Source organism: Triticum urartu, chromosome 5A, assembly GCF_056163025.1.
Source record: "Triticum urartu cultivar PI428250 chromosome 5A, HENAU_Tu73, whole genome shotgun sequence".
Classification (NCBI taxonomy): Eukaryota; Viridiplantae; Streptophyta; class Magnoliopsida; order Poales; family Poaceae; genus Triticum; species Triticum urartu.
The window spans coordinates 618,952,632-619,024,720 of record NC_141877.1 but is presented as its reverse complement, the minus strand read 5'-3'; the positions used below and the strand labels follow the sequence as shown (position 1 = coordinate 619,024,720).

At 49.7% G+C, this 72,089-nt stretch overlaps 1 protein-coding gene and 3 pseudogenes across 2 annotated transcripts; 3 read left to right on the top strand and 1 right to left on the bottom strand.

Annotated features, from left to right (window-relative positions):
• Nucleotides 1–34,857: 34,857 nt before the first annotated feature.
• Nucleotides 34,858–51,776, top strand: LOC147973421 (UDP-glycosyltransferase 91C1-like; annotated as a pseudogene). The gene is made up of 3 exons (XR_015603594.1): nucleotides 34,858–35,352; nucleotides 35,451–35,960; nucleotides 51,286–51,776. The product of XR_015603594.1 is annotated as a UDP-glycosyltransferase 91C1-like (transcript).
• A 1,403-nt stretch (nucleotides 51,777–53,179) lies between these two features.
• LOC147973420 (UDP-glycosyltransferase 91D1 pseudogene) lies at nucleotides 53,180–54,941 on the top strand (annotated as a pseudogene).
• Nucleotides 54,942–56,549: 1,608 nt separating this feature from the next.
• On the bottom strand, nucleotides 56,550–59,548 carry LOC125511101 (DUF21 domain-containing protein At1g55930, chloroplastic). Its single transcript, XM_048676388.2, has one exon. It carries the CDS (start codon nucleotides 59,531–59,533, stop codon nucleotides 57,362–57,364), a length of 2,172 nt encoding a protein of 723 aa, XP_048532345.2. The 5' UTR covers nucleotides 59,534–59,548; the 3' UTR covers nucleotides 56,550–57,361.
• Nucleotides 56,771–57,155, top strand: LOC147973419 (uncharacterized; annotated as a pseudogene).
• Nucleotides 59,549–72,089: the final 12,541 nt, after the last annotated feature.

Here is a 72,089-nt window from a genome sequence, read left to right as displayed (position 1 = left end):
GCCTCTCGCCTAGTGTTTTGTTCCACTCTTGCCACCTTAGTTTCCGTCATATCGGTGTTATGTTCCCGGATTGTTGCGTTCCTTACGCTGTTGCGTTATAATGGGAACCCCTTGATAGTTCGCCTTGATTAAAGCTTTTCCAGCAATACCCAACCTTGGTCTTACCATTTGCCACCTAGCCTGTTTTTCCCTTGGGTTTCCGGAGCCCGAGGGTCATCTTATTTTAAACCCCCCCACCCCCCCGGGGCCAGTGCTCCTCTGAGTGTTGGTCCAACCGAGCGATGTCCGGGGCTACCAGGGGCAACTCTGGGCTGGCCTACCCGACGTCTGGCTCATCTTAGTGTGCCCTAAGAACGAGATATGTGCAGCTCCTATCAGGATTTGTTGGTACATTCGGGCGGTGTTGCTGGTCTTGTTTTAACCTTTCGAAGTGTCTTGAAGAACCGAGATACCGAGTCTGATCGGAACGTCTCGGGAGGAGGTCTATTCCTTCGTTGACCGCGAGAGCTTGTCATGGGCTAAGTTGGGACTCCCCTGCAGGGATTTGAACTTTCAAAAGCCGTGCCCACGGTTATGGGCAGATGGGAATTTGTTAATGTCCGGTTGTAGATAACTTGAACCTTAACTTAATTAAAATGAATCAACAGTGTGAGTTACCATGATGGCCTCTTCTCGGTGGAGTCCGGGAAGTGGACACGGTGTTGGAGTAATGCTTGCCGCAGGATTGCCCTCTAGTTTCTTGTTCACGCCTTGCCTCCTCTCCTCGCTCTCTTTTACGAACAGGTTAGCCATCATATATGCTAGTCGCTTGCTGCAGCTCCACATATTTACCTTGCCTTTCCTATTAAGCTTAAATAGTCTTGATCGCGAGGGTGCGAGATTGCTGAGTCCCTGTGGCTCACAGATTACTTCCACACCAGATGCAGGGCCTGATGTTTCCGCTCCAGGTGACGCGCTTGAGCTCAAGTGGGAGTTCGACGAGGACTCTCAACGATACTACGTGTCTTTCCCTGATGATCAGTAGTGGTGCCCAGTTGGGGGTGATCGGGACCGTGTCGCATGTTGGGTTATCTTTATTTTGGCGCCGTAGTCGGGCCATGAGTGTTTGAATGTTGTAATGCTATTTATGTACCTTGATTGACGTGGCGAGTGTAAGCCAACTATGTTATCTCCCCTTTATTATTTATATTACATGGGATATTGTGAAGATTGCCTAACTTGCGACATATGCCTTCAATGCGATTATGCCTCTAAGTCGTGCCTCGACACGTGGGAGATATAGTCGCATCGAGGGTGTTACAAGTTGGTAATCAGAGCCTTCCCCGACCTTAGGAGCCCCATTGCTTGATCGTTTTAGCAGCCGAGTTGTGTCTAGAAAAATGGTTTGAGTCATTTAGGAATTATATATCAGAGAGTTTAGGAATTCTTTTTACTTCCCAGTCTCCTCATCGCTCTGGTAAGGCATCCTGACGTAGAGTTTTGACTCTTCTCTTCTCAAATTCCACTAATTTTTTTTTAGGATCACGCGGGTATCTTGGAATCGTTTCGATGGTTTTATGATGAGAACATTGTCTTGGTGCCTCCTGTCAGGGGTTTTGTGGAAGTGTCCCGGGGAGTTGAGCTCTGAGGTGTTGTCGTCATAATTTTATCGTTGCAGTTCTGGAATACCTGAGTTTAGTACGCTGACATCGAAAATCTCTTTTATGCAATTCATTGGTGAGATAACCTCGACGCCACCCAGTACTGGAGCGGGAGTTCGGGAGTATCGCCATAACTTGTATAACGGATGCTTTTCGAAGGTTGAGGTAGATGGTTTCCGAAGTTTTTCTCGGTTATGTGTTGAAGGATGGATACAGCTGGATGTAGGATTTGCTAGAATTGGGTGAGATATTATGCTTCCCCTGTATCCCCAACACCTGATTGCATAACCGGAAAGGTTTGGAAGTTTCATAGGTGGGAATTCTTGTAGCTCTAGTTCTTCTTCCACGGATATTTGGTTTGAGATTGGGATTTCTTACCGAGTATTCGTTCTTGATCTGTACCTTGTTGATTTATTTCTTTACCTAAATTCTAAGTGGCTTCTCAATTTATGGATATGTGACCATTTCAAGAGGAATGCATTCGTTCATTTTGTTCGGATGTGAAGACTTTATGTTGCAATTTTCTTTCCGTTGGATTCAGCTTCATTTTATCTGTCAATGTGCTAACGGTGGTCAACCTCTTCAGGATGGCTCCCGCTAAGAGCACCAATCAGAATCAGAATCAAGATCCGCCACCACCTCCACCTCCTCCGGAGGCATGGCAAGCTGTGATGGCCGCAACCAATGCAAACACATAGTTGATCATGCAAATTCTTCAAGAGTGCAACCAAGGCAACAATCAGAATCACTTTGCTACACTCAACCAGTTCCTTGCTAACGGGCCAAAGACTTTCAGCAATTGTGTTGAGGCTACTGATGCTGACGATTGGCTCATGGATCTGTGCAAGCATTTCGAGTGCAGTAACGTCAGGCCTGAGGACTTTGTCAAGTTCGCTTCCTTCCAACTCAAAGATCAAGCTACAGAATGGTTTCAGCAGTACAAGGATTCCAGAGGTGGACGTGCTATTACTTGGGATGAATTCCGTCAAGATTTCAAAGCTCATCATATTCCCCAGAGCGTGGTTGAAAGCAAGCGTGACGAATTCCGCAACATGAAGCAAGGCTCTTTGTCTGTCTATGACTACAACAAGTCGTTCCAGAAGCTCGCCCACTTTGCCAAGCAGGACGTCCCTGATGAGAAGAGCTTGATATACCAGTTCAGGGGTGGTCTCAGAGAAGAAATTCAGCTAGCTCTTGTTCTCTTCGAGCCCTTGAGATACGATGAGTTCTACAACATGGCACTGAAGCAAGAGGACGCTCAACTGAGGTGTGATGCTTCCAAGAAGCGAGTCAGAGACACTACTCCTTCTTCCTCTACTCATGTGGCCAAGCAGCAGAAGTATTGGCTTCCTCCTCCTCCGTTCCGTCAGCCATATCAGCAGAAGAGCAAAGGTGGCAGTGGATCTTCCCACCCACCCAACCCTGGTTTTCAGAACAAGACTTCGTCTCAAGCTCCAAGATCGAGTGCTCCGTATCACCGTCCGCTTTCAGAGGTCACGTGCAACAAGTGCCAACAGAAGGGTCACTATGCCAACAAATGCTTCAATCAGAGGCACCTCCCTCCTCCTCCTCCTGTGTGATCGGCAAGTACAGCTATGGTCAAGCATAACACCAAGTCCGCCAAGGTCAACTTGATGAATGCAGCTCAGGCAGAGGACTCGTCAGATGTCATCCTGGGTAACCTTCTTGTTAACGATATTCCTGCCAAAGTTCTTTTTGACACTGGTGCATCGCATTGTTTCATCTCGAGACCATTTGTTTCTAAGCATGAGTTGCCTTTACAAGATTTGCCTAGACAGTTATCTGTTGTTTCTCCGGGTAAATTCATGAATGCAAGCGCTATGGCCCCGTATGTTACTATCACGTTGGGCGATTACAAGTTTCTCTCTTCTCCGGTGGTTCTTGGTAACTCGGATATTGATCTTATTCTCGAAATGGATTGGCTTTCTAAGAACAAGGCGCATCTTGATTGTGCAGCCAGGCAGATTCAATTGACTCATTCGTTTGAGGATGTAATTGTCTTTGCCGCTCGGGATAATACCATCCGTCTGTTTTCCCTCAATGAGAAGGGTGAACTGGATGCTATCTTGCAAATTCCAGTCGTTTGTGAGTATCAAGACGTCTTTCCAGAAGAGCTTCCAGGAATGCCTCCGCACCGGCCAGTTGAATTCGTCAATGATCTTGAGCCCGGCACGGAACCTGTGTGCAAGCGTCCTTACAAGCTCGGACCTGAAGAGTTGAAGGAGCTGAAGAAGCAACTCGATATTCAAGAGAGAATGGGTCTCATCCGGCCTAGTTCTTCTCCGTGGGGTTGTGGTGTTCTTTTTGTGAAGAAGAAGGATGGAACGGACCGACTTTGTGTTGATTACCGTCCATTGAACAAGAAGACCATCAAGAACAAATACCCACTTCCCAACATCAACGAGCTGTTCGAACAACTCAAAGGTGCCCAAGTATTCTCCAAGCTTGATCTCCGTATGGGTTATCATCAGATTCGAATCCGTGAGCAAGATATTCCCAAGACGGCTTTCAGGAAAAGCTATGGTTCATATGAATACACTATCATGTCTTTTGGCCTCGTCAACGCTCCTCCGACTTTCTCTCGCATGATGAACTTCATCTTCAACGCCTACACCAATGAATTCGTTTTGGTCTATCTCGACAACATTCTGGTTTTCTCGAAGAACAAGGAAGATCATGCCAAGCACTTGCGTTTGGTACTCGACAAGCTCAGAGAACACCAGTTCTACGCCAAGTTCTCCAAGTGCGAATTTTGGCTCGATGAGGTTCTTTATCTTGGTCATATCATCTCTTCCAAGGGCATCACGGTGAATCCTGAGAAGGTGTCTGCAATTGTGAATTGGGAACCTCCTCAGAATGTGAAGCAACTCCGTAGCTTCCTCGGTCTCGCAAGCTACTGTCGAAGATTCGTTGAAAACTTTTCTAAGATCGCGAAGCCTCTCTCAAATCTTCTCCAGAAGCACGTCAAGTACGTTTGGTCTCCGGAGTGTGACATTGCTTTCAACACTTTGAAAGAGAAATTGATCACTGCTCCAGTTCTGACTCCGCCTGATGAATCCAAGCCGTACGAGGTCTTTTGTGATGCCTCTCTCCAAGGTCTTGGCGCAGTGTTGATGCAAGAGAATAAAGTTGTTGCTTATACCTCTCGCCAGTTGAAGCCCAACGAGAAGAACTACCCCACTCACGACCTCGAGTTGGCGGCAGTTGTGCATGCTCTTTTGACTTGGAGACATCTCTTATTGGGAAGGAAAGTGGACATTTTCACTGACCACAAGAGTCTCAAGTACATCTTCACTCAGCCTAATCTCAACCTTACGCAAACTCGATGGGTCGAAATGATTCAAGAGTATAATCTGAGTATCGAGTATACTCCAGGCAAGGCCAATGTGATTGCTGACGCATTGAGCAGGAAGGCTTATTGCAATAGTCTGATTCTCAAGCCTTATCAACCCGAGCTTTGTGAAGCTTTCCGCAAACTTAATCTGCAAGTTGTTCCTCAAGGTTTCCTCGCCAACCTTCAAGTCTCTCCTACCTTGGAAGACCAGATTCGCCAAGCCCAGCTTCTTGATGCTATGGTGAAAAAGGTGAAGATTGGGATTGCCAAGAGCCAACCCAAGTACAAGTTCTACCGCCTTGATGACAAGGATACTCTCTTCTTCGAGGATCGTATCGTCGTGCCCAAAGGTGACCTCTGTAAAGTGATCATGAACGAGGCTCACAATTCTCTCCTCTCCATCCACCCTGGGAGCACGAAGATGTATCAGGACCTCAAGCAGGCTTATTGGTGGACTCGAATGAAGCGCGAGATTGCTCAATTCGTGAATGAATGTGATGTCTGCAGAAGAGTGAAGGCAGAACACCAAAGGCCAGCTGGTCTCCTCCAACCTCTTGCCATTCCAGAATGGAAGTTTGACCACATTGAAATGGACTTCGTGACTAGGTTTCCAAAGTCCAAGCGTGGCAATGATGCTATATTCGTTGTCATCGACAAACTCACCAAAGTGGCTCATTTTCTGCCTATCAAAGAGTCAATCACTGCAGCTCAATTGGCGGAACTCTATACCTCTCGAATTGTCTCTCTGCACGGTATTCCACAAGTGATCTCTTCAGACCGTGGCAGCATCTTTACCTCCAAGTTTTGGGATTCTTTTCAGAAGGCCATGGGCACCAACATCCGCTTCAGCACAGCTTTCCATCCTCAAACTAGCGGTCAAGTCGAGCGTGTCAATCAGATTCTTGAAGATATGCTCAGGGCTTGTGTGATCTCCTTCAGCATGAAGTGGGAGGATTGTCTTCCTTATGCAAGTTCGGGCAAGGCCCCATTTGAAATTCTGTATGGCAGGAAGTGCCGTACCCCTCTCAATTGGTCTGAAACCGGTGAACGTCAGCTTCTCGGAAATGACTTAATCACAGAGGCAGAGGAAATGTGCAAAGTCATTCGAGATAACCTCAAAGCATCCCAATCCCTCCAGAAGAGCTACTATGATAGTAAGCACCGTGATTTGGCTTTCGAGATCGGAGATCATGTTTACCTTCGCGTCTCTCCTATGAAAGGTACTCATCGCTTCGGTATCAAAGGGAAGCTTGCCCCCAGATACGTGGGACCTTTCAAGATTGTCAGCAAGAGAGGCGATCTCGCCTATCAACTCGAGCTTCCTTCAAACTTTGCAAATGTTCACGATGTGTTCCATGTCTCTCAGCTCTGAAAGTGCTTCAAGACTCCTGACCGCACCGTCAACTTCGAGGACATTGATCTCCAAGAAGATCTCTCTTATCGTGAGCACCCAGTTGCTATTCTTGAAGAGACTAAACGCAAGACTCGCAACAAGTCAATCAAATTCCTCAAAGTCAAGTGGTCACACCATTTCGACCGTGAAGCTACCTGGGAACGCGAGGATCACCTCCGTTCTGAGTACTCGGCGTTCTTTCAGTCCTAGATCTCGGAACGAGATCCTTTCGTAGCGGTGGAGTGTTGTAACACCCCGGATGTAACTTTCTTTATATCGTTTTCAAGCGATTTCATCTCATCTTTCCAGTGGCACACTTGGATTTCCAAGTTGAGGCCAGGTTCATGCATTCCTTGGCACATCTTGCATATGCATCCTGCATCGCATCTCGCATAGCATATCATCCTTGCATCATATTGTTTGAGCTTTGCACGTGGTTGATTGTGTTCCGTTTGCTTGTTTGTCTTGTTTGGGTAGACCCGGGAGACGAGTTCGCTAACGAGGAGCCCGTTGAGTTTGCTTTCGAGGATCCAGTCAACTCTGACAACTTTGCAGGCAAGATGATCATACCCTCGAAATCACTACTATCTTTGCTTTGCTAGATGCTCGCTCTTTTGTTATGCCAATGCTACGATGCCTACCACTTGCTTTCAAGCCTCCCAAATTTCCATGTCAAACCTCTAACCCACCATGTCCTAGCAAACCGTTGATTGGCTATGTTACCGCTTTGCTCAGCCCCTCTTATAGCGTTGCTAGTTGCAGGTGAAGATTGGAGACCGTTCCTTGTTGGAACATTTATTTACTTGTTGGGATATCATTATATTGCCTTGTTATCTTAATGCATCTATATACTTGGTAAAGGGTGGAAGGCTCGGCCTCTCGCCTAGTGTTTTGTTCCACTCTTGCCACCTTAGTTTCCATCATATCGGTGTTATGACCCGGATTGTTGCGTTCCTTACACGGTTGGGTTATAATGGGAACCCCTTGATAGTTCGCCTTGATTAAAGCTTTTCCAGCAATGCCCAACCTTGGTCTAACCATTTGCCACCTAGCCTCTTTTTCCCTTGGGTTTTCGGAGCCCGAGGGTCATCTTATTTTAACCCCCCCCCCCCCCCCGGGCCAGTGCTCCTCTGAGTGTTGGTCCAACTGAGCGATGTCCGGGGCTACCAGGGGCAACTCTGGGCTGGCCTACCCGACGTCTGGCTCATCTGAGTGTGCCCTGAGAACGAGATATGTGCAGCTCCTATCGGGATTTGTCGGCACATTCGGGCGGTGTTGCTGGTCTTGTTTTAACCTGTCGAAGTGTCTTGAAGAACCGAGATACCGAGTCTGATCGGAACGTCTCGGGAGGAGGTCTATTCCTTCGTTAACCGTGAGAGCTTGTCATGGGCTAAGTTGGGACTCCCCTGCAGGGATTTGAACTTTCGAAAGCCGTGTCCGCGGTTATGGGCAGATGGGAATTTGTTAATGTCCGGTTGTAGATAACTTGAACCTTAACTTAATTAAAATGAATCAACAGTGTGAGTTACCGTGATGGCCTCTTCTCGGTGGAGTCCGGGAAGTGGACATGGTGTTGGAGTAATGCTTGCCGCAGGATTGCCCTCTAGTTTCTCGTTCGCGCCTTGCCCCCTCTTCTCGCTCTCTTTTGCGAACAGGTTAGCCACTATATATGCTAGTCGCTTGCTGCAGCTCCACATATTTACCTTGCCTTTCCTATTAAGCTTAAATAGTCTTGATCGCGAGGGTGCGAGATTGCTGAGTCCCTGTGGCTCACAGATTACTTCCACACCAGATGCAGGGCCTGATGTTTCCGCTCCAGGTGACGCGCTTGAGCTCAAGTGGGAGTTCGACGAGGACTCTCAACGATACTACGTGTCTTTCCCTGATGATCAGTAGTGGTGCCTAGTTGGGGGTGATCGGGACCGTGTCGCATGTTGGGTTATCTTTATTTTGGCGCCGTAGTCGGGCCATGAGTGTTTGAATGTTGTAATGCTATTTATGTACCTTGATTGACGTGGCAAGTGTAAGCCAACTATGTTATCTCCCCTTTATTATTTATATTACATGGGATGTTGTGAAGATTGCCTAACTTGCGACATATGCCTTCAATGCGATTATGCCTCTAAGTCATGCCTCGACACGTGGGAGATATAGTCGCATCGAGGGTGTTACAGAATCTTTCTTGTTCTTGTTACTAGACTTGACTTGAGGCATGTAAGTGGATAAGAGTAAACGCTTGGCAATGTAAGAAGAACTTTTCTTGCGAAGATCATCATTGATTGCTTTTAAGAACTCATGGTCTTGCTCAAGGTTGAGCTTTTCAAAGCACAATTTCTCATGAGTCCTTAAATGTTCTCGATGATCTCCTAAGATAGTTTCATGAGCTAACTTAAGAGTGTTTAGTTCTTTAGTTAGAGACTCAATCTTCTCCTTATCATTGTCATTCGTTTTATCTTGATTAGCATGATTAATTGACGTTTCATCATAGTATTCATCACTAGAGTTGTCAACAAGTAAATCATCATCACCTAACAAGTCATCTTCATCACTATTGAAATCAACATACTCGGGGTGTGATACCTTTGGGCCTTTAGCCATGAAGCATGTTCCAACTCCTTCATTTGGTGAGTCAAATATGTCGTAGGAGTTGGTTGTCACAAGTGCTAGACCGGCAACACCTTCATCTTGAGTATATTCGAAGTCGGAGTGATAGCTTCTCTCGGAGTGGTTGTCGGAGTTGGAGCCGAATACCCATTCACCAACATGAGCTTGATGTCTTCGTTTTGTGTAGCTCCTTGATGACTTGTCCTTTCTTTCCGAATCCTTGCTTCTCCGTGAGGGTCTTCATTCATAACGATCATCTCTATTCCTTCTTTCTCTAGATGGTGATTCTTATCTTCTACTTCTTCTCTTGGGAGAATCTTCTCTTCTCTTGTAGGGGGGCGTACACTCATTGGAATAGTGTCCGGGCCTTCCACAATTCTAGCAGTTTTTCTCTCGACTAGAAGATCTTTTGTCATTGTAGGACCTTGATTTGGAGCTTCTCTCTTTGCTTCTACTCTTGTAGAACTTGTTGAAGTTCTTCACCATTAAGCTCAATTCTTCATTGAAGGTTTGTTTCTCACTCAATGATGTGGGGGCTTCACATGAGGCTTTGTAAGCACCACTTGATTTGTTGTGAAGTTCCTCTTTATCCTTGAGTGACATCTCATGAGCAACAATTCTTCCGATGACTTCCGTTGGCTTGAGATCTTTGTAATTGGGCATCATTTGGATCAATGTGCACACGGTATCATATTTTCCATCCAAGGCTCTTAGGATCTTCTTGATGATGAATCTATCGGTCATCTCTTCACTCCCTAAGCTGGCAATCTCATTTGTGATAAGAGCAAGCCTAGAGTACATTTCAGCGACACCTTCACCATCCTTCATTTTGAACTTGTCAAGTTGACTTTGAAGCACATCCAACTTGGATTCCTTGACGGAGTCGGTACCTTCATGCATGTCAATCAAAGTATCCCAAATTTCCTTTGCATTCTCAAGACGGCTGATTTTGTTGAATTCTTCGAGGCACAATCTGTTGAAGAGGATATCACAAGCTTGAGCGTTGTATTGTAGCATCTTCAACTCATCCGCGGTAGCTTCACGATTCGGTTCTTTCCCATCAAAGAATTCACCTTGCAAGCCAACACACACAATAGCCCAAACGGCGGGGTTATGTCCAAGAATATGCATTTTCATCTTATGCTTCCAACTAGCAAAATTAGTACCATCAAAGTAAGGACCTCTATGGTGATAATTTCCCTTGCTAGACGCCATACTCTCCTAGGTTGTGAAACCAAGGCTATGACCACCAAAAGCTATGGAAATCAAAGCAAATGGAGACCAAAGCTCTGATATCACTTGTAGGATCGAAAGTATGTCTAGAGGGGGTGATTAGACTACTTGGCCAAATAAAAATCTAGCCTTTTCCCAATTTTAGTTCTTGGCATATTTTAGCTATCTTAGCACAAGTCAAGCAATCTCCACACAATTCAAGCAAGCATGCAAAAAGAGTATATGAGCAGCGGAAAGTAAAGCATGCAACTTGCAAGAATGTAAAGGGAAGGGTTTGGAGGATTCAAACGCAATTGGAGACACGGATGTTTTTGTCGTGGTTCCGATAGGTGGTGCTATCGTACATCCACGTTGATGGAGACTTCAACCCACGGAGGGCTCCACCCACGAAGGGTCCACGAAGAAGCAACCTTGTCTATTCCATCATGGCCGTCGCCCATGAAGGACTTGCCTCACTAGTGGTAGATCTTCACGAAGTAGGCGATCTCCTTGCCCTTACAAACTCCTTGGTTCAACTCCACAATCTTGTCGGAGTCTGCCAAGTGACACCTGGCCAATCTAGGAGACACCACTCTCCAAGAAGTAACAAATGGTGTGTTGATGATGAACTCCTTGCTCTTGTGCTTCAAATGATAGTCTCCCCAACACTCAACTCTCTCTCACAGGATTTGGATTTGGTGGAAAGAAGATTTGAGTGGAAAGCAACTTGGGGAAGGCTAGAGATCAAGATTCATATGGTTGGAATGGAATATCTTGACCTCAACACAAGTGTAGGTGGTTCTCTCTCAGAAAATGTGTATTGGAAGTGTAGGTATGTTCTGATGGCTCTCTCCACGAATGAAGAGTGGGTGGAGGGGTATATATAGCCTCCACACAGAATCTAACCATTACACACAATTTGCCAAACTCAGTGGGACCGAATGGTTAAATTCGGTCGGACCGATTCAGCAAACCTAGTGACCGTTAGGATTTTCGGTGGGACTGAGATGCAACTCGGTAGGACCGATATGGTTAGGGTTAGGGCATAATGTAATCTCGGTGTGACCAATTACACAAACTCGGTGGCACCGATTTTGGTAATAAGCTAACCAGAGAGTTGGTCAGGTAAACTCGGTGGTACCGATTCGCTCATCTCAGTGAGACCGAAATGTTACAAAAGGGAAACAGAGAGTTTACATTGCAATCTTGGTGGTACCGATCGCTCATCTCGGTAAGACCGAAACGTTATGAAGGGAAACAGAGAGATTACAATCCCATCTCGATGAGACCGATTTGCCTAGGGTTTGTGGCAGTGGCTATGACATTTGAAACTCGGTGGCGCCGGATAGATAGAATCGGTGGGGCCGAGTTTGACTTTTGGTTTAGGTCATATGTGGATGTGGGAACGTAGTTGAGGATTTTGGAGCATATCACTAAGCAATTTGAGCAAGCAAGCCATTAAGCAACACCTCATCCATCCTTGATAGTATTGGCTTTTCCTATAGACTCAATGTGATCTTGGATCACTGAAATATAAAATGTAGAGTCTTGATCTTGAAGCTTGAGCCAAACTTTTTGTCCTTAGAATTTTGAGGGATCCACTTTCCTCATCCATGCCATGCCATTCATTGAGCTCTTCCTGAAATATTAATCTTGGAATAATGTTAGCTCAATGAGCTATATGTTGTTAGGAATTGCCAAAACCACCCAGGGATAGTTGCACTTTCACATCTTTATAATCACCCAGTTATGTTGTGACGTTTGATAGCACACAAGGTGTTCCTCCGGTATTCGGGAGTTGCATAATCTCATAGTCAGAGGAACATGTATAAGTCATGATGAAAGCAATAGCAATAAAACTAAACGGTCATTTATGCTAAGCTAACGGATGGGTCTTGTACATCACATCATTCTCTAATGATGTGATCTCGTTCATCAAATGACAACACATGTCTATGGTCAAGAAACTTAACCATCTTTGATTAACGAGCTAGTCAAGTAGAGGCATACTAGGGACACTCTGTTTTGTCTATGTATTCACACATGTACTAAGTTTCCGGTTAACAAAATTCTAGTATGAATAATAAACATTTATCATGATATAAGGAAATATAAATAACAACTTTATTATTGCCTGTAGGGCATATTTCCTTCAGTCTCCCACTTGCACTAGAGTCAATAATCTAGTTCACATCGCCATGTGATTTAATACCAATAGTTCACATCTTTATGTGATTAGTTCACATATCCATGTGACTAATACCCAAAGGGTTTACTAGAGTCAATAATCTAGTTCACATTGCTATGTGATCAACACCCAAAGAGTGATCATGTTTTGCTTGTGAGAGAAGTTTAGTCAACGGGTCTGCCACATTCAGAGCCGTATGTATTTTGCAAATTTTCTATGTGTACAATGCTCTGCACGGAGCTACTCTAGCTAATCGCTCCCACTTTCAATATGTATCTAGATCGGGACTTAGAGTCATCCAGATCGGTGTCAAAGCTTGCATCAACGTAACTACTTACGATGAACTCTTTGTCACCTCCATAACCGAGAAACATTTCTGAGGGAGTCCTGGATTAGGGGGTGTTCGGGTAGCCGGACTATACCTTCAGCCGGACTCCAGGACTATGAAGATACAAGATTGAAGACTTCGTCCCGTGTCCGGATGGGACTTTCCTTGGCGTGGAAGGCAAGCTTGGCGATGCGGATATTCAAGATCTCCTACCATTGTAACCGACTCTGTGTAACCCTAACCCTATCCGGTGTCTATATAAACTGGAGGGTTGTAGTCCGTAGGACATCAAATCCATATACAACAATCATACCATAGGCTAGCTTCTAGGGTTTAGCCTCCTTGATCTCGTGGTAGATCTACTCTTGTACTACCCATATCATCAATATTAATCAAGCAGGAGTAGGGTATTACCTCCATCGAGAGGGCCCGAACCTGGGTAAAAACATCGTGTCCCTTGTCTCCTGTTACCATCCGGCCTTGACGCACAGTTCGGGACCCCCTACCCGAGATCCGCCGGTTTTGACACCAACATTGGTGCTTTCATAGAGAGTTCCTCTGTGTCGTCGCCTTTAGGCCCGATGGCTCCTTTGACCATCAACAACGATGCGGCCCAGGGTGAGACTTTTCTCCCCGGACAGATCTTCGTCTTCGGCGGCTTCGCACTGCGGGCCAATTCGCTTGGCCACCTGGAGCAGATCGAAAGCTATGCCCCTGGCCATCAAGTCAGGTTTGGAAGCCTAAACTACATGGCAGACATCCGCGGAGATTTGATCTTCGACGGATTCGAGCCACAACCAAGCACGCCGCACTGTCTCGCGCAGCATGATCTAGCTCTGTCACCGAACAGTATCCCGGAGGCCGCAAACACACCAGCTCGGACCCTTAATTCGGAGCCAGTAGTGTCAATTGAGGATGAGCGGTTGCACGTCATCTCGGGGGCTGCGATCTCAAAGGAAATCGAGCCGAACGCCGGCCCCACACTCCGCGTGACTCACGACTCCGAGGATCCGGACTCCTCTCTGGACTCCGAACCCCCCGCGCCCCTGCCGATCGAATCCGATTGGGCGCCAATAATGGAGTTCACCGCCGCGGACATCTTTCAGCACTCAACTTTTGGCGATATCCCGAATTCTCTCAAGTCTCTCTCTTTATCAGGAGAGCCCTGGCCAAACTGCGGTCAGCGAGGATGGGATACGGACGATGAAGAAATTCAAAGCCCACCCACCATCCACTTGGTAGCCACTGTCGACAATTTAAACGACGTGCTCAACTTCGACTCCGGAGACATCAACAGCATGGATGACGATGCAGGAGATACCGATGAACCAACGCCCATAGGGCATTGGACAGTCACCTCATCTCACGATGTGTACATGGTGGATACCCCTAAAGGAAGCGACAACGAGGAAAAAGGGGATGGAACGGGAGATCGACCCCCCAAAAGGCAATCAAAGCGTCGGCGTAAACGCCGACCCAAGCCCCGCCTCGATAAAAACCCAGCCATAGAGCAGGACGAGCCGGTAGACGACGAGCAGGCCTTAGAGCAACCGTCCGAACAAGGCAACACGGATAGAAAAACCGAACATCCCTCCTCCGGCGAAAACGGCATTCCGGATGACCTCACGCCGGATAAACCCATGGAGCAGAAGAATCTCCACGAGAGGCTCGTTGCAACTGCACGCAGTCTGAAAAAGCAGAAGCGGAAGCTAAAAACAGCGGAAGATGCACTCCGGATTAGATGGAGCAAAGTAATCAATACCGCAGATAAATACGGCGACGGTAGCCGCACTAAAAGCTATCCGAAAAGAAAGCTACTGCCCGAATTCGACGAAGAGGCCCTAGAGCCCTCGCATTCAAAAAATAAGAAAGCCACACGGTCGGATAGACGACCCCATAAAGCGGCAAGCGGCGCCGCACTTAAATCGGCATGCAACCCACCTAAAGATTCGCATCATGGCCCAGTTAGGTCCATTTATGGGCCAAGAAAGCAAGCTCTTGTAAGCAATGCAATAAAGCCATCATCAGAATCCGGTACACCCAAATACAGGGGCGCCGCACACCTCCTATGTTTCACCAATGAGGTCCTGGACTATGAATTTCCAGAGGGATTCAAACCCGTAAACATAGAGGCATATGATGGAACAACAGACCCTGGAGTCTGGATCGAGGATTATATCCTCCACATACATATGGCTAGAGGAGACGATCTCCACGCCATAAAATATTTACCCCTTAAGCTTAAAGGGCCAGCCCGGCATTGGCTTAAAAGCCTTCCTGAAAACACAATTGGAAGTTGGGAAGAGCTCGAGGATGCTTTCCGAGAAAATTTTCAAGGGACCTATGTCCGCCCTCCGGATGCAGACGATCTTAGTCACATAACTCAACAGTCCAGAGAATCAGCTCGGCAGTTCTGGAATAGATTCCTCACTAAGAAGAATCATATAGTCGACTGTCCGGACGCCGAAGCCTTAGCAGCTTTCAGGCATAACGTCCGAGACGAATGGCTCGCCAGACACCTCGGCCAAGAAAAGCCAAGAACAATGGCCGCACTAACAAGCCTCATGATCCGCTTTTGTGCAGGAGAGGACAGTTGGTTGGCAAGGTGCAGCCCCAGCGATCCAAGTACATCCGAAACTAGGGATGGAAACGGAAAACCGTGACGCAACAAGGACCGTCGCCGGACTAAGGAAAAAAGTCCGAAGAGCACGGAAGTCAATGCCGGATTCAAAGGCTCACGACAAAATCAGACAAAACTGCCCCTCCAGGATAACAGGGACGATCCATCCAACTTAAATAAAATCCTGGACAGGATATGTCATACACAGTACTCCCGGGAATCCTGCTAACCATACCCACAGAGATTGTTGGGTTTTCAAACAATCCGGCAGACTCAATGCCGAACACAAGGGGCTTGACACACCAAGCGAAGACGAGGACGAACCCCAAAAGCAGAGCACCAGGAAACAAAAGAACTTCCCACAAGAAGTAAAAACAGTGAACTTACTTCACATAACAAAATGTGCGGCACCCATAAAGGTACGCACCACACGACCTACCCCCAAAGGGTCCCGTCACTGGTTGTCAAAACCAATCATCTTCGATCAGCTAGATTATTCTAGAAATATCAAGAACGCAGGCTGGACTACCTTGATACTCGATCCAATAATTGGCGGACTCCAGTTTTCAAATGTCCTTATGGACGGCGGCAGTGGACTAAACCTGATATATCAGGATACAATCCATCACATGGGGATAAACCCAGCAAGAATCCGCCGCAGCAAAACCTCCTTTCAAGGGGTAACACCTGGTCCGGACACCCATTGTATGGGTTTTCTCCGGCTCGAAGTTATATTTGGCTCTGCCGATAACTTCCGCCGCGAAAAGCTGACCTTCCATATCGTCCCGCTCTCAAGTCGCTATCAAGCACTACTGGGAGGTGAAGCTTTCGCTCGCTTTAACGCAATACCGCATTATGCATCTCTCACACTTAAGATGCCCGGTCCACGAGGCATCATCTCTTTGAAGGGGAAGCACTAAAGTGCGCCTCCCCAAGCGGAGGACTGTGCGGCCGCTTTGACAGCCCCACAGTAAAATGGCCTCACCGGCCAAAAAAACTTCGAAATAGGTCATTAAAGACCACGAACGCGGATAGACGAGTTCGGTACAAAATCATCATTGATGCAGGCTTAGTGGCCATATACCCCAGCACTAGGAGCTCCATGCATATACAATAAGAGACAATAAAGCTCAATTTTATATATTTTACTTTACACTTTGTTTACTTTAAACTTTTGTTCGGCACGACCCGTTTTCAACTTAGTTCCTCTCTTTTACAGATGAACGTCGTGCGGCGCCCATCCAGGATACGGCACAACGGAGACACAGGCGCAGACGTGCAGTAGGGACCCGTCCTAAAGGATTCTTTTTAGATTAAGACCCTGCGTAAACCTTTTTTACTGTCTCTTGTTGCTACACATCCCCTGGTTTTTTCTGATATAACCAAGGAGGAGGCTGGCGTCTTGGCATGTGGCCACGTCAGAATTTTTGCACGTACCTGGACACTAGGGGCTTTTTTAATAAAGAGTGTTGTTTCGCCCGCACTCATAAAGACCGAACACCTTAGGGAGTGTTCGGCGTCGCGAGTTTTGGCATTATATGCATCAGCTCCGAATCATGTCTTTGGTCAAATGTTGGGTTGCCCGGCTCCTGAGTTCGGCTACCTTACGTTCCGCTCTATCGGCTAAGGTAGCACCAGGAGAACTACTGCGATTGTGCCCCGGTTCGGCCGGGCGAGCACCTCAGTAGAGAAAGCCGAAAACTGACTATCATGATGTAGCGTGAGACTGGTCAGCCACTCGATGACCTATCGGAATCTATCAGATTCCTCCGCTTTAACAAAGGGCCGCTTCCCGGTCAGGCACATACGCGCCCCGAACTCGGGCGAGCGCAGTCGCCACCAAGGGGCTACCTAAATAGTCTCACTGTCAAGCTCCTATGGCTATGTGAAAGTGTTAAAGCATTATAGTCCGGTTGCCTGGCCCGCTGCGCTATCACCTCCTTTGTAGGACCAAGACGTTGGGTTAAGTGTGAAAATGCGTCTTCTGTGAGCACCCCCGCACTATGTGCGTGGCGGCTGAAGCCAACGACTGCCATCTTTCAGATTTTGTATATATATATCTTAAAATGGCCGCACAGGAGGTGTTCCCAATACTTGAAGGCACAAGTATAAAAAGGCCACTACAGTTTATCAAAATATTACTTTATAATTACATATGCTATCATAACATAGCATCTTTCGAGCACTGCGTCTCTATTACACGAGCGCCTTCAAGGACTTCCTGAAAATAGTGCTCGAGGGGTACTCGGCTTTTGTCCGAATCTCGGGATGCAACAACGGTGGTCTCCATCTCTGCCCAGTATGTCTTGACACGGGCAAGAGCCATCCTTGCGCCCTCTATGCATGCTGACCTCTTCATTGCATTAATACACGGCACCGCGTCAAGGAATTGCTACACCAAGCTGAAATAACTTTTCGGCTCCGATCTCCCCGGCCACAGATGACCCATGACGTACTTCATGGCGAGTCCGGACAACCTATTCAGTTCGGCCCATTGAGCCAAACGATCGTCCACTGCCAGTAGACGCTCTGGATTGTGAAACTGCGACCAGAAAAGCTTTTCCACTTCGCGATCTTTCTAATCTCGAAAGTGTTCGGTCGCATCAGCAGCACTCGCTGCCAAATCCAGATAGGTATCCTCCACACTCCACATCCGGTCCAACGGAACAAACTTTGGATCAAAAAATTTCCTTCGCAGCATAAAGGGCTTTCCAGCCGCAATCTGTTCGGCCTGATGCAGCTCCTCCTTTGCAGCTCTCATCGCAGAGCGCGCGTCCTTGGCATTGGCAACGGCCTTCTCTAAGTCCGTCTGTTTCGCCTGGTCTTCTTTCTCAAGAAGTTTGCAACAGTCTGCAGCACTCTTTAACTTTTCGGCCATCTCGGCCATCTCTTCCTTGCTTCAGCAATGAGCAGGCTGTTCAGCTCTCAGCTCTTCAAGGGCTTTCTTAGCAGCCGCATCACTTTCTCTGGCTTGTTCTTTAGCGCGGGCAAGTTCTGCCCTAAGACTCTCCACAGCGGCCGCACCATCTGCGTCAAGCACACACATCATAAGACACTGGCATAACACTCTTCTTACCTGATGCCGCCTGAGGAATTACATACCTTGAGCCTCATCAAGCCGCTTGTTGACAAGCGCGATGTCGGCACCTGCCACGTCCAGTTGCCGCTTTAGTTCGGCAAAATCATCAGTTCGGCTCGATTCCGGACACCCTGCCGCCTACATTCAAAGGCGACATCTTAGACCTGGGATTATGATCCTCCGCGTGCCGTCATTTCTTGACGATGCGCAGAGTCTCAGGGGCTACTATCTACACAGGGCGCATCTTATTCATGCGCAACTGACAAAAGTGTACATTATCTAATGTACCTCAAAACCCATCAGTAAACTTTTGACGGCCTCATGCAATCCGCTCTCTGTGGATGAGACCCTTTCAATCACCATGCCCATCAATGCACGGTGCTCCTCCGAGATAGAAGCTCGCCCCAGCAGAATCTTTAGCTCCTCCGGCCGAGCACCAGACGGTGCCGGACTTGTCCCACGACCTCTTTCGAAGGCCGGACGCGGAGAACCTCGGGGGGCCACATAGCTATCTTCCCCCCTGCCGGATTCGGAGAAACCCTCCGCGACGACACCTCAGGGTTGCCCGCCTCGCTAGGCGGCACGGCAGGGGGAGGCGTCCCGCTCTCCATCATCTCCGGAAGGAGATCCCCCGAAGACGAGCTCTGCTGAGAAGGGCTGAGGTCCGAGCTACAAGGTAAAAATTCGGTTAATCTTCTCAGATATAAATCAAGGATTTCCCTCATCCCTCAAAAGGAAAATCTTTCTCTACTTACGGCTCGCTGGAGGGCTGATCCCCTTGAGAGCATAGTCCGGCCGAGGAACTCCCCGGCGTCGGACCCTCTAACGAGGATTTTTTCCCCCGCTTCGAGGCCATGGTTTCTGGGTCGTCAGAGGTGGCTCTCTTCTTCCCCTTAGGAGAGGAATTGTCGGTTCCTCCCTTCGGAGCATCCTCCTTCGAGGAGGCCATAGTTTCCTTGTCCTCCCCCTTGCTTCCCTCCAAAGGCATTATCTCCAGCATCCTGACCAGCACGGGATCCGGCCTGGTTTCGGGAAGGGGAGCCGGACACCTAATCAGCTTTGCCTTCGCTATCCACTCCTGTTTAAAAGGATGGCTCTTTTAGGGGCAAGTTTATGACAATTATACGGATAGAAGGTCCAGGCACAAGGTTGCTTACTTGAGTATCCGGGCGATTGCAGCTTAGGCCTGCGTCCTCGGTTAAATCCGGACACATCTCTTGTGATCCGAAGAACAGTTTATACATCTCCGCGGGCGTTGCGCCCATGAAATTCTGGAGAGCTCGCGGTCCCTCTGGATTAAACTCCCACATGCGAAGGGAGCGACGTTTGCTGGGCAATATTCGGTGAATCAGCATGACCTGTGTCACCTTGACCAGGCTAAGGTCTCCTTCCAAGAGATCCTTAATGTGGCCCTGTAACAAGGGCACGTCTTTGGGCAAACCCCAATCTAACCCTCTGTTGACCCATGACGCTAGCCGTGGTGGGGGACCCGAGCGAAAGGCAGGAGACGCCACCCACTTGGTGCTCCGGGGAGCGGTGATATAAAACCACTCTCGTTGCCACAAGCCTAGCTCCTCTTGAAAAGAGCCCTCGAGCCACGGAGCATCAGCATTTTTGCTTATAACAGCGCCTCCGCACTCTGCGTGCCGTCCCTTGATCATCTTCGGCTCCACTTTGAAGGTCTTGAGCCATAATCCGAAGTGAGGGGTAACACGGAGGAACGCTTCACACACGACAATAAACGAGGAGATATGGAGGATGGACTCCGGAGCTAAGTCATGGAATTCCAGCCCGTAATAAAACAGCAGTCCCCTCACAAAGGGATCCATTGGGAAACCCAAACCCCGAAGGAAGTGAGACATGAACACCACGCTCTCACCGGGCTGGGACTGGGAATGACCTGCCCTTGAGCAGGCAACCTATGCGAAATTTCGCCGGTCAGAAACTTAGCCTCCCTCAACTTTAGTACGTCCTCCTCCGTGACGGAAGAGGGCGTCCATTGGCCTTGAAGGTCAGAACCGGACATCGTCGAAGGTCCGAAGCGCCTGGAATCTAGAGCCTAGGGTGTTGGAACTCGAGGCGACGGGCGAACTCGCTTGAGACCGAAAAAAGGAGTAAGGCCTTGATCTCTTTATAAGAGGTTGAATACCAAGAGCCCTCCCCGTAACCGTTCAGGACTCGTCTTTAATCGAGGAAGCGTGCTAACGGGCACGGTTGGGTTACCCACGTCCGTATTGATTAGAATCCCGTAAAAGGGGTACACGATCTCTGCTTTGACAAGACGTGCCAAGGAAACCGCCTCGCAAAACGTGCTGACATGGAAAAGTAAAAACGATTCGAGTAAAGGACTTGGCCATAGTGTGATGACGCACTGCGAAATACGTCAGCAGATTTGATTTGTGTTAATATTATTCTCTCTTTGGCAATATGTGGAAAACTTATTTTGCAGAGCCGGACACTACTCTTGGTGTTTACAATCTTCTATGAAGGACTTGGAGGAGGAACCCGCCTTGCAATGCCGAAGACAATCTGTGCGCCGGACTCGTCGTCATTGAAGCCTGGTTGAGGGGCTACTGAGGGAGTCCTGGATTAGGGGGTGTTCGGGTAGCCGGACTATACCTTCAGCCGGACTCCAGGACTATGAAGATACAAGATTGAAGACTTCGTCCCGTGTCCGGATGGGACTTTCCTTGGCATGGAAGGCAAGCTTGGCGATGCAGATATTCAAGATCTCCTATCATTGTAACCGACTCTGTGTAACCCTAACTCTATCCAGTGTCTATATAAACCGGAGGGTTGTAGTCCGTAGGACATCAACTCCATATACAACAATCATACCATAGGCTAGCTTCTAGGGTTTAGCCTCCTTGATCTCGTGGTAGATCTACTCTTGTACTACCCATATCATCAATATTAATCAAGCAGGAGTAGGGTATTACCTCCATCGAGAGGGCCCGAACCTGGGTAAAAACATCGTGTCCCTTGTCTCTTGTTACCATCCGGCCTTGACGCACAGTTCGGGACCCCCTACCCGAGATCCGCCGGTTTTGACACCGACAATTTCCTTTTTCCACTAAGGATTATTTTGACCGTTGTTCAGTGATCCACTCCTGGATCACTATTGTACCCTCTTGCCAAACTCATGGTGAGGTACACAATAGGTCTGGTACACATCATAGCATACTTTATAGAACCTATGATTGAGGCATAGGGAATGACTTTTCATTCTCTTTCTATTTTCTGCCATGGTCGGGTTTTGAGTCTTTACTCAACTTCACACCTTGCAACACAGGCAAGAACTCCTTATTTGACTGTTCCATTTTGAACAACTTCAAAAAATGTGTCAAGGTATGTACTCATTTAAAAAATTTACCAAGCGTCTTGTTCTATCTCTATAGATCTTAATGCTCAATATGTAAGGAGCTTCACCAAGGTCTTTCTTTGAAAAACTCCTTTCAAACACTCCTTTATGCTTTCCTGAAAATTCTACATTATTTCCGATCAACAATATGTCATTCACATATACTTATCAGAAATGTTGTAGTGCTCCCACTCACTTTCTTGTAAATACAGGCTTCATCGCAAGTCTGTATAAAACTATATGCTTTGATCAACTCATCAAAGCATATATTCCAACTCCGAGATGTTTGCACCAGTCCATAGATGCATCGCTGGAGCTTGCACACTTTGTTAGCACCTTTAGGATTGACAAAAATTTCTTGTTGTATCATATACAACTCTTCTTTAAGAAATCCATTAAGGAATGCAGTTTTGACATCCATTTGCCAGATGTCAGAAAATGTAGCAATTGCTAACATGATTCAGACAGACTTAAGCATCGCTACGAGTGAGAAAATCTCATCGTAGTCAACACCTTGAACTTGTCGAAAACCTTTTTTCGACAATTCGAGCTTTGTAGATAGTAACACTACTATCAGCGCCCGTCTTCCTCTTGAAGATCCATTTATTCTCAATGGCTTGCTGATCAACGGGCAAGTCTACCAAAGTCCACACTTTGTTCTCATACATGGATTCTATCTTAGATTTCATGGCCTCAAGCCATTTTACGGAATCTGGGCTCATCATCGCTTCCTCATAGTTCGTAGGTTCGTCATGGTCAAGTAACATGACCTCCAGAACAGGATTACCGTACCACTCTGGTGCGGATCTTACTCTGGTTGACCTACGAGGTTGGGTAGTAACTTGATCAGAAGTTTTCATGATCATCATCATTAGCTTCCTCACTAATTGGTGTAGGAATCATTGGAACTGATTTATGTGATGAACTTCTTTCCAATAAGGGAGCAGGTACAATTACCTCATCAAGTTCTACTTTCCTCCCACTCACTTCTTTCAAGGGAAACTCCTTCTCTAGAAAGGATCCACTCTTAGCAACAAAGATCTTGCCTTCGGATCTGTGATAGAAGGTGTACCCAACAGTTTCTTTTGGGTATCCTATGAAGACGCACTTCTCCGATTTGGGTTTGAGCTTATCAGGCTGAAACTTTTTCACATAAGCGTCGCAACCCCAAACTTTAAGAAATGATAGCTTAGGTTTCTTGCTAAACCACAGTTCATACGGTATCGTCTCAACGGATTTTTAGATGGTGCCCTATTAAACGTGAATGCAGCTGTCTCTAATGCGTAACCCCAAAACGATAGTGGTAATTCGGTAAGAGACATCATAGATTGCACCATATCTAATAAAGTGCGGTTCTGACGTTCGGACACACCATTACATTGTGGTGTTCTAGGTGGCGTCAGTTGCGAAACTATTCCACATTGTTTCAAATGAAGACCAGACTCGTAACTCAAATATTTGTTTCCGCGATCAGATCATAGAAACTTTATTTTCTTGTTACGATGATTTTCCACTTCACTCTGAAATTCTTTGAACTTTTCAAATGTTTCATACTTATGTTTCACCAAGTAGATATACCCATATCTGCTCAAATCATCTGTGAAGGTCAGAAAATAACGATACCCGCCGCGAGCCTCAACACTCATTGGACCGCACACATCAGTATGTATTATTTCCAGCAAGTCTGTTGCTCGCTCCATTGTTGCGAAGAACGGAGTCTTACTCATCTTGCTCATGAGGCATGGTTCGCAAGCATCAAGTGATTCCAAAAGTCCATCAACATGGAGTTTCTTCATGTGCTTTACACCAATATGACCTAAACGGCAGTGCCACATATAAGTTGCACTATCATTATTAACTTTGCATATTTTGGCTTCAATATTATGAATATATGTATCACTACAATCGAGATTCAATAAATCATTTATATTGAGTGTAAGACCATAGAAGGCTTTATTCATGTAAATAGAACAACAATTATTCTTTGACTTAAATGAATAACCGTATTGCAATAAACATGATCCAATCATATTTATGCTCAACGCAAACACCAAATAACATTTATTTTAGGTTCAACACTAATCCCGAAGGTAAAGGGAGTGTGTGATGGTGATCTTATCAACCTTGGAATCACTTCCAACTCACATCATCACCTCGCCCTTAACTAGTCTCTGTTTATTTTGCAATTCCCGTTTCGAGTTACTACTCTTAGCAACTGAACCAGTATCAAATACTGAGGGGTTGCTATAAACACTAGTAAAGTACACATCAATAACATGTATATCAAATATACCTTTTTTCACTTTGCTATCCTTCTTTTCCGCCAAGTATCTAGGGAAGTTCCACTTCTAGTGACCATTTCCTTTGCAGTAGAAGCATGCGCACTCAGTTTCGGGCTTGGGTCTAGCTTTGGGCTTCTTCATGGGAGTGGCAACTTGCTTGCCATTCTTCTTCAAGTTCCCTTTATTTCCCTTGCCCTTTTACTTGAAACTAGTGGTCTTGTCAACCATCAACACTTGATGCTTTTCTTGATTTCTACCTTTGCTATTTCAACATTGCGAAGAGCTCGTGAATCGTTTTTGTCATCCCTTACATATTATAGTTCATCACGAAGTTCTAGTAACTTGGCGATAGTGACTAGAGAACTCTGTCAATCACTATCTTATCTGGAAATTTAACTCCCACTTGATTCAAGCGATTGTAGTACTCAGACATTCTGAGCACATACTCACTGGTTGAGATATTCTCCTCCATCTTGTAGGTAAAGTACTTGTCAGAGGTATCATACCTCTCGACTCGGGCATGAGTCTGAAATACCAATTTCATCTCTAGGAACATCTTATATGCTCTGTGGCGTTCAAAACGTTTTTGAATTCCCGATTCTAAGACGTAAAGCATGGCGCACTAAACTATCAGGTAGTCATCATACCGAGCTTGCCAAAAGTTCATAACGTCTGCATCTGCTCCTGCAATAGGTCCGTCACCAAGCGGTGCATCAAGGACATAACTCTTCTGTGCACCAATGAGGATAGTCCTCAGATCACGGAGCTAGTCTGCATCATTGCTACTAACATCTTTCAACATAGTTTTCTCTAGGAACATATCATAAATAAAACGGGGAAGCTATACGCGAGCAATTGATCTATAAAATAGATATGCAAATACTATCAGGACTAAGTTCATGATAAATTTAAGTTCAATTAATCATATTACTTAAGAACTCCCACTTAGATAGACATCCCTCTAATTATCTAAGTGATCATGTGATCCATATCAACTAAACCATGTCTGGTCATCACGTGAGATGGAGTAGCTTTCAATGGTGAACATCACTATGCTGATTATATCTACTATATGATTCACACTCGACCTTTCGGTCTCAGTGTTCCGAGGCCATATATGCATATTCTAGGCTCGTCAAGTTTAACCCGAGTATTCTGCATGTGCAAAACTAGCTTGCACCCGTTGTATGTGAACGTAGAGATTATCACACCCGATCATCACGTGGTGTCTCGGCACGACGAACTGTCGCAACGGTGCATACTCAGGGAGAACACTTATACCTTGAAATTTTAGTAAGGGATCATCTCATAATGCTACTGTCATACTATGCAAAATAGGATGCATAAAAGATAAACATCACATGCAATCAAAATATGTGACATGATATGGCCATCATCATCTTGTGCCTTTGATCTCCATCTCCAAAGTACCGTCATGATCTCCATCGTCACCGGCATGACACCATGATCTCCATCATCTTGATCTTTATTAACGTGTTGTCACATGGTCGTCTCGCCAACTATAGCTTTTCCAACTATTGCTATCGCATAGCGATAAAGTAAAGCAATTATAGGGCACTTGCATCTTATGCAATAAAGAGACAACCATAAGGCTCCTGCCAGTTGCCGATAACTTTAACAAAACATGATCATCTTATACAAGAATTTATATCTCATCACGTCTTGACCATATCACATCATAACATTCCCTGCAAAAACAAGTTAGCGTCCTCTACTTTGTTGTTGCAAGTTTTACGTGGCTACTACGGGCTTACCAAGAACCATTCTTAGCTATGGCATAAAAACCACAACGTGGTATAGTGATTGCTTTTTGATCTTCAGAAAGAACCCTGTTCATTGAATCCTATTCAACTAAAGTTGGAGAAACAGACACCCGCCAACCACCTGTGTGCAAAGCACGTTGGTAGAACCAGTCTCATGAACACGGTCATGTAATGTCGGTCTGGGCCGCTTCATCCAACAATATAGCTGAATCAAGAAACAACTAGTGAGGGGAAGCAATATGTATATACCCATGCCCACAACTCCTTTGTGTTCTACTCATGCATATAACACCTACGCATAGACTTGGCTCTGATGCCACTGTTGGGGAACGCAGTATTTCAAAAAATTTACCTACGATCACGCAAGATCTATCTAGCAGATGCATAGCAACCAGAGCGGAGAGTGTGTCTACATACCCTCGTATACCGAAAGCGGAATCATTTAGTAACGCGGTTGATGTAGTCGAACATCTTCGCGATCCAACCGATCGAAGTATCGAACATACGACACCTCCGCGTTCAGCACACGTTCAGCTCGATGACGTCCCTCGGGCTCTTAATCCACTTGAGGCCGAAGGAGAGTTCCGTCAGCACGACGGCGTCGCGACGGTGATGATGAAGTTACCGGCACAGGGCTTCGCCTAAGCACTACGATGATATGACCGAGGTGTGTAACTGTGGAGGGGGGCACCGCACATGGCTCAGACAAATCTTGGAGTGCCTTTGGGGCACCCCTTGCCCACGTATATAAAGAAGGAAGGAGGAGGAGGCCGGCCTTGGAGGGGCACGCCTATGGGGGAAGGCCAACTAGGATTCCCAATCCTAGTTGGAGTCCCCTTCCTTTTCCAAGAGGGGAGAGAGGGAAGGAGTAGGAGAGGGAGAAGGAAACAGAGGGGGGCGCCGCCCCCTCCCTAGTCCAATTCGGACTTGCCATGGGAGGGCGGCCAACGCTTGAGGACCTTCTCTCCTTTCCCGTATGGCCCATTAAGGCCCACTACTTCCCCCGGCGAATTCTTGTAACTCTCCGAAACTCCGAAAAATACCCGAATCACTCGGAACCTTTTCGATGTCTGAATATAGCCTTCCAATATATCGATATTTACGTCTCGATCATTTCGAGGCTCCTCGTCATGTCCGTGATCTCATCCGGGACTCCGAACAAACTTTGGTACATCAAATCACATAACTCATAATACAAATCATCATCGAACGTTAAGCGTGCGGACCCTACGGGTTCGAGAACTATGTAGACATGGCCGAGACACATCTCCGGTCAATAACCAATAGTGGAACCTGGATGCTCATATTGGATCCTACATATTCTACGAAGATGTTTATCGGTCAAACCGCATAACAACATACGTTGTTCCCTTTGTCATCGGTATGTTACTTGCCCGAGATTCGATCTTCGGTATCATCATACCTAGTTCAATCTCGTTACCGGAAAGTCTCTTTACTCGTTCCGTAATGCAACATCCCGCAACTAACTCATTAGTCACATTACTTGCAAGGAGATACCTCTCCGACAATCGGAGTGACAAATCCTAATCTCGATCTATGCCAACTCAACAAACACCATCGGAGACACCTGTAGAGCATCTTTATAATCACCCAGTTACGTTGTGACATTTGATAGCACACAAGGTGTTCCTCTAGTATTCGGGAGTTGCATAATCTCATAGTCAGGGGAACATGTGTAGCGACCCGACCTCAAACGGTCAAGTCTCTGTGCTTCAGTGTCATCCCTGGATCGGTAATGCTGACACACACAGTACTCGAGGATTTATAATAGAGTAGCAATCACACACTTATTACATCGAATGTCTCCAAAGAGAACTTATTACAATAAATATGGCTTAAGGCCATCTAATACGATAACAGCGGAAGGCTTGGAAGATAAAGTGAGTCCATCAACTCCAACGGCATAGCTGAGTTGCACGGAAACGACCTAACGAACCTTACTCCTCGTCTGAAAAGTCTGCAACATAATACGTTGCAGCCCGAAAACGTGTCAGCACATGGAATATGCTGGCAAAGTAACACAGTAGAGCAAGAACAGAATAATGCTACCACTACATGCATATTTGGCTGGTGGAAAGCTCTATGGTTACAGTTTTGCGGAAAGCCAATTTTTCCATACAACAAAGGAGTAGATTTTAATTTAAGTATCATGGTAGTTGAAACATCATTGAGAAGGTTCCTCCAGCTCAATCCCAATTAAGGTAATTATCAACCCAACAATAATAATTTAAAGTGATGAGATACTTAAGATACTCTAAGTACTAGATACTCAAGATGTCCATAACCGGGGACACGGCTAACCATGATTAGTTTGTACACTCTGCAGAGGTTTGCGCACTTTTCCCCACAAGACTCGATCGCCTCTATTGGATTTCTCGCACTACGCGGTGTTTGAGAAACGGATGACCGAGACACAGCCTTTCAGAAACATTAACTCTCTACTCCGGGCAGACCATACCAAACCTACAACCCACTACCTGCTGATCCACCTCTTCAGGAGCTTCATGTAACTTACTCAACTATGCTAGAGCCCATAATAGCTTGTGGCTGCACACGGAAGTTTCTAGCATGAATCATCTCAGTTCCCTTTGAGCCTGGGTGGCGGTCCATAGGAAGATCACACGGGTACTCCGGGATTTCCAAAAATACAGGCAACACCGGGTACTCCAGGTGCCTCAATCCACCTAGATGTGTATTTAAGTTGCCACCTTAAGTTGAACCATTAATTAACAATCTCACATCTGTCATGGATTTCACTCACCCAAACCACGTTTACGAGCATAGCATAGCACTATAAGCAATTAGTAAGTAACTCCCAGGGGTTTAAAATGTAACAGGGCAATAGGTTCTACCTCATCAACTACTTCCCAACAAACATGTTAATGTCATCCTAATCATGCAACGTTTGAGGATTGGAACTAATGCATAAAAACTGGGTGATAAAGGGATATGATCAAAGTGTAACTTGCCTTGCTGACGATCTGTGTAACCTAGAGACTCCAAATAACACGCTTCGCACTTTGGGAATTCTATCGCAAACAAACAATAGCATACATAAGCAATCAAGCAAAGAAGCACGGTAAAACTCAAATAAGAAGATCTAACCAGAAAGTTCAACTTAAGAACTCCGGTTTGCAAAAAGAATCAAATCAAACAGAGCAACGAAACTCAAACAGCGAAAGAAACAAGATCCGTTACTAATCTGGGCCTAGGTCAAATTTAACAATAGCAAAAGCTTGTTCAAGTTGGTTAAGCGGAAAGGGGGTCTCGAGACGAAGATCTAGGCGCTTGAATCGCCTGATTCCGACTAACGAGCGAAAAGATAACCTAGAACGAAAATCAGATCAGAAATCGTGATCAGAAATAACCGCGGGAAAATCCGATAAAAGAAAATTGACGAACAGGCTAACGAACGACCGTTCGTTATCTGTAACTAACGAGCGAAAACCATTCGTTAAACGAACGTACGGACGAACGTCCGCTAAAAAGAAAAACCGGGAAAAACCGGCGAACCGAAAAAACAAACTAGGGTTTTCTTTAGAAAAAACGGATCGGTTTTCTTTAAAAAAAAACGGCGACTACCTCGTCGGTCTGGTGAGACACGGCGGCGGTGGCGCGGCAAGGCGGTGAGGCGGCGGCGGCGCGGCAAGGCAGCGGCGGCACGGCAAGGCGGCAGGCGCGGCAGCGGGCGGCGGCGGCTGCTGCGGGCGGGGCGAGGCGGCGGTGGTGGGTGGTGGTGGCCGGGGGGCGGGGGTATATAAGGGTGGTGCCTTGGGGAGGGGGCAAAGGGGCGGCGAGGCGGCGTCCTTGCCGGACTCCGGTCCAGGGCGGCGTCAGTCTCTTGAGGGACACGGCGTCGCGGGGAAGGTGGGCCGGCGGCTGGGCTTCGGCCCAGTTAGCCACGCGCACTTTTAAAAAAAATAGTCGAACAGAAAAAAAATTCTAGAAAATAAAATAAAAATCTAAAAATTCCAAAACAAATTTTCACCGTCTAAATAAAATATTTAGAACGAAATGAACATTTTCTTGGCCCTAAAATGCAATTTTGAAAACGTGCAATTTTTCTAATGCAAACAAAATTGCAAATAAAATCCAAATAAAAACAAATATTGATTTTAATATTCTTCCTCCAATATTTCATTTATTTTGGAAAAGTCATATTATCTCCTCTCATATATTTTAATATGAAATATTTTCAGAGAGAAAAATAACTAAAACCGAAATCCTCGTTTCAGAATTTGGTAAAATCAAATTTGAAAACCGGGGAAATCCCCAACTCTCTCCAAGGGTCCTTGAATTTCTTAGGATTTCGAAGATCGCAAGACGAAATGCAATAAAATATGATATGCAAGAATGATCTATGTATAACATTCCAAATTGAAAATTTGGGATGTTACAACATGTGTAAGTCATGATGAAAGCAATAGCAATAAAACTAAACGATCATTTATGCTAAGCTAACGGATGGGTCTTGTCCATCACATCATTCTCTAATGATGTGATCCCGTTCATCAAATGACAACACAGTATATGGTCAGGAAACTTAACCATCTTTGATTAATGAGCCAGTCAAGCAGAGGCATACTAGGGACACTCTGTTTTGCCTATGTATTCACACATGCACTAATTTTTGGTTACTACAATTCTAGCATGAATAATAAACATTTATCATGATATAAGTAAATATAAATAATAAATTTATTATTGCCTCTAGGGCATATTTCCTTCAGAAAAGGCCCCAAGATGGGATTTCACGGGTACAGAAGGTTGCGGCGGTGGAAAAGTGGTTTCGTGGCTCCCCTAGAAGTTTTCAGAGTATAAGAGTATATATAGGAGGAAGTTCTAGGTCAGGAGGCCACCGAGGGCCCACAAGGTTGGGGCGCGCGCCCCACCCCCCTAGGCGCGCCCTCCACCCTTGTGGTCGCCTCGTGGCTCTTCTGACTTGCACTCCAAATCTGTTGTGTGTCTTCTTGTGTGTATCATAAATTAAATTTTGATTTACTCTACTATAATCACAATAAATGAACAATATGTATATTCACAAATGAATGACTGAATACAAAATAACAATTCAAATTTTAGTGCGCATATTTTATCGGATTTGCGAGTGAAATTATGACATGCTTTAAGGTCCGTAGAAGTTTCAAACTTAATTATTGGGATAAGAAAATCTTGAAAATGGCATAAAAATATCCTAAATATATACACTTTTTATTAATTCAAATTTCGTTCAAAGATGATTTGTACCAGCTTTTGGGTCCGAAAGGAACCATCGTGATCGTGCCTTCAATCAAAACAAAAAGCTATAGTCATTTCTAAACATTCTTGGTTAGTCAAGGCTTCCACAACAACATCCCAGAAGAAAAAAAGGGCCAAATACATTTCTTTCCCTTAGTGGGAACCACCCCACGGGTTTTGCCCTTACTTTCCGGCTCTGCTCATTTTTTACTTTAGATTTGTCTGTGTGGTCGTCCAAGTGTCCTTTGACCAATACTTTGAAAATTCATAACAAATTCATATAAACTCATAATAATGCAAATAAGATATCAAATGCTCAGAAAAACATTAACTTTATGTGCATGTAATTTCATTCAGTAAAAAGTAATGTTTAAACTACCTGAGGTCATTAATGTTATTAACATTATTTAGCATAAAAGGTATAAACAATAAATTTTCATGAATAAAAATCACAATTATAGGTGATAGTTTCTAAACATTCTGGTATCTTATTTGCATTTTTCTGAGTTCACATGAACTTGTTATGAATTTTCAAAGGAATGGGCAAAGTTGTTTGAAAATTCATAACAAATTTGTATGAACTCAGAAAATGCAAATAAGATATCAAAATGTCCAGAAAACATCACCTATATTTGCATGTGATTTTTGTTCATGAAAAAGTATTGCTTATACCTTTTTTGCTTAACAGTGTTAATAACATTAATTACCTCGGGTACTCTAAATAGTATTTTTTTTTCTTAATGCAAATGACATGCACATGTTTTTTTTAAAACATTTTGATATCTTATTTGCATTCTTATGAGTTCATATATATTGGTCATGATTTTTTAAAGTATTAGTCATACGGCCAAAGGCACTCGGACAACCTCAAAAACAAATTGAAGGGTCAAAATGAGCAGTGCTCACGGGCAAGCCCAACTAAGTGCAAAAGTGTAACTGTCAAAAGAAAAAAGAAAACTCCACAGCATGGGGTTGGTGGGTTGAACTTCAGGCGAAGATACAGCTGATCATGGATCGTGGATACGGATCAACTATAATATGCCGCCTCTCGACATATTTATTCAGGGTTGGTGGGAAAATCATGGATACGGATCAAATATGTCGTCTCTCTAGAGTAATTGACAAAAAACTACCACATTTTACGTATCCATCCCACGGAACTACCATATTTTAAAAACTGACCAAAAACTCCAGATTAGTACTAATTCTGTGACAAAAAACTACCACTTTTACAAAATGGTCAGTTTAGACAATTTAAACACGTTTATGACAGGAGGGGCCCATTTGTCAGGGCTGATGTGGCGGAAATCGTCAACTCCATTTATTTTGACTGTCATGTTGACCGTGATGACAGGTCAGGCCCGCATGTCATTCTTCGTCTTCCTCCTCTTTCCCTGTCTGACATTTTAACAAACACTTCATGTGCTCCCCTACAACACCATCTGGACCAGCATTTCGTGCGTCGCCGGAGTGGTCCGTCCATGCCAAAGACCTCCTCCTCCGCGCGCCCTCAGGCCAGTGCTCGCCCACGCCGTGCGCCCTCAGGCCACTGCTCGCCCGCGCCGCACATGGGCACCTCCTCTCCTATGCTCCACGCTCTCCTCCTCGTTCTCTTCTCGGCGGCCGGCGTCCACGACGTGTCCAGCGGTGTCGCGCCCTATTTGATAGCCCTCGGACGGGTGGCCGCGGCCGAAGCACGCGCTGGTGGGGGGAAGGCGAGGCGCAGGGGTGCGGCGCGGGCACGGCCAGAAGAAGGCGAGCGCGGGCGGCAGTGGTGCTCGGGCCATGGTGAGCATCAACAATGGCGGGAGCGCGACAGTGGGCGGAGCTAGCAGGGCGTGGCTGGGCGCTATCGGCAGCGGCACTGGGGCAGCAGCAGTGCATCAGTAGGCAGGGGCGCTTTCACTTAACAGGGAGCAGGGAGCAGGAGGAGGAGGAAGAAGGTCGCCGGTGCCACAGGCTGCCGCTGCTCACCGGCGTCGACGCGTCGGCACGGTGGTGCTGCCCGATGCACATAAGGTGCTTGTTGAAATGTCAAACAGAGAAGGAGGGGAGGAAGAAGAAGGTTGATGATGACGTGTGGGTCTCATTTGTCATAACGGTTAACTTCACGGTCAAAATAAACAGAGTTGACTTTGCTGCTGGTCCCACATGTCATAAACAGGTTTAAAATCATTAAAACGGTCATCAACTCAACTTGGTAGTTTTTTGTCACAAAATTAGCACTAATCTGGAGTTTTTGGTCTGTTTTCAAAATGTGATAGTTCTGTGGGACGGATACGTAAAATGTGGTAGTTTTTAGTCAATTACTTCGTCTCTCTATGTAGGTCGGCGTGAGTGTTTCCAAATCCCAAAGGAAAATGATTAAATTCAACCGGCTGATTTTCTGCGGGAATCAACCATGTCACGAGACGTTCGATCCAGCTGGATCATGCGGCCCTCATCACTCACACGCGTACTCCTGCACTCTATCCCGCGTGTGACACACGTCCTTGGCGGGATCCACCCACTGCCCCATCCATCTTATCCTCATCTCTTTCTCGGCCGAGTTGTCTTCTTCCTTCGATTTGTCCTTCCCCATTCCCATCCACCTCCACGAACGCAAGAGGACGCTGTTGCAAGCCCCACCCAAATAGTCGTTGCAAGCCGCTCTAAGGCTGCAAGGCAAGGCGGCCACCGCTCCCAGCCACCGGTGTGCGAGATGTGCTTGGCTGCTGCCCAACCAGCGCACCAGCGTGCGAGATCAGGGCTCGGCGGCGTCCCCAATGCACCGGTGGATGACCCTTGCAGCAGGCACGTTCACGACCGGCCTTGCGGCACCAGCTAGCCATGGATCTCGCATAGGGGCGGCGACGCTTCATGGTGCAGTAAAGTGATGTCTGGCGCGACGCGCTCGTGGTGTAGCCAACACGATGAGCTCTGCGGGTGGTGCTGAAGGGAAGTGCGCCGGGTTGCAATGGAGCGCTGATGGAGGCTGCAATGGAGTGTCGCGTGAGTCGTTGAAGCGACGCCGGAGCTACAATGAAGCGCACCGGAGCTTCGTTGAAGCACGCCGGAGTTGCAATGAAGCACGCCGGAGCAGCGATGAAGCGTGCCGGAGCTTCATTGAAGCACGCCGGAGCTGCGATGAAGCGTGACAGAGCTTCATTGAAGCACGTCGGAGCAGCGACGAAGCATGTCGGGGCTTCATTGAAGCATGCCAGAGATGCACTGAAGTACACCGGAGCTGCAGTGAATCACGTCAGGGGTCGTTGAAGCTCCGTCAGGGGTTGCAAGGGAGCGCTTCCAGGGATTGCAATGGAGTGTCGTTGGGGCTGCAATGGAGTGCCGCACGGTGCTTCCATGGAAGCTGTTGTGCTGAAGCTTTTTTGGTCGCGCTCGTCATTGCCATTTGAGCAGCACCCAGATGGCTCCCCGGTGCTGTGATGGAACGGTCGTCGGCGGCTCCAGTGCCGCGAGGTCACCAACGTGCTGTGAGGTAGCAGACGGGTGCAGAACTGCAGATACTAGATGCTGTGCGTGGTGGACGGAAGAACAAAGGAGGAAGAAGTTGACTCCGTCTGTTGTGATCGCACGATCAGTATCCGTCACCTGGCTAGGCGGCTTAATTCTGGAACAAATCATCTGGCTGATTTGTGGCAGCCGCCCAAAACCTAAACAATGTTCACATGGCGTGAACCGTGGATAGCAAGTAGCACGCTCCTGTTTGACTAGCACTAAAATACTTCGTGCGTGGATAGCCACGGCGCGGCAGAGCGCTCAGCCTGAGCCCATTAAGCCGCCATTCCTTCTCGCCAACCGCCCCACCGGCAAGTCCAGCTTCTGATCGCGCCATGGACGCCGGTTCCTCGTCCTCGCCGCTGCACATCGTGGTCGTCCCGTGGCTCGCGTTTGGCCACCTGCTCCCGTACCTGGAGCTCTCCGAGCGGCTCCCCGAGCGCGGCCACCGCGTGTCCTACGTCTCCACGTCGCGCAACCTCGCCCGCCTCCCCACGCTGCGCCCCACCGCGGTGCCGCGCGTGGACTTCGTCATGCTCCCGCTTCCGAGCGTCGACGGCCTCACCGACGGTGCTGAGTCCACCAACGATGTGCCCGACGACAAGCGGGGGCTCCACTTCAAGGCCTTCGACGGCCTCGCCACGCCCTTTGCGGAGTTCATGGCCGCCGCGTGCACCGACGAGGCCACCAAGCCTCACTGGGTCATTGCTGATTGCTTCCACCACTGGGCCGCCGCCGTCGAGCACAAGGTTCGGTAGATCTGTGCCGCTTGGCTCCACACTTGCACTAATTCCATGCCATGTAGGAGTATATCTCAGATCTTGCTCGATGCTCCATCCTTCACCAGGTCCCATGCGCGATACTTCTTCCGACCGCTGCTTTGATCGCTACAGCGCACCGCGACTCGCTATCGGAACACGGGGGAGCACCGGCTGTGACCCGCACTACCCGCCCTCGTTACGAGGAGGAGGAGACAGCACCCGTCTACGATGACCATGGCGCGTCGGGCATGTCCATCGTCCAGCGCTTTTACTTGACGAAAGAGAAGTGTGCGCTTGCGGCCATTCGGAGCTGCGTTGAGTGGGAACCCGAGTCCTACCGCTGGTGCCAACGGTCATCGGCCTACCGGTTGTGCCCCTCGGCCTTCTGCCACCGTCACCCGATGGAGGCCACCGTGCCGACGGCACCAATGGATCAGCAGAGCACAGCACCGTGCACTGGCTGGACGTGCAGCCGCCGGGCTCGATGCTGTATGTGGCGCTGGGGAGCGCGGTACCGCTGCGTGTGGAGCGGGTGCATGAGCTGGCCCTCGGGCTGGAGCCCACCGGGACACGCTTCCTCTGGGTGATGAAGCTATGTACCTAGGGTAGGGTCATGGATCTGACCCAGACATCCTACCCTAGGACAGTACCCTAAAGCCAAGATCATTCAAAGAGTACCATCATCCACTTGACCATAGACATTCCACTCGGAAGAGTCAATGTTACTCGACCGTCACAAAAGTCACTCGACGGGCAGAAGAGCTAAAGTCACTCTGCACGAACAACGGTCGAGCATTTACTTGTAGGCTTAGTTGTCATTTATAGCACCTAAATACAGGCGTTACCAGTAACGTCTTCATCTTTATGTACCTTAAACCCTTTATAACTGAGGGTGAGAGAGGTCTGGCGAACTCTATATAAGCCACCCCCCTCCTCAGGGACAAGGGTTCGCACCCCTTGTAACTCACACGCATATAATCCAGTCAACCGCCTCCGGGCTTTGAGACGTAGGGCTGTTACTTTCTCCGACAAGGGCCTGAACTCGTAAAACTCGCGTGTACAATTCCTCCATAGCTAAGATCTTTGCCTCTACATCCCTACCCCCCTATATTACTGTCACACTTAGAACCACGACAGTTGGCGCCCACCTTGGGGCAGGTGTCTTAGCAACTTGTTGGAGAAGTTGCAATTTCTCCTATCCCCATCAACATGGTTTCGGGCGGCGGTTTGGCCGAGGGCCACGAGATCCGTCTCGGTGCGCTCGTATTCATCGCCGACAACTCCGCTTGGCTCCAAGAAGCGCCACTTGACGTCGAGGCGCTCCCCGTCCGCGGGGCAATGCACTTCCACGCATGCATCCATGGCGTCCTTCTACGGCAGCCGTCGACTCAGTATCGGTCGGCTCCTGTGCTGACCTCCCTCCCTGCAGCCCGCTGGAGCAAGTGTTCCGGTTGATCGAGGCTTCAGCGGTGGGTGAAGCATGCGGTGGCTCGCCAGTCGGCCACCCCCCAAGTCGCGGCAATCGAGCCCGACAAAACTCTCTACGGCCTGTTCGACCTGTCGACTGGCTCCGTAGAGACTGCATCCGAGTGTGACAGCAGCGACCCCGCGGCGGAAGTTTTGATGGTCAATGGACCATGTAGTCCTCCTGGCTTCACCCGTGAGGACAAAGGCGATGGTGGCGGTGATCCGTCGAGTGTCCACGAAGAGTACCGACCCGAACCCCTCTCTTCGCAGAGGAGGGAGGAACTTCGCCGCCTGAACATGGATGCACTTCACACTCCTATCGTTGGAGAAACCCCTGAGGCCCAGGCCTTGGAGGAGGCGCACCTGGCCAACTTGGCTGAGCGCACTCGAGTGGAGAACCTCCAGTGCGCACTCGACGAGCGTGCTCCCGAATCCAGTCGACGTCAACTTTTTCCACCTCCGAGTCAGGTATACCGAACTCCAATCCAGAATCTCGCAGCTGCGGCCCGACTAGCGGAGTCAATTCAACCTTCCCAGTCAGAAGCTGGTCGAGGTTTGGTGCAGATCCGCGCTTTGCTCCAGGCCGCGGGAGAGCAGAATACAGTAGTATCTCAGTCGCGGAATAGGACTCGCAGCAGATCCGTGGTAGCAGACACAATCCAGTCGGCTCACAGCCCAAGATCGCCCCCGAGGCGTGAAGGACGTGGAGACCGACGAGATCAGTACAGAAACCATGAGCATTATGATCACCGACTCCATCATGATGATCATTGTCGAGTGCCCACGCCTCCCCCAAGGAGTGGATCATACGTGCCTCGGCAGCAGGATGATAGACGTCCTCACAGTGGTGGGCGAAGGATTCCAGTCGACCCCAGGGAACCGAGCTTTGATGCGAGATCTATTCTCATTCAGGGTCTGGTCGACAGAAACAGAGCTCACAGAGAAGGCCCCGACAGAGATTTTCCAACCAGCAGCGGAGTGCATGTCTCAGGTCCAGAGTGCTTCAGCAGAGCCATCAAGGCTGCGGTGATTCCTCCCAACTTCAGGTTGGCGACTGGAGTCAGTAAGTTCACTGGTGAGTCCAAGCCCGACACTTGGCATGAGGATTACCGAGTGGCTGTGCAGATTGGCGGTGGCAATGATGAAGTGGCCATGAAGCACCTTCCTTTGATGTTAGAGGGCTCGGCCAGGGCGTGGCTGAATCAGTTAGCTCCTGGTAGTATTTATACTTGGGAAGATCTTGCTCGAGTATTTGTCAAAACATTTGAAGGTACTTGCAAGCGGCCAGCAGGGTTGACAGAAATACAGTGTTGCGTTCAGAAACCGAATGAAACTTTGAGGGATTATATCTAGAGATGGATTATGTTGCACCACACGGTGGAGAATGTGTCAGATCACCAAGCAATTTGTGCCTTCAAAGAAGGCGTTAAGTATCGGGAGTTGAATCTGAAATTCGGTCGGACAGGAGATATGACTCTGACTCGGATGATGGAGATTGCCACCAAGTACGCCAATGGTGAAGAAGAAGACCGACTCCGGAGTGGCAAACACAAAACAGTCGTCCATGAAACCGGAGGAGGGAACACCAGTCAGAAGCAGAAGCGCAAAGCCGAGCCAGCTGCTCCTGGAGAAGCCTTGGCCGTAACTCAAGGGAAGTTCAAGGGGAAACCCAAAGGACCGTGGAACCCCAAGAAAGTAAAAGATCAGGATGGAAATGATGTACTAGATTTATCATGCCACATTCACACCAAGAAAGATGAAGAGGGAAATTTCATTTACCCAAAGCATACCACTCGACAGTGTCGGCTCCTAATTCAGCAATTCCAAGGGAAACAGCCCAAGGCAAAGGAGAAGGAAGTGGACAAAGTTGAGGACGAGGAAGGGGACGATGATGGTTACCCCCACGTCAATTCCACCCTGATGATTTTTGTTGATGTTGAGAGTAAGAGTCGACTGAAAGTCATCAACAAAGAGGTGAACATGGTCGCCCCAGTGACACCCAGTTATTTGAAGTGGTCTCAGACTGCCATTACATTCGACCAGTCCGATCACCCGCTGCATATAGCCACCCCTGGGAGGCAAGCGCTGGTGGTCGACCCAGTAGTCGAAGGCACTCGATTGACTAAAGTTCTGATGGATGGTGGCAGTGGTCTGAATATACTGTATGTAGAGATGTTGAAAGGAATGGGAATTCCGATGTCCAGACTCAGTGAAAGCAATATGAATTTCCATGGAGTCATTCCTGGCAAGAAGGCTGCATCACTCGGCCAGATCGCCCTTAATGTAGTATTCGGAGATTCCAAGAATTATGGCAAAGAAAAGTTAACATTTGAAGTTGTGGATTTTCAGAGTGCTTATCATGCTATTCTGGGCAGGCCAGCTTATGCACGTTTTATGGCTCGACCATGTTACGTGTACCTCAAATTGAAGATGCCTAGTCCCAAAGGGGTGATCACTATGTTGGGGATCGTAGCAGAAATTTAAAATTTTCTACGCATCACCAAGATCAATCTATGGAGTAATCTAGCAACGAGGGAAGGGGAGTGCATCTACATACCCTAGTAGATCGCTAAGCGGAAGTGTTGCAAGAACGCAGATGAAGGAGTCGTACTCGTAGCGATTCAGATCGCAGTTGATTTCGGTCTAAGCGCCGAACCACGGCGCCTCCGTGTTCAACACACGTGCAGCCCGGTGACGTCTCCCACGCCTTGATCCAGCAAGGGGAGAAGGAGAGGTTGGGAAGACTCCGTCCAGCAGCAGCACGACGGCGTGGTGGTGGTGGTGGAGGAGCGCGGGACTCCAGCAGGGCTTCGCCAAGCACTACGAGAGACAAGGAGGGAGAGAGGTAGGGCTGCGCCAAGAGAGAGATCAAATCGTATGTTGGGCAGCCCCCATACCTCAAGTATATATAGGGGAGGGGAGGGGGCTGCGCCCCCTCTAGGGTTCCCACCCCAAGGGGTGCGGCAGCCCCAGATCCCATCTAGGGTGGCGGCCACAAGGGGGAGAGGGGGAGGCGCACCTGTGGTGGGCCTTAGGGCCCATCTGCCTTAGGGTTTGCCCCCCTCCCCTCTTGGAGGCGCCTTGGGCCTTGGTGGGAGGCGCCCCAGCCCACCTAGGGGCTGGTCCCTTCCCACTATTGGCCCATGTAGGCGTCCGGGGCTGGTGGCCCCACCTGGTGGACTCCCGGGACCCTCCCGGTGGTCCCGGTGCGTTACCGATAGCACCCGAAACTTTTCCGGTGACCAAAACGGGACTTCCCATATATAACTCTTTACCTCCGGGCCATTTCAGAACTCCTCGTGACGTCCGGGATCTCATCCGGGACTCCGAACAAAATTCGGTAACCGCGTACATACTTTCCCTATAACCCTAGCGTCATCGAACCTTAAGTGTGTAGACCCTACGGGCTCGGGAGTCATGCAGACATGGCCGAGACAACTCTCCGGTCAATAACCAACAGCGGGATCTGGATACCCATGTTGGTTCCCACATGCTCCATGATGATCTCATCGGATGAACCACGATGTCAAGGATTCAATCAATCTTGTATACAATTTCCTTTGTTTATCGGTACGATACTTGCCCGAGATTCGATCATCGGTATCCCGATACCTTGTTCAATCTCGTTACCGGCAAGTCTCTTTACTCGTTCCGTAACACATCATCCCGTGATCAACTCCTTGGTCACATTGTGCACATTATGATGATGTCCTACCGAGTGGGCCCAGAGATACCTCTCCATTACATGAAGTGACAAATCCCAGTCTCGATTCGTGCCAACCCAACAGACACTTTCGGAGATACCCGTAGTGTACCTTTATAGCCACCCAGTTACGTTGTGACGTTTGGCACACCCAAAGCACTCCTACGGTATCCGGAAGTTGCACAATCTCATGGTCTAAGGAAATGATACTTGACATTAGAAAAGCTTTAGCATATGAACTACACTATCTTTGTGCTAGGATTAGGATTGGGTCTTGTCCATCACATCATTCTCCTAATGATGTGATCCCGTTATCAACGACATCCAATGTCCATGGTTAGGAAACCGTGACCATCTATTGATCAACGAGCTAGTCAACTAGAGGCTTACTAGGGACGTGGTGTTGTCTATGTATCCACACATGCATCTGAGTTTCCTATCGATACAATTCTAGCATGGATAATAAACGATTATCATGAACAATGAAATATATAATAATGACTAATTTATTATTGCCTCTAAGGAATATTTTCAACACACTATCACTGGCAATCGAAAGAAGGCGGAAGAGTGCTTCCAGAAAGGCTCAAAAATCGCCGATGCACAGATGGCAGCAGTAGAATTGCAGGAATATCAAAAAAAATGTAGATCTGAGTGATTTGTTGCGAGCTAAGAAGCCTGCCATAGATTCAGCATTCCAGTCAGCTGGCGAAACAAAGTCGATTCACATTCACCCGACGGATTCCAATGCTGCTCCGACTCACATTTCAACAACACTCGACTCCAAATAGGAAGAAGCGCTCATCCAGTTCCTCTGTGAGAACTGGGACATTTTTGCATGGAAACCTTCTGACATGTCAGGTGTTCCCAGGGGACTGGCTGAGCATCGTCTGCGAGTCGACCCAAAAGTGAAACCAGTCAAAGAACATCTTCGACGGTCTGCCGTACAGAAGAGGAAGGCAATCGGTGAAGAAGTGGCTCGACTTCTAGCAGCTGAGTTCATCCGAGAAATTTACCACTCCGAGTGGTTAGCTAATGTTGTCATGGTCCCAAAGAAGGAGGACTCACTTTGCATGTGCATCGACTTCAAACATATCAATCGGGCCTGCCCGAAAGATCACTTTCCTCTCCCTCGCATCGACCAAATAGTGGACTCGACCGCGGGGTGTGAGCGTTTGTCCTTTTTGGACGCTTATTCCGGGTATCATCACATCCATCTGTATGGTCCCGATGAGATAAAAACAGCTTTCATCACCCCATTTGGGTGCTTCTGTTATGTCACTATGCCATTCGGTTTGAAGAACACCGGAGCCACATTCATGCGGATGATTCAGAAGTGTTTGCTCACTCAGATCAGTCGGAATGTGGAAGCATACACGGATGACATTGTGGTCAAGTCACGTAAAGGTTCTGACCTACTGGCTGACCTTGCTGAAACTTTTGCCAACCTCAGAAGGTATGATATCAAGCTTAATCCATCAAAATGCACGTTTGGAGTTCCAGCCGGAAAATTACTCGGTTTTCTCGTTTCCGAATGAGGGATCGATGCTAACCCAGAGAAAGTGGGTGCCATACTCCGGATGAAATGCCCCGTGCGTGTGCATGATGTCCAGAAGCTTACTGGTTGTTTGGCCGCCCTAAGTCGATTCATTTCTCGCCTCGGTGAAAAGGCGCTGCCTCTTTACCGACTAATGAAGAAGTCAGATAAGTTTGAGTGGACTCCTGAAGCTGATGCAGCATTTGCAGATCTTAAAGCCCTGCTTTCCAACATCTTGCTGCTCCAATCAGTAAAGAGCCTTTGCTGCTTTACATTGCAGCCACTGGACAAGTCATCAGTACAGTACTGGCGGTCGAGCGGGAAGAAGAAGGAAAAGCCTACAAAGTTCAGCGCCCAGTATACTATGTCTCTGAAGTTTTGACTCCATCAAAGAAAAGATATCCACATTATTAGAAGCTTGTTTATGGGATTTATATGACCACGAAGAAGGTTGCACATTACTTCTCTGATCACTCTATTACAGTCATCAGCGACGCTCCATTGTCAGATATTCTGAACAACAGAGATGCAACTAGTTGAGTGGCAAAGTGGGTGATTGAACTCCTTCCTTTAGATATCAAGTTTGAGGCAAAGAAAGCTATCAAGTCCCAAGCAATAGCATATTTCCTCGTCGAGTGGATCGAACAACAACTGCCGACTCAAGTTCACTCGGAACACTGGACCATGTTCTTTGACGGTTCCAAGAGGTTGAATGGTTCCGGTGCTGGGGTGGTACTAGTGTCCCCCCGAGGAGACAATCTCAGATATGTCCTTCATATTCACTTTGATTCCTCCAATAACGAAGCAGAATATGAAGCACTCTTGTATGGGTTGCGTATGGCCAGCTCACTTGGTGTCCGTCGCCTCATGGTCTATGGCGACTCAGATTTGGTAGTCAATCAAGTGATTAAGGAGTGGGACATCAGAAGCCCAGCCATGACTGGTTACTGTAACGCGGTGAGGAAGTTGGAAAATAAGTTTGAAGGGTTAGAGCTCCATCATATACCCCGACTGAAAAATCAAGCAGCAGATGATTTAGCAAAGATAGGCTCCAAGAGAGAAGCCATTCCCAGTAATGTGTTCCTGGAGCATATTCATGCACCTTCAGTTCAAGAAGATCCCTTCACTGAAGAACCCCCGCAGCCTAAGAGTGCCACAGATCTGATTGAAGTCGAGGTCCCAGCCATGGTCGACTTGATCATGGAGGTGTTGGTCATCATTCCCGACTGGACAGTGCCATACATTGCATATATCCTTAGGAAAGAGATCCCAGAGGATGAAGAAGAGGCTCGACAGATCGTCCGTCGATCCAAGGCCTTTACTGTAATAAGAGGACAGCTGTTCAGAGAAAGTGCAACCGGGGTCAGCCAGAAATGCATAACGCCAGAAGAAGGTCGAGTGATCCTCCACGACATCCATTCGAGGACCTGTGGTCACCATGCGTCCTCTCGGACCATTGTGGCTAAAGCATACCGAGCTGGATTTTATTGGCCACGAGCAAATGAAATGGTGAAAGATATAGTCGACAGATGCGAAGGCTGCCAGTTCTACTCCAACATGTCACGCAAACCTGCATCAGCCCTGAAGACCATTCCACTCGTCTGGCCCTTTGTTGTTTGGGGATTGGACATGGTTGGTCCACTAAAGACTGGTAGGAGTGGCTTTACTCACGTGCTTGTAGCAGTCGACAAGTTTACCAAATGGATCGAAGCCAAGCCTATTAAGAATCTTGAAGCTAGTACTGCTGTCAGCTTCCTCAGAGAGTTGATATTCAGATATGGGGTTCCGCATAGCATCATCACTCACAACGGATCGAACTTCGATTCTGATGAGTTCAGAACCTTCTACGCCTCACAAGGCACACGAGTCGACTATGCTTCAGTCGCCAATCCCCAGTCGAATGGACAAGAAGAAAGAGCAAATGGTCTGATTCTCAAAGGACTGAAACCTCGACTGATGCGAGATCTCAAGCACGCAGCGGGCGCTTGGGTTGATGAACTTCCATTAGTCTTTGGGGATTGAGGACAACCCCCAATCGGTCGACCGGCCGAACTCCATTCTTCTTGGTCTATGGGGCTGAAGCTGTTCTACCGAGTGACTTGCTTCATAATGCACCACGAGTTGAGCTCTTCTCTGAAGATGAAGCAGAACAAGCTCGGCAAGACGCAGTCGACCTCCTAGAGGAGGAAAGAGAGGCTTGATCCAGTCGACCATTTATCAGCAAGACTTGCTTAGATTCCATGCTAGACACGTGAAGAGTCGGGCCTTTCAAGAGGGTGACTTGGTTCTTCGAGTGGATCAGCAGAAACCACACAAGCTCACCCAGCTTGGGAAGGTCCCTTCATTGTCACCAGAGTGCTCCACAATGGAGCATACCACCTTTACAGTGTCGAGCATAAGAAGGACGAGCCACGGGCTTGGAATGCGGAGCTGCTCCGCCCCTTTTATACTTAAGTACTCATTTGAATAAAATGTAATAAGAAATACCTTTGTAATTTGTTTATCAAAGACAAGAGCTTTACAATCCTCTTAAACGATTGATTGTTGCTTTTATTTGCGTCTGAAATCCCTTAGTGGGTGACTTAGCAGCGAATCTGTTTCTCCTAAGTTCAAAAGAAAATCCTACCGAGTGGTGAGCAAGCCTCTCACTCGGGGGCTTAGCTGCGAATCCGTTTCGCCTAAGTTTAAAAAAATCCTACCGAGTGGTGAGCAACCCTCCCACTCGGGGGCTTAGCTCCAGTCCAGTACTCGCATAAGTTTGAAAAATCCTACCGAGTGGTGAGCAACCCTCCCACTCGGGGGCTTAGCTGCAGTCCAGTACTCGCCTAAGTTTGAAAAATCCTACCGAGTGGTGAGAAAGCCTCTCACTCGAGGGCTTACCTGCGAATCCGTTTCGCCTAAGTTTAAAAAGTCCTACCGAGTGGTGAGCAAGCCTCCCACTCGGGGGCTTAGCTGCAGTCCAGTACTCGCCTAAATTTGAAAAATCCTACCGAGTGGTGAGCAACCCTCCCACTCGGGGGCTTAGCTGCAGTCCGGTACTCGCCTAAGTTTGAAAAATCCTACCGAGTCGTGAGCAAGCCTCTCACTCGGGGGCTTAGCTGCGAATCCGTTTCGCCTAAGTTTAAAAATATCCTACCGGGTGGTGAGCAAGCCTCCCACTCGGGGGCTTAGCTGCAGTCCAGTACTCGCCTAAGTTTGAAAAATCCTACCGAGTGGTGAGCAACCCTCCCACTCGGGGGCTTAGCTGCAACCCAGTACTCACCTAAGTTTGAAAAATCCTACCGAGTGGTGAGCAAGCCTCCCACTCGGGGGCTTAGCTGCAGTCCAGTACTCGCCTAAGTTTGAAAAATCCTACCGAGTGGTGAGCAAGCCTCTCACTCAGGGGCTTAGCTGCAGTCCAGTACTCACCTAAGTTTGAAAAATCCTACGGAGTGGTGAGCAACCCTCCCACTCGGGGGCTTAGCTGCAGTCCAGTACTCGCCTAAGTTTGAAAAATCCTACCGAGTGGTGAGCAACCCTCTCACTCGGGGGCTTAGCTGTAGTCCAGTACTCGCCTAAGTTTGTAAAATCCTACCAAGTGATGAGCAACCCTCTCACTCGGGGGCTTAGCCGCAGTCCAGTACTCGCCTAAGTTTAAAAAAATCCTACTGAGTGGTGATCAACCCTCCCACTCGGAGGCTTAGCTGCAGTCCAGTATTCTCCTAAGGTTTAAAATCTGTCCCTATCTGCAAGGACGACGAGGTGCAGGTCGACCACGGCCTTCTACTCCGAGCTATGCCACAAGTACAACATGCACTCCATCCCCATCCGCAAGGACGACGAAGTGCAGGTCGACCGTGGCCTTCTACTCCGAGCTACACCACAAGTACAATGTACGCTCCATCCCCATCCGCAAGGACGACGAGGTGCAGGTCGACCGCGGCCTTCTTCTCTGAGCTACGCCACAAGTACAGCGTACGCTCCATCCCCATCCGCAAGGACGACGAGGTGGAGGTCGACCGCGGCCTTCTTCTCCGAGCTACGCCACAAATACAACGTGCACCCCAACCCTGCCCGCAGGGACGACGAGACGCAGGTCGATTGGACTCTCCACTTCGGGGCTACACCCCAAAGAGCAAATTCCATACGAAGGCAAATACAAACATATTCAGAAATAAACCAAGTTCAGATAGATCCTAAAAATTCCAGGCGACGGATCAAAAGTATTCGAGCATCAAGCCCGAAGGAGTTTAATGGTTACAGCAACCACTCGGCATCCCGAGGCAAATTTAAGGCAAGTTTAGATCTCAAAGTTTGTTCATTCGGCAGGAGGAGGGCTGGCAGGTTCAAGGAATTCGTCCAAGTCGATTCCATCTGCAATCCGAGTGGCGGCAGCTATGAAAGTCTCCATAAAGGACTGGAAATCGTGCCTTTTGGTGTTGGCGACCTTGATCGCCGTCAGCTTGTCTTCGCGAGCTTCCTTGCAGTGGACTCTTACCAAGGACAACGCCACGTCAGCACCATACCGGGCAGAGGACTTCTTCCACTCTTGCACTCGACCAGGAACCTCATTGAGCCGAGTCATCAGAGATTCGAGGTCATTTTGAAGCATCGCCCTTGGCCAGAGTGATGAGTCGATCCATGAAACTGCCACCTTCAGACGAGCGAGGTAACTTGTCACACTCGCGACATGAGATTCCAGTCAAAGCACATTCATGGCAGCCTCGTCGCCGACTGGAGAAGTAATAGGGTCCAAACCCGTCTCGATCCGTCCAGTCTCCTCCTCAAAGTTTTGGCAGAATTCTGTAGTCAAGGAGTTAGTGAATTGACTGGACTGGACTAACTCACAAGTAGTAGAGCAGTTGGATTAAAAGGAGTACCTTCCAACATAAGAAAGAGCTTCTTGACAAGGTTCTCAGATAAGCTTCCACGTCATTTCTCTTACGATTCGCGGATTCCAGCTTCTCATTCAGAGCCATCTTATCCTTCTTCAGATGAGTTACCTCTCGGTTGGATTCAGTGAGACATGGCTTCAGCTTGCTTACTTCTTCGTCCAGCACTCCGACCGAAGCCAGCTTCTGGTCTGCAAGGGCAGTCTTATCTTGAGCTTCCTTCTGCGCAGCTGCAAGGTCTGAGTCCTTCTCCAGAGCCAACCTCATTTTCTCTGCAAAATAAGCAATCGGATCAAACAAGAGATCGAAGAAATATTTTAAAAAGGATGATCGACGCGAACAGTCGACAGGCAGTTACCTTCCATACCAGCAGCTTCATCTTGAGCTTTCTTCAACTTTTGTTGGGCCAGCTCCAAGTCAAGGTTGAGTTGCCTCTACTTATCCTCAAATTCGGCGAATTTAGAAATGAGAGTACAAGATTTCTGCAGAAGGTAAAAGACATATCAATCGACAAGATCAAAGATTATTTACTTCTGAGTGAATAAAACTTTAAAGTTGACTCAGACCCCAGCCGACTGCCCGCAGTCGACTACGGTCTCGGGGACTACACCCAGTGGGTGCACTTGACGTGCCCCCACTGGTTCAGATCCCACTCGGCCGGTCTGCCCAAAAAAAAGAGAGAAGAACTATTCAGACCCCGGCCGACTGCCAGCAGTCGACCGCGGTCTCGGGGACTACACCCAGTGGGTGCACTTGGCGTGCCCCTACTGGTTCAGATCCCACTCGGCCGGTCCGCCCGGGTCGAGTGGAAGAAAGGAAAGGGAAAAGTACTCAGACCCCAGTTGACTACCCGCACTCGACTGCAGTCTCGGGGACTACACCCAATGGGTGCACTTAGCGTGCCCCCACCGGTTCAGATCCCACTCGCCCAGGCCGAGTGGAAGAGCGCAAATGCTAAAGATAACAAAACACCCATTGGGTGTACAGATTCGACGCAAACAATAAGAGATTGTATGAAAGAAAATATTTCAGGTAGCATATCCTAATAGAACAAGGTCAGTCGAAAGCCTACTTACCTAGACATTGGCCCGAAAAAAGCCTGGTTGTATGACTGGCATCGTAAGCAGCCTGGTTGTTCTCGTGCACCGTCTTCATCTGCTCCATCATCACGTTAGTCTGACGGATGGCCTCCACAGCCGCGGCCGACTGGCTTTCCGAAACATGGTAGTTGGTGAAGAAGGGGGCAGACGACCCAAGTGCGGCAGCTTAGAGCTCCGAAGCATGGGGTTGGACGACTGAAAGAAACACCAGTACAATCGACGGTGCAGGGCGCTCACTCGACAATGGGACAGCAAAAGTTACAGAGGCCCCACCTGTGTCTTCAGATTGCTGGACGGTTGGTGTTGTCATCGGTCCCTGCTGAGATGTCTTGCCAGTTGCTACTTTTTTGTTCTTTCTGGGCCTAGGGGCCACATCTTCATCATCATCCGGAAGCTCGATGACGTTGGGTGGGGCTGCAAATAAATCAATTGACCCCAAGTGAATCGCCAGAATTTAATCGACCAAATAATCAAGAACAAGATCATGAGAGTTTTACCTAGGTTGGAGGTAACCGCGTCTTCCATTTCCTCATCTCGGTATTGGTAGGAAGAAGTTCCAGATGTAGCAGCACTGCAAATGTCAACATTCAGTCGGCTATGTTCTGTTGCTCAAGTCGACCAAAAGATCGGGCCAGATGATTACCCGAAGATGGTGGGGATGGTCACTTTGATTCTGGGCTTCAGTGGTTTGGAGGATGTGTCCTTCAATGCTTTTGGCGCAGGAGGCGGCGCAGTCTTGAGCTGTTTCAATACCTTCTCAGTCAACACCGGAGAAGACGTCCGAGGGCGCTTCGAAGATTGCCCAGTCGGTGCGGTCGCCAGGTTAGGGGTGCTCACCGGGTCGTGAGCGTGCTTGGACCTCCTTTCTCTGCGAGAAGGCGAGTCGACCTCTTCTTCATCACTCGGGTCGTCGCTCTCCTCGTCCTCCTCTGCATCCGAATGCCACTCGCCACTCTCGCCCCCTCTCGCCTCTTCCTCGACATTTTGCTCCTGCACTCCATTGGGCATCGAGTACATATCAATAAGAGACTGAAAAGACAATGAACAAAAGAAAGACAATCGACCGTCAACAAGATGTTACATAGTAAATCAAGAAGACACTCGACAGTGCAAAATCATACCTGTTCCGGCTGGCACAAATGGTCGAATGGAACCACCCTCCTGGACCCCCGGGGGTTATCCTTGTTGCTGGTAATACCCCTCAGCCACTTCTCCACTGTGTCCTCACTAACATCCTCCGGGTGGATCCAAGTGGAATCCTCGAGTCCCGAGTACATCCACATCGGATGGTCACGAGCTTGGAGTGGTTGGATGCGTCGACTGAGGAAAACCTCCAGCAGGTCCATACCAGTCACTCTGTCGCGGACAAGTTGGACGACCCGCTCGACCAACACCTTCACCTGCGCCTTCTCTTCTAGGATCACTCTCAAGGAGGAGGGCTTCTCCACTCGAGCCATGAAAAAGGGGGGAAGTCCACTTGACTTACCCAGGGTCGGCTGGTCCTTGCAGTAAAACCAAGTCGACTGCCAGCCCTAGACCGAGTCGGGAAGGATCATAGCTGGGAAGGTGCTCTTGTTCCTCATTTGAATTCCAAGGCCCCCGCACATCTGTATCACGTGCGTCCTCTCGTCACTCGGATTGGCCTTCTTGACCGTCTGGGAGCGACATGTGAATATGTGCTTGAAGAGACCCCAGTGCGGTCGGCAGCCCAAGAAATTCTCGCACATGGACACGAAAGCAGCAAGGCACACGATGGTGTTTGGAGTAAAGTGGTGGAGTTGAGCCCCGAAGAAGTTCAAGAAACCACGAAAGAAAGGGTGGGGAGGCAAAGAAAACCCGCGGTCGACATGAGTGGCGAGGAGAACGCACTCACCCTCCTGCGGCCGTGGCTCAATCTCATTCCCCGGGAGCCGCGCCGATTCGTGGAGGATCAGTCCCCCCTCAACCAGATCGTCGATGTCATCTTGGCTGATCGTCGAGCGGATCCAGTCGCCCTGGATCCAGCCAGGCGGCAGGCCGGACCTCGACGAGGATCCGCCCCGGCTGGTCCTCTTCCCTTTCGCCTTCGTCGTCGCCTTCTTCGCACGCTCCAACGCCACCGTCTTCTCCTTCCCCATGGCGGCGAACCGAGTCCGAGCGGAGCTACGGCACCGAGAGCAGAAGCAGGTGCAGCGGAGAAATCTAAGGAAGAGGAAGGAGAATGAGGGCGCATTGTTCAAAAGCCCCGGTCCGGTGCTTTATATAAGGACACTTCCGAGTGACTGACTTGTAGGCCCGGACGATCTTATCAAATCCCGCAACAGTCGCGCGCGCGATACGTGGCAAAAAAGGTGGCACGGGGATCGAGGCGACCTGCCTAATCCGTCCCGATTACCGCGGCCTCCCCCGCCCAGCGCGCTTCCCAAAATTCGAATCCCGTGAAATACGCAGATGGCAGAACAACCCACCAGACGGAAGATTTGTTCCATATCAACACTCGAAACTTAACAATGAAAGTTCACTCGACAAAACCAAGAATGGATCAAGGCGACTGAACAAGCAGTTGAAGTCATTATAAAGGTTCATTCGACCTTTGGGTGAGATATTCTCAAAGCACAAAAGCTAAATCAGAGGGGTTATCAACTCCTTCTCCACTCAAACCCTGAACCATTCGGGGGCTAATGATGAAGCTATGTACCTAGGGTAGGGTCATGGACCTGACCCAGACATCCTACCCTAGGACAGCACCCTAAAGCCAGGATCATTCAAAGAGTACCATCATCCACTCGACCATAGACGCTCCACTCGGAAGAGTCAATGTCACTCGACCGTCACAAAAGTCACTCGATGGGCAGAAGAGCTAAAGTCACTCTGCACGAACAACGGTCGAGCATTTACTTGTAAGCTTAATTGTCATTTATAGCACCTAAATACAGGTGTTACCAGTAACATCTCCATCTTTATGTACCTTAAACCCTTTGTAACTGAGGGTGAGAGAGGTCTAGCGAACTCTATATAAGCCACCCCCCTCCTCAGGGACAAGGGTTCGCACCCCCTGTAACTCACACGCATATAATCCAGTCGACCGCCTCCGGGCTCCGAGACGTAGGGCTGTTACTTCCTCCGAGAAGGGCCTGAACTCGTAAAACTCATGTGTACGATTCCTTCATAGCTAAGATCTTTGCCTCTACATCCCTAACCCCCCTATCTTACTGTCAGACTTAGAACCACGACACTGGGCTCTCCGGAAGCCCAACGGCGCAGCAGTCGACGACGACGGCGCCGACATGCTTCCTCCCGGTTTCCAAGAGCGCACTCGTGACCAGGGGCTGGTGACCACGGGGTGGGTTCCCCAGATGAGCATCCTGGCGCACGCCGCTGTGGGCGGGTTCCTGACGCACTGCGGCCGGAACTCGCTGATCGAGGGTCTCCTGTTCGGGCACCCTCTCGTCATGATGCCCGTCTGCGTGGCCCAAGGGCCCAACGCGCGGCAAATGGAGGTGAAGAATGTAGGGTTGCAGGTGGCGAGGGACGAGAGTGATGGGTCGTTCGACCGCCATGGCGTCGCGAGCGCGGTCCGGGCTGTCATGGTTGATGGAGAGGCCAGGAGGAGCTTCGTGGCAGGTGCAGCGAAGATGCAGGAGGTCGTAGCTAATACGGAGCGGCAGGAGAGGTACGTTGACGAGTTTGTACATCGCCTTAGATCTTACACCGCCGAAGGCCATTTCCGTACAGTCACGTCTGCCTCGCTTTGAGCCACTGACAGGTGGGTTAATGGCCCTAAGTCAGCTAAGATGAAGTCAGTGAATCTCAACCCCCTCATTACCTCAGACTTCATGAATTGTGTATTGTACTATGGATATAATTTTCAAGATTTTGTGATACTACTACCAAGTATAAACATCACTACCCATGTGTCCATTCAGTTCTACCACAACTAGGATCTATGATGTTCCTTTGGGGGCGACTATGTGTAAGGTGACTGGATTTTTTATGCCGATCAGTCATTTATTTTTCTTTTCTGTTCGATTAGGATCCAATAGTGACAACAATAACATAAAATATCCTAAAACTAAAAAGAATTAAATCATCAACACTACAATGCCATTAGTCACCCCAATGGATATGAACAGAAGTTCCTCGCATGGTGGATCCTTGGTATGCACTCTCTTCTACTCTTCCAAACCCAGTGCGGTCTTAAAGGCTGAATGAAGGATTGTCTTTAAATAAATAAGAAAAGAAAAACTGGTATGTACGCTGCGCAAAGACATTTCTACTGGCGACGGTATGTGACGACAAGGGAACCCACCACTCGACTGTTCCAAAATTCGTGCAATAGGGTTTCCATGCTAGGAGCATTTCACTTTATTGTGCACACTCTCCTAGGTATGTCTATTTACGCCAGGTCATGTGGTCTACCACTTCCTGTGAGACACTACGACCTCCTTTGGTTTATATTTATAGGATAGAAAAATTGTATGAACAAAAAAATCATAAAAAATAAGATAACATGTATCTTAAATCGTATGAAGAGGAATAGAAAAAAAAAGATGTTTTTTGGTTCACATCATAAGACTTTTTTCATTAAGTCTAGATTAATATTTATTTTACTATGAAATATACAGGATAGGAATAATTCCTTCATGAAAATAGGATTCTATTCCTACAAATTAAAGAGTTCTAAAGAAATTTTTTCTATCGAACCCTATCCTATGAAATTCCTACATAATTGGCCTACAACAGAGTTGCATGCATGCGCTCCTCATTCTCTCTTCTCTCTTCCAAACAAATCCACCATTTTATTCCACCTTGCCTAACTTAAATCAGCTATGTCTTTTAAACCCATATTTTGATTTCTCGAACTTATTATATAACCAAATTCCTCGCGTAAAAACCTGCAGGTTGATTTTTTTGTGTGGTTCCAATCTATTTTTTGAATTGAGTGTATTTGTTTTTATAAACGAGTAAAATCAGTTTTTGGAATGAGTGAATTTCACTTTCAAAATAGAGTGAAATCAGTGAAATTTGTTTTTGAAACGAGTGAAACCATGTGTTTAAAAAGAGTGAAATTTGTTTCTTGATTTCTTAGAATCATTTTTGAAATGACTAACAATAACACCTCGCAGTCCACAAAAACACCTCTTCTCAAACATAGTTGAAAAGACTAATAAAATAAATCAAGTAAAATGCGAGAACAAGATACACCGCTACAGGTGAGGCCGAGTAGCACAGTCCTACTTGACCACTGCGGCCGGGCGTGGAAGTAAGCGTCGACACTCGACACTACCCAACAAATACACGGAATCTCATTTCGCCAAGTCCACCGCGTGAGCAGAGCACTGAGCACGAACAGAGAGCACCACCAAGCTCCCGATTCTAGGCCACGCACCGCCAAGTGGACGAGCTAGCAACCTCCTGATCTTCGCCATGGACGACGCCGGATCATCATCCTCGCCGCTGCGCGTCGTGATCGTCCCGTGGCTCGCGCTGGGCCACCTGCTCCCGTACATGGAGCTCGCCGAGCGGCTCGCGTCCCGGGGCCACCGAGTGTCCTACGTCTCCACGCCGCGCAACCTCGCGCGCCTCCCGCCGCCGGCGCCGCGCGTGGAGCTCGTGGCGCTCCCGCTGCCGCGCGTGCACGGCCTCCCCGACGGCGCCGAGTCCACCAACGACGTCCCGGCACACCAGCGGGAGCTCCACTGGAAGGCCTTCGACGGCCTCGCCGCGCCCTTCGCGGAGTACCTGGCCGCCGCGTGCGCCGACGAGGCCACGACGCCTCACTGGGTCATCGCCGACACTTTCCACCACTGGGCCGCCGCCGCCGCCCTCGAGCACCGGGTGCCGTGCGCCATGCTTCCCCCGACCGCTGCCTTGATCGCCACCGTGCTCAGTCACAGCCAGCCGTCGGAGCACGACGGAGCGCGCGCTCCTCCCCGTTATGAGCAAGAGGGGAGGGAACCGATTTACAGCAACCATGGCGTGTCGGGCATGTCCATCATGCAGCGCTTATTGTTGACAAAGGAGAGGTGCACGGTCGTGGCCATCCGGAGCTGCGTCGAGTGGGAGCCCGAGTCTTTCCCGCTGGCGGCCACGATCCTCGGCAAGCAGGTCGTGCCCCTCGGCCTTCTGCCGCCCTCAGCCGATGCAGCCCGCCGTGCCGCCGCCAGCGGGGCAGAGCACGCCACCGTGCGCTGGCTGGACGCGCAACCTCCCGGCTCGGTGCTGTACGTGGCGCTGGGGAGCGAGGTGCCGCTGCGCGTGGAGCAGGTGCACGAGCTGGCCCTCGGGCTGGAGCTCGCAGGGACGCGCTTCCTCTGGGCTCTCAGAAAACCCAGCGGCCCCGGCGCGGCCGCCGTCGATGCCGACATCCTCCCTCCTGGTTGCCAAGAGCGCACGCGTGGCCAGGGGCTGGTGACCACGGCGTGGGTTCCCCAGATGGGCATCCTGGCGCACGCGGCCGTGGGCGGGTTCCTGACGCACTGCGGCCGGAGCTCGCTGATCGAGGGCCTCCTGTTCGGGCACCCGCTCGTCATGCTCCCAATCTTCGGCGACCAGGGGCCGAACGCGCGGCAAATGGAGGCGAAGAAGGTGGGGCTGCAGGTGGCGAGGGACGAGGACGACGGGTCGTTCGACCGCCATGGCGTCGCGGCGGCGGTCCGGGCCGTCATGGCTGACGGAGAGGCCAGGAGGGGCTTCGTAGCAGGCGCAGCGAGGATGCAGGAGGTGGTAGCCGATACAGAGCGACATGAGAGATACATCGACGAGTTTGTGCAGCAGCTTAGATCTTACTCCGCCGCAGGTGCAACGAACTGATGACAATTTCACTACTGCCAAATACTAAATCAGTAAAATCGTTCCAGATTACTTTGGAAACCACACATTCAAAGAATTAATCGGTGGTGCACTGATTCAAGTTCTTATACAGGAAACACATTCAAGTGGTTTCTTCATATGCATCTTACTCAAGTTGTCTCTAGTCTTTAATTTATTCTGAGAAAACAACCATGGGAACACACAAAGTTCAGGAGGGATTTTCAGTTTCAAAACAACAGGAAGGTAGAGATAGGCGTATAGTTGACTTGGCGGTCATCTGAGACACCCTGTATAGTTTTATTAACCTCATTGGCAATATGATACAAGTCCCATTGCTGGTTGACCAAAGGAGCGGTGACCAACAATCCTCCAAAAACATGGTCATGTTACCTTCCAGCGATACCCTAATATGACAGCTTTGGAGGCCCAGATGACCCCTTTCCAGATGAAAGAAGCACAAGTGTCTTTAAAACAGACTACATTGGGTTTAGTATTTGCTACTGTACAAATCATCTACAATAAGTTGTGGTGCCCTCGAAATCATTCCACATGCAGTTGGCCATTTGAGTGTTGATCATTTCTAAAGCCCATTTGAGGAGTTTAAAAAAGGAGAGTACGTAAACAGGGATACTCGCTAAACAGGAGTAAGAGTAAGCATGACAAAGTTCAGTCTAAACAAGTCTAAATCATTGCTTCCCCAAGCAATCACTGTGACATGCCATATTTTTTTGCTAAAACATAAAAGAAAGGCCATCAAGGCCTGGAGCTCCATCAGAAGAAGAACAAAAAGCAACATCTTTCACTTCCTCCTCGGAGAAAGGTGCATCAAGTGAATTCTTTTCCTTAAGTTAACTTTTCCTCTTCTCTAAAGAAGTCTTCTTGGGGATGATATGTGAGGTCTGTTCTCAAAGCAAACAAGATAATCAGTTGCTACTTCTATCGTCCTCCACTTCAGTTACATTACAAGGCCCTCATGTCTCGCTAGTTCATGGATAGGGTTTTCCTCTCCCTTTGATTAGCAAGATGTACTTGTATCCCCCTAGAGAAAATATCCATCCCTAGATCTCTAGCCTTAGTTTCTTCCATCACCCAAAGATGAAAAGCTATTTATTTCTATAATAACCTCCTGAATTCTAGCATGATCTACATAAGACACATAGGATATCATAGATTTATATCTAAGAGATCATACTCCTCCAACATACTTTTCTTGTGGTCTCTCATTGCAGACTCTATGTTAGCACCCCAACCCATTTATGCTTTCTTAAATTTTCTTACTTTAAATTATTGCCAAACATCTATAGAGTTGGAACAATCACAGTGACTATTCCAAGCTTCCTAATAGTTTCAAGAAGTCAGTCCTAGCCAACCACAATTTCTCAAACTTAAACTAGATTTACCTAGGTGTCTTGTTATACGCAGGTTCCCACAGAAAAAGTGACATGATCACTGCCAAGCCTCCAGCAGCAGATAAAGGGAAAATAGCATCTAAATTTGTGGTGCAAAAGATCCTATCAATCCTAGACATAATGAAGTTTCTCTGGTTGTTAGCTCAGGTAAACTGTCTACCAGATAAGTGAATGTGCATGAGAGACCAGATATCTACCCATGCATTAAACCTATCACGTCATTTAAAATCCAGAGAGTCACTATTCTTATCAGATTGATATCTAACTAAGCTAAAATCCCCACCTATAACAGTAGGAACATGGCACTCAATGAACAGATCATGCAATTCAGTTATGAAAAGTTGGATCCAGGAATTGACTTATTTTTACGAGCTGCACCACAACAAAACTTGCTGGTTAAAAAAGTACTCACAATGCTCTTCCCCGCTGCCACCACTAAAGCCCCACACACGCACACAGAAAGCAGACCAAAGTAGCCAGACAAACGAAAACTCCACCAACTCAACACGAGAGCAGTCAATCATCGCATGTCTCTTCATCAATCATCAATGGGGGTGCATGGCAATGAAGGCACGCTGATGTTCTCCTCCATCGCGCTGCTGCAGCAAAGGTTCAGCGAGCTGGAGAGGATCAAGGAGAAACAGGAGGTCAGGCTTTACCACATACTCGCCCTCGCGGACCCGACTTCACTCACATTGTCAGTAACAAAACCAGAATTGAGTGGAGCCGCCGGTCAGATGATTCTTCCACTCAGAGCTGCTGCATCCATACAGGCCTCTGTGTGGCACTACTGCCTTCTGTCCAGTCGTGCCAGCCACCAAAACTGCTTCGGAATGCAAAACCATCCAGCTCGGCAGCGATTCACTCACCGTGGCCCAGCGAGGCCTACAAGCACGCGTGCAGCGAAGTTGATGCCTGACACCTCAGTGCACCTCTAGATTACTACTAATGTTACTAGAAATGTTGTCCTAAGCTGTTAGCCTTCGCAGTCTCCTCGGTGTTACTGTCGCTGTTTTCCGTAGCCTATTATGTTTTCCCTCTTTTCTCTTCTTCGGTTGTATGTTGCAACAAGGGCAGGAGGTTGGTGAGCTGTAATTATTGCCAGTAGTACAATGGTGCTAATTGTTTACTTTGTTACCTTGTCCCACAGAACTGCCAGAATCTTCTAGCTCCGCACTATCATCTGAGTATGAAACTAGCTCTGCAGGACAACCATTTTCTGTTATATCAGGGCACTCATCGTCATCATCGCTGTCGGAAGAATTACCAGAGTCCTTCTTCTTCCGTTTGATAATCTTTTTTGACATCAGCCGGTTGACACCCTTGTTGTCAACGTCTACACATTCGCTGCTTATTGGCTTGAAACATACTTTGCTGACCTTTCTTGCGTTAGCTTCAAGTATCTCAAGTTCATAAGCTTGAGTTGCTTCTCGTTCATCTTGGTGATCAGATCCTTCGTCCTGATATTCACCATTCTCCTCGCTTTTATCCCTTTCGAGTATCACAAGCATTTTCCCACCTTCTTCTGGTATATAGCCAAAGGATTCACAAACAAAACCAGACACGGTCTCATACTGATGGCCCTCTGGTATTTTAACACCAAGCTCTTCAGAAAGATCGTCTATAGATGTGTTTGCATCGACAACAAATGTTCCATCTTCCAGCATTACTATATTACCTGTTTTCTTCTGGATTTCCTCCTTTGAATCATTCTCATCAAAGATTTCACCGACTATTTCTTCCACCACATCTTCTAATGTCACAATACCAATCGTTCCACCATACTCATTGAGGACCACTGCCATATGAACCTGCCTGATCCGGAACTCTCTCAGCAGGTTCCAAACGGACATGGAATCTGGGACAAAGTATATAGGCATATGTGCGATTTCCTTCACAGTGATGTCCTTCAACTTCTCAGCCTCTTCAACATATTCAAGCATGTCCATTGCATATACAATTCCCACGATATTATCTATGCGCTCCTCAAATACAGGAACTCTAGAGTACTGGTGGGTTTCCCATAGGTTTTTGAAATCAATCAGTGTTGCGGCTGCATCAATTGCAACCACATCTACCAAAGGTGTCATCACCTCCCTTACATGTGTGTCTTTAATCTCGAGCACATTCTCAATCATATCCTGCTCGTCTTCTGCAATTGCACCACTCAACTCCGCTCCCCGGAGCATTAGCTTCAGTTCATCTTCAGTCACATATGGCTCACTTCTTCCTTTAAGGCCTAGAAGCTTTAGAATTCCCATGGATATAATTGTAACAATACGCCCAACGGGGTACAGGATGATTGAAAGCCAAGCGATTGGTCTGACCACAAACCTGGCAACTTCTGTGGCATTGTGGACTGCAACATTCTTGGGTGTGATTTCTGTAAGAAGTAGAACGGCGACAGTCATGACGCCTGTTGCTGCACTGACACCTGCTTCACCGAACATTGCTGTGGCCGCCTCGGTGACAATTGCCGTTGCGCCAATGTTAACCACAGTTGTGCCGATGAGTATGGTTGTGAGGAAGCGAGTGACATCATTTCGGAGCATTTTGAAGACGCCGTTCTCGGGTTCCTTATCGGCCAGCTCACGGACCTTCCAGGGCCAGAGCGTGGTGATGGAGGTCTCGGCCATGGAGAAGAAGGCGGAGAGGCCGAGTAATAGGGCGAGAATAAGGCCCTGCTCCCTGAGCAGCTGCAGAACCTGCAGCACCGTGGGCCAACTCCCTCGCAGTCGCAGCGCCACCCAGCCGACCACATCGGCCGCCTCCACCGCCGTGGACGCCCCCGCGCCTGCTCCCGCCGCAGCGGCCCCCGCGGCAAGCGCCCGATGGCACCACACCGCCGCCAGCGCGCTGCAGATAAGCGCCACCGCGACCCTCCTCGCAGCCGCCAGCCGGCCGCCCGATTCATCCTCAGCCTCCGCCGCCAGGGGAGGAGAAGCCGCCGGCCGGCCCGATTCATCCGCAGCCTCCACCCCCAGCGAAGGAGCAGCTGTCACCCGGAGGGAAGCGGGCGTGGGGACGAGCAGGGAGCGCCTGGCGACGCCGCGGAGCCACGGGTGGCAGGGGGAGGGGGAGGCGGAGCGGTACGGGGGCTTGGTGGGGGCGCGGGGCGACTGGATCTGGAGCCGCGGGAGCCTGCTGCCGGCGAGGAGCAGCGAGGCCGTGGAGGGGAATGGGGTGGAAGGGGTCGACATGGCGCCGGCCGGCGGCGGAATTGTGAGGTGGATTGGACGGGCGGGGGCGGAGGGTGGTTGCGTGAGGGGACGAAGCGAGGATGATGCCATCGAGCCGGAGGTGCGGGGGTGGGGCCGGCGGCCGGTGCGCAACAAACCTGGCCACGTGGGCATGGGCCGGCGCGGCATGGACGTGTCGGACATTTGTAAATGGGCTGCGCCGTGACGGCCCGAAGGCCCGGCCATGGGGATCGGCCCGGCACAACACAGCTGCGGGCCGGCCCATGTTGCTTTTCAGCTTTGTGGGCCATTTCAGCCATCCGAGCCTTTTATTTTTATTTTTATTCTGAAAATTCTAAATTAAGAGGAAAATGTTGAAAAATCTAAAATAATTAAGAAAAATACAAAAGAATCTCAAAAGAGACAAAGTGTCATATGAATAAGTATTTAGCTTTATTAGTAGATGTCTCATTAAAACATTCTAGGTAAAACTCCCCTTGAAGCAGAGTACAAAGCTTGCTCAAAATTACAAAAAGAAAATAAAATTACAAAGATTACAACTGATCTTCTAGTTGTTCATTGTCTAGCTAAAGATTTTAGAACATGGATGTAGATCTGTGCTATGTGTGGTGTGTTGGGCTCTTTGTCTGACTAGTTTCCCATCTTTCATGGTCATTAGTGTCCTAACCATATTAATTGTGAGATTGGTTCCTCTCTCGCTGAGTATTATTCCAATTAGAATGAAAGCAGACTCCAATGATACCATTGAGACGAATACACTTAACACATCTTGTGCTAATATGTCAATCACTAGATATGTAAGCTTGTGGTCATGCCACCACTGCAAATGTTGAAGTCATCATCATTTTTTTTACAGGGAAAAGAGAGCTTTATATATTACTTTGTACCCAGAGTACTGTCTTTCAAGATTACATCAATTATACTATAAGGCACCCTGCCCATCACAAAAAAACTGCCATTAGCTCTACCATAAGCAGCAAGTTTATGAGCAGCCTCGTTGCTCTCTCTTCCAATCTTTGTTATTCTCCAAGATGGAGAATTCTTCAGCAAGTCCAACGAATCGTTGTAAGTAGCCCACCATCTTGGCAGGATCACAGAATTTGCATTGAGGGCCTCAATCACAGCTGCGTAGTCTGTCTCGAACATCGTCGGACCAATATATACTTTTTTCCAGAGCTCGCATGCCTAAAAGCATCGCCTACCCTTCAGCCTCTTTAGCATCACTGCAATCAGGAAGGGTCCAACCCGCACTAAACAAAATCTCGTCATTGCTATTTCTTGCAATGATTTCCGCCGCAGCCAAACCCGTACCAACAATAAAAGATGCATCAGAATTTACCTTCATAGAGCCAACAGGGGCCCTAGTCCAAGCATTGGATGCATGAGGACTAAACTCTCGTTTCGCTCTAGGCATTTCAACCACAGGACTCTTGCCCTTTAAGTCATCCGTTGAATTAATGCCTCCCATAAGATAGTTCCAGTAATTAGACAAGAAGATGACAGATTCGGCGATGGAGACAGTACCTTCATGATGCACAATGCCGTCGCGTAAATACCAGGCTCTCCATAACAACAACAAAATCTTATCTCTGGAGGTGCTGTCACATTGGCTAAGTAACATCAACATCCAATCAGGACCGGAGCAAGTGAAACAATCTTCTTTCAGCAAAGACCATACCCCCCCTCATTGCTTCTCTGAGAGCTCTAGCTTTAGTGCAGCGAACAGTAGCATGGTGTGCATCCTCAAGCTCCCTACCACAAATATTGCAAATGCTATCATGTTCCAAAGTCCTCTTCAATTTGTTTTCTTTTGTTGGTAAGGAATCAGTAGTGGCTCTCCACGCAAATATTATGACCCTGTGGGGAATGTGTGCTTTCCAAATGAGGTTCCAAAGAGACTCTCTTCCATTGCCGTGGCTATGTGATGTTTCTTCCCAGCTTGTCCTTTTTTTAGGTTCAGCCCCAGTTTGTAAGCGCTCCTCACCGTAAAGCAACCATTCTTTTCATAATTCCAAGCCAGCAAGTCATCAACAGGTCTTGAAGGTATTTTAATTTTGCATATCTCAATAGCATCAAAATCATGGAATAGACAATGAACCAAAGGCCTATTCCATACATTTGTGTTTGGCATAATCAATTGGTTCACCCAATGAATTCTGCTTCTGCTTTTAAGGGACAGGACCGACATCCCCTCTTGGCGAGGGATCCAATTATCTCTAAGAATCTTGTCGGATTTCGGGTTCCGGCAGACCCTTGAGGTTTGAACACTGGGGTGCGCGCGGAGATTTCGCCTCCTACCTACCTGCACCCCTCCGCCTCGCTAAGATCTAAGCTAAGGAAAGAACAACACAAGAGACACAGGGTTTATACTGGTTCGGGCCACCGTTGTGGTGTAATACTCTACTCCAGTGTGTGGTGTGGTGGATTGCCTCTTGGGCTGATGGTGATGAACAATACAAGGAAGAACGGTCTCGCGAGGGTCTGTTCTTTGCTGGGGGGACGAACTGCTAGGAGGAGTTCAGTCACCCTTCTCTCTCTCTGATTTCGATCCGATCCTTGATCCTCGATCTCTGTCTCTAACCTTCCTTTTACCTCGAACCCGAACCCCCGAACCTTGTGGGTGGTTGGTCCTATTTATAGGCAATGGCCCTGGGCCTCTTCCCAAATATTGAGCAGGAAGGGCGCCAACAATTGGCCATTTTGAAGGGGAACATCTAGTACACTTATCCTGACTAAAGTTGGTCCTCGCTTGCACAAAGCTCTGGTGGTGACGCCGTCTTGGGCTCCACGATGACCTCCGTCTTGCGGTCCTCCTGGTCTTGGTCTTGTTGCACCGAAATGGCAACCTTTGCCTGATGCCTCGATACTCCGCGGCTGCGCTTGCCCCCTTTGCACCAAAGGGGAAAGGAGGACACTGCGCGGGCTGGCGCCCGCCTGGCGCCCTTGGTCGTCATGGCTTGCGTCACGGGCACCTCGTGAGGTACCCCGCCTTGATCTCTCCGCCTCCTCGCGAGCCAGCCTGGTGAGGCCGTGCCTGAGGAAGCTCCGTGTCGTCCGCCCCGCGAGGCTTGGCCCCTCGTGAGGGTCTTGGGTCTGTGTTGATGAAGATGGGCCGTGCTGGGCCCCCCTTTGAGCCACGCCGCAGGCCGCAGGCAGGCAAGTCTGGGGACCCCCGTTCCCAGAACACCGACAGTAGCCCCTGGGCCCAAGGCGCGCCCGGACTTGGCCGTGCAGGGAGGCGGAAGGGCAAGAGCGAAGCGCCGCGGGCCCTAACAGCCTGCGGTCTTGGGCGCCGCGTGGCGGTTGATTGGACGTGGGCGTCTCCACTTTCCCATGGCGCCTCGGCAACTGCACGGATTGGACAAGCCCCTACATGCAAAGCGGGTCATGATTACCTGCGATCGTGGAGGTCGGCAGTTGGCCTTCGCCGGCCATAAGTACGGAACGGCGCGCGCCCTTCCAGTCCATCCCTTCTTGCTTCTCCTTCTTCCCGGTCCTTGCTCCGTCTTGTTGCGATGGCTCCGATCCGCCAGTTCTCGAAGGCAGAGAAGGGAAAGGCTCCCCGAGAGGAACCAGACCCGCTCCCGCCAAAGAAACGGCTCGCCCTCCGCGGCCCGGACGAGGGGGCCCATCAGGTGGTGTCGAGGCCCTGGTGCGAGCGGGCACCGCCGGGGTTCCCGCGTCCCTTGTACGCCCACATCGAGGGCCCTGAAGGAGTTGATGCTGATCGCCACGGGCGGCGCCGCCGTCTGCACCGACGGGTCACGAAGGTGTGGGTCGTCCCCCCTGGGGTCCACACCGAGGGCTCCTCCCGAGAGTTCGTGCTGCACGCCGCCATGCCTCCTTAGTCTTGGATTCGCCTTCCTCCCTTCTTCGCCTCCATCATCCCGCAGGGAGAACTCCTAGAGCTTTGGCTGCAGCACGCCGGTTGCAGCACCCTCGCGACCGAGGCAGAGGTCGCGGTCGTCGCCCCGGGTGAGGTCTTCATGACTCAGGGCTGGAGCGAAGTCGCCCGGGTTTGCAGGACAAGCGGCGCCTTCACGATCCACTTGGAGTACGACGGTGCTACGGTGATGTTCTTCAAGGTCTTCGATGCGAACGGGCATCGGCTGGAGTGCTGCCCCGGGAGAGGTGGCCGGGACCCTGCTACAGCGAGGACTGGGCCCGCCGACCGCTCCCTTGGCGGCTCCTCAGGCGGCGGAGGCGTCGAAGGTTCCAGCGACTCCGGCGAGCTCTTCGTGACTCCGGGGACGAGCGACGACAGCTATGAGCCCCCGAGCCGGCGCCGCTCCTGGAGCAGGGCGGGCTCGTCAGGCCGTCGCTGCCTCTGATCTGGATGGGGTTGGTGCCGGTGCTTGACGGCCCACTGTTGATGATGGCGTCTTTTGCAGGGGCGCGCGTAGTTAGCGTCCTTTTAGGATTTGTTCCCTGCGAGGAATCAAAGACGCGTCCCGTGGGGGCTTGTAAGGTGCATGTGATCCTGTTTTGTTAATATAACCCTTGTCGTAGAATTGTGCGAGTTGCTCATTCCGTCTTGGCTCAGTTCTCCCTTTCGAACCTCACGAGGGCTTGGTGCTCTGCGCCGGCAGGTCCCAGTCCCAAGGCGGCTTCAGCCGTCGCTGGTATGCCAGGTGGTGATGCCGTGGTCAAGGCCAGGAGGTGAGCGACCCGGAGTCCGGTAAGAGCCCCTGAGTCGCGATGCTCAGGAGGTCCCCTTTGGCGCTCAAGCAGCCGTCGTTCGGTGAGAAAGGAGAGCGGCGTCGCTAACACGGGATTGCATTAGGTGCGGGGATGGTGCCACGGTAGCTGGCGCTTCCGGGTGGTGACTTATCTCGAGAATCAGGGGTCGCTCTCTGGTGTGTCGCCGGTTCCGTGCATCGGCAGGCGTGAGGCTGCTCGGCGAGGTCCTCGCGTGTCCCTCCCCTCTCGCCTTTGCTCCCCTTTCTGCTCTACGTCCTCGGGTCCCGGCCCTCGAGCGAGTCTCAGCCGTCGCTGGTATGCCAGGTCGCGATGCCGTGGACAAGGCCAGAGGGTCAGGGCTGGAGAGCCAGTAGGAGCCCTGAGTCGCGATGCTCAGGCACCCCCCTTTAACGTGCAAGCGGTTCGTGCGGATGAGAGTGAAGGAGACACCGCAAGGGCCTCGCCTGACGCGGCTCCTTTAGGAGATCCTGTAAACCCATCATAGAAAGAACGAGGGGTTGCCATGACAATTGACAGTCAGCCGTTGGTTGCTTCCGAGAGGTGATGAGGCACTGAAGGCTTGACGAGGTAGCGCCATGCGGGGCTGCTGCGGCCAGAGCTCAGCCATTCAGGTTTGTCGGCGTTGCAGGGACGGACCCATGCGCAAGCGTCGTGCCGTTTGGGAGCAGTTCCGTCAGTTGGCGTCAGTTGAGCGGGCAACTAGGTCAAACACATTAGCCGCGAAGGAGTGGATTCATTCAAATAGATGCTGGGAAGGCGGACATCACTGGGTCAGGCCCGAGCGACTTGGGGATGATGCGGCCTGAGGGGCGCCCCCAACAAGGTAAGCTAACAATATGAAATAAAAAGGGATACATGCCGCAGGGACGGACCCACGCGGCCTGGGAATAATGCAGCCCTGGGGGAGGGCGCTCCCAGCTGGAAATGAAACTTGAAAGATGTCACCTGATGATGTTGATGACGAAGGACTGTTGGTGTAGCAGACTCGGTGGGCTGCGGAAGCCGATCCTCACGAGCCCCCAGGCCTAGGGGCCTCGGGAGGCTCCGGAGGCGCTGGTGGCTCCTCGCGGACCATCTCCATCTCCGCCAGGGCTGCGGAACGCCTGGCCTCTTGTGCCTCCATGATGCCCCTCATGAGGCACTGGTACGTGGCAGCCGCGTTCGGTAAGCCATAAGGCATGCGAACGTAACTGTGGGGTGGACCTCTGCAGTGCCCCACTCGCGAGGGCCAGAGGCGCTCCGGAGAGGCGACTCGATTGAGCCCTGGTATGTCGATGTAGACGCGTAGCCCACCATCCTCGCCTGGATGGGGAGCCACTGCTGGTAGGCGGCGGCCGCCTTTCATGACTCTTGACTCCTGTAGCTCCTGAATGGCCTCGCTGACGAACTCCTGAGGGTCTAGCTCTCTTTACCTTACTCCTTCTTGAGGGAAACGTGCTTCGAAACACGCCTCCATGTGGTGCCCAAGCGCCTCCCTCATGACCCTAGCAAGGTCGGTGGCCCTCCAGGGAGAGCCCCCGAGCCCTGCCTGAGGAGGGCGCCGGGCGCGCTTTCCTATGCGATGGAAGGAGGTTCCCCCTGGGCAGGCGCGGGCCCAGAGGGGCCTGCCTCCTGAGGGGCCGGGCCGGACGATGTCTTCTTCTTCTTGGGGGCGGTCTCGGGACGTCTCCTGCTTCCGCGATCCGGGTCTTCCAGTGACGCGACCTGAAAGGCTCGCTCCAGGGAACACACCGCGTCCTTCTCTTCACAGGGCATCGTGATGACTCCGCCACTTCCTGGCATCTTGAGGACGTTGTAGTCGTGGTGAGTCACGGCCATGAACTTGGCCAGCGCCGGGTACCCAAGGATGGCATTGTACGGCAGGTGAATGTGAGCGACGTCGAAGTCGATGAGCTCGGTGCGGTAGTTGTCGCGTGCCCCGAAGGTGACAGGGAGGCGGACCTGCCCAATCGGGACCGTGGAGCCGTCGGTGACTCCGGAGAAAGGCTTGGTTGGCAGAAGCTGGCTGTAGGGCACTTGGAGATTGTTGAATGTTTCCACGGACAGGACGTTGAGCCTTGCCCCGCCATCGATGAGGGTCCTGGTGACCACCACGTTGCTGATGATTGGGGAACAAAGCATCGGGAGGACTCCGGCTGTAGCCGCACACTTGAGCTGATCTGCTGAGCTGAACGTGATGGCGTACGCCGACCACCTGAGAGGGCGCGTGGCTTCGAGCTTGGGGAGGACTGCATTCACTTCGCGGGCGAACTGCTTGAAGATGCGTTGAGAGGCTGGGGCTTGAGCCCCGCCCAGGATGCAGGCGATCGCGCGCGGCTCCTGGAAGCCCCCAGCCCCCTCGTCCTGGTGGCGGTCCTCGTTCCTCCTTGGCTGCGGCGGCAGCGGAGGGAGGCCTGCGTTGCCTTGTGGGCCATCCTCGCGAGGCTGATCCCTCCAGTCTCCCTCGCGAGGCGGATCTTGCCAGCGATCCTCGCGAGGTTGATCGCGCCACCCTTGGCGCGGGCCACGGTCTTCCCAGCATCCTGCGTTCCTTCCTCCTCCTCGACCGTAGCCCCGGTCACCGCGGTCGGGGCGACGGCCAATCCTTCCTTCTCGCACGGCTCGGAGCTCTTGACATTCGTTGGTGTTGTGGGTGTGGAGGTCGTGGTACACACAGTATCGACTGCCCTTGGGAGGTTCGGGCAGATCTCTGCCCCGCTTGGTGTCTGGTTCTGCCGCGAGCACGGCAGCCCCCTTGCGCTTCACATCCTTGGCCTTGGGCTTCTTCTCTTCTGGGTCTGCAGCAGGCAGCTCGAGGAGGGAGAGACGCCCTTCCTTGGCCCTAGCGCACTTGGTTGCCAAGTTGAACAGCTCCAAGGAAGTGCACATGTCTTCATGCATCGCCAGCTCCTCCTTCATCTTGACATCGCGCACGCCGTCGGAGAAGGCTGAGATGATGGCCTCCTCAGTCACCTTGGGAATCTTGAGGTGTGCGTTGTTGAAGCGCTGGATGTACTTCTGCAGGGTCTTCCCGGGTTGTTGCTTGATGCGGCGCACGTCGCTCACGGCGGGTGGCCAGTCGCGAGTACCTTGGAAGTTGGCGATGAAGCGGGTGCGCATCTCGTCCCAGGAGGCGATCGTGCCTGGGGCCAGGTTCAGGAGCCAGGTGCGGGCCCCGTCATTGAGCGCCATGAGAAACCAGTTCGCCATGACCTTCTCGTCTCCGTTGGCAGCTTCGATGCCCAGCTCATAGAGCTGGAGGAACTCCGCAGGGTCGGCCGTGCCGTCGTAATGAGGAGGCAGGTCTGGCTTGAACTTGCCGGGCCACGCGACGCTGCGTAGCTCGATGGTGAAGGCACGACAGCCTGCTGTGGCCACAGGAGGCCTTGGGTGACGGAGAGCTTGGTCTTGCATGTCCTCACGCGCTGTAGCTGGGAGCAGTGCGGGGTCTTGGCGTGCGGGAGCAGGAGCATGGTCGTGACGTGCTAGAGCAGGGAGCGCCCGGGCAGCTTCTTGCGGGCGAGGGACTTCTTGGCAGGTCTGCTCTTGCCGCGCTGGCACCTAACGGAGCGGGTTCCGCCCAGGGGCCACGCGCCTTGGAGCCATGGCGCCTTCTTGAGGAGGAGGCGGCCGGGGCGCCGCCGGAGCCTCGTCGCCCGCGTGGGGCGGGGTGCGGTGCAGCGGAACGGACGGCGCAGGAGAGCCCCCTGCGGTGCGGACGAGCTCGACAACGCGGTCAAGCCATTCTTCGTAGACGTCGTCGACGGGACGGTAGCGCAGGAGCTCGTTTGCCGCGATGAGCGCAGCTCAAGCCTCCATGGGTGCACGGAGCGCGCGGGACGAAGAACCAGCTGGTGTGAGCGAGGGAGTAGCGGTGCGGTCGTCTTGCCGCACTGACGGATGCTGAGACGATGCTTGCTGCTCGTCCCCTGCCGAGCTGGTGGCGGCGTTGACGGCAGGTGACGGGGAACGGCGAGGACGCCCATCGACAGGAGCCGTCTGGGCGACGCGGGAAGCGAGAGCGGCCCGACGCTCGGCGCGGGCCCGACGAGCGTCAGACATGGGTGCGATGGTGGGAGGAGAACGGGGTGGTGGAAGACGAATTCCGGCGCACCCCTACCTGGCGCGCCAAATGTCGGATTTCGGGTTCCGGCAGACCCTTGAGGTTCGAACACTGGGGTGCGCGCAGAGATTTTGCCTCCTACCTACCTGCACCCCTCCGCCTCGCTAAGATCTATGCTAAGGAAAGAACAACACAAGAGACACAGGGTTTATACTGGTTCGGGCCACCGTTGTGGTGTAATACCCTAATCTAGTGTGTGGTGTGGTGGATTGCCTCTTGGGCTGATGGTGATGAACAATACAAGGAAGAACGGCCTCGCGAGGGTCTGTTCTTTGCTGGGGGGACGAACTGCTAGGAGGATTTCAGTCACCCTTCTCTCTCTCTGATTTCGATCTGATTCTTGATCCTCGATCTTTGTCTCTAACCTTCCTTTTCCCTCGAACCCGAACCCCCGAACCTTGTGGGTGGTTGGTCCTATTTATAGGCAATGGCCCTGGGCCTCTTCCCAAATATTGAGCGGGAAGGGCGCCAACAATTGGCCATTTTGAAGGGGAACATCTAGTACACGTATCCTAACTAAAGTTGGTCCTCGCCTGCACAAAGCTCTGGTGGTGACGCCGTCTTGGGCTCCACGATGACCTCCGTCTTGCGGTCCTCCTGGTCTTCGTCTTGTTGCACCGAAACGGCAACCTTTGCCTGATGCCTCGATACTCCGTAGCTGCGCTTGCCCCCTTTGCACCAAAGGGGAAAGGAGGACACTGCGCGGGCTGGCGCCCGCCTGACACCCTTGGTCGTCATGGCTTGCGTCACGGGCACCTCGTGAGGTACCCCGCCTTGATCTCTCCGCCTCCTAGCGAGCCAGCCTGGTGAGGCCGTGCCTAAGGAAGCTCCGTGTCGTCCGCCCCGCGAGGCTTGGCCCCTCGCGAGGGTCTTGGGTCTGTGTTGATGAAGATGGGCCGTGCTGGGCCCCCCTTTGAGCCACGCCGCAGGCCGCAGGCAGGCAAGTCTGGAGACCCCCGTTCCCAGAACGCCGACAAATCTAGATACTTTTTCCATTTCCCACTCTCCATATCATGCCCTTTTTTAACAACTCAAGGCCATGTTCAATCCCTCGCCAAACAGGAGAAGCATCCGAGGGGAAGACCGTACCCAAAAGATTACCTTTTGGGTAATACTTCGACTTCAAAGATTTTGCACACATACTGTTTGGCCTTTGAATAAGTCTCCATGCTGTTGGAAATATGCCCTAGAGGCAATAATAAAATGGTTATTATTATATTTCCTTGTTCATGATAATTGTCTATTATTCATGCTATAATTGTGTTATCCGGAAATCGTAATACATGTGTGAATACATAGACCACAACACGTCCCTAGTGAGCCTCTAGTTGACTAGCTCGTTGATCAGAAGATAGTAATGGTTTCCTAACTATGGACATTAGATGTCATTGATAACGGGATCACATCATTAGGAGAATGATGTGATGGACAAGATCCAATCCTAAGCATAGCACAAGATCGTGTACTTCGTTTGCTAGAGCTTTTCCGAATGTCAAGTATCATTTCCTTAGACCATGAGATTGTGCAACTCCCGGATACCGTAGGAGTGCTTTGGGTGTGCCAAACGTCACAACGTAACTGGGTGACTATAAAGGTGCACCACGGGTATCTCCAAAAGTGTCTATTGGGTTGGCACGAATCGAGACCGGGATTTGTCACTCCGTATAACGGAGAGGTATCTCTGGGCCCACTCGGTAATGCATCATCATAATGAGCTCAATGTGACCAAGTGGTTGATCACGAGATCATGCATTACGGTACGAGTAAAGTGACTTGCCGGTAACGAGATTGAACGAGGTATTGGGATACCGACGATCGAATCTCGGGCGAGTAACGTACCGACTGACAAAGGGAATTGTATACGGGATTGATTGAATCCTCGACATCGTGGTTCATCCAATGAGATCATCGAGGAGCATGTGGGAGCCAACATGGGTATCCAGATCCCGCTATTGGTTATTGACTGGAGAGTCGTCTCGGTCATGTCTGCGTGTCTCCCGAACCCGTAGGGTCTACACACTTAAGGTTCGGTGACGCTAGGGTTGTTGAGATATTAGTATGCGGTAACCCGAAAGTTGTTCGGAGTCCCGGATGAGATCCCTTATGTCACGACGAGTTCCGAAATGGTCCGAAAGTGGAGAATTGTATATAGGAAGTCCAGTTTCGGCCACCGGGAAGTTTTGGGGGTCACCGGTATTGTAACGGGACCACCGGAAGGGTCCCGTGGGTCCACCGGGTGGGGCCACCTATCCCGGAGGGCCCCATGGGCTGAAGTGGGAGGGGAACCAGCCCCTTATGGGCTGGTGCGCCCCCCTTGGGCCTCCCCCTGTGCCTAGGGTTGGAAACCCTAGGGGTGGGGGCGCCCCACTTGGCTTGGGGGGCAAGCCACCCCCCTTGGCCGCCGCCCCCCCATCTAGATGGGATCTAGAGGGGCCGGCGCCCCCCTGGACCCCTATATAAAGAGGGGGGAGGGAGGGCTGCGCACCGAAGCCCCTGGCGCCTCCCTCTCCCTCCTGTGACACCTCTCCCTCTCGCTGAGCTTGGCGAAGCCCTGCCGAGATCACCGCTGCTTCCACCACCACGCCGTCGTGCTGCTGGATCTCCATCAACCTCTCCTTTCCCTTGCTGGATCAAGAAGGAGGAGACGTCTTCCCCAACCATACGTGTGTTGAACGCGGACGTGCCGTCCGTTTGGCGCTCGGTCATCAGTGATTTGGATCACGACGAGTACGGCTCCATCAACCCCGTTCTCTTGAACGCTTCGGCTCGCGATCTACAAGGGTATGTAGATGCACTCCCCTTTCCCTCGTTGCTAGATAACTCCATAGATTGATCTTGGTGATGCGTAGAAAATTTTAAATTCTGCTACGTTCCCCAACAGTGGCATCATGAGCTAGGTCTATGCGTAGTTTCTATGCACGAGTAGAACACAAGTTGTTGTGGGTGTTGATTTTGTCAATTTACTTGCCGTTACTAGTCTTATCTTGATTCGGTGGCATCGTGGGATGAAGCGGCCCGGACCGACCTTACACGTACGCTTACGTGAGACTGGTTCCACCGACTGACATGCACTAGTTGCATAAGGTGGCGAGCGGGTGTCTGTCTCTCCCACTTTAGTCGGATCGGATTTGATGAAAAGGGTCCTTATGAAGGGTAAATAGAAATTGGCATATCACGTTGTGGTTTTGGCGTAGGTAAGAAACGTTCTGGCTAAGAAACCTATAGCAGCCACTTAAAAATTCGCAACAACAATTAGAGGACATCTAACTTGTTTTTTGCAGCATGTGCCGTGTGATGTGATGTGGACAAAAGGATGTGATGAATGATATATGTGGTGTATGAAATTGATCATGTTCTTGTAATAGGAATCACGACTTGCATGTCGATGAGTATGACAACTGGTAGGAGCCATAGGAGTTGTCTTAATTTATTTATGACCTGCGTGTCAATATATAACGTCATGTAATTACTTTACTTTATTGCTAAACCATTAGCCATAGTAGTAGAAGTAATAGATGACGAGACAACTTCATGAAGACACGATGATGGAGATCATGATGATGGAGATCATGGTGTCATGCCGGTGACAACGATGATCATGGCGCCCCAAAGATGGAGATCATAAGGAGCAAAATGATATTGGCCATATCATGTCACTATTTGATTGCATGTGATGTTTATCATGTTTTACATCTTATTTGCTTAGAACGACGGTAGCTTAAATAAGATGATCCCTCATAATAATTTCAAGAAAGTGTTCCCCCTAACTGTGCACCGTTGCGAAGGTTCGTTGTTTCGAAGCACCACGTGATGATCGGGTGTGATAGATTCTAACGTTCGAAT

What these genes read in the sequence shown, in the direction of transcription:
- LOC125511101 (XM_048676388.2), bottom strand. Translation starts at nt 59,533, where the DNA reads ATGGCATCATCCTCGCTTCGTCCCCTCACGCAACCACCCTCCGCCCCC.